The 64,854-nt window shown below is 46.6% G+C and overlaps 1 protein-coding gene across 1 annotated transcript; it reads right to left on the minus strand.

The window, feature by feature from the left end:
• Positions 1 to 4,754: 4,754 nt before the first annotated feature.
• Positions 4,755 to 36,122, minus strand: LOC119436469 (zinc finger protein 354A-like). The gene is made up of 4 exons (XM_049658129.1): positions 35,265 to 36,122; positions 14,089 to 14,642; positions 5,492 to 6,343; positions 4,755 to 4,784 (listed from the first exon to the last, which is right to left on the minus strand). The coding sequence occupies exons 1-4, from the start codon at positions 35,965 to 35,967 to the stop codon at positions 4,755 to 4,757; spliced, it is 2,139 nt and encodes a 712-aa protein (XP_049514086.1). The 5' UTR covers positions 35,968 to 36,122.
• Between the last annotated feature and the right edge of the window lie 28,732 nt (positions 36,123 to 64,854).

Raw genomic sequence — 64,854 nt, forward strand, 5'->3', positions numbered from 1 at the left:
TCGACCGACTCTACTATTGTATTGTCATGGATACGAGGAGACTGCACAAGATGGAAACAGTTTGTGGCTAATCGTATCACGGAAATTAAGGGCAGAACCGAACCATCCCGGTGGAGATATTGCCTAGGATTGGAGAATCCATCTGATTTGATAACGCGGGGAGTGACGTTAGACAAGGTGACTTCGTGCTCAAGATGGTGGCTTGGTCCTGACTAGCTACACGGATCCATGGACAAGTGGCCTCTCCAACCGTCCATTTCGTCGGACTTTGATGACGCTGTCAGAAGTGAGATAGCAGCTGTTTAAGTAGTAATGGAAGCCAAAGTACACAGTCCAGTTATATGCATTCAGCATTTCAGCAAGCTTCAGCACCTATTGAGAATAACAGCTTGGGTGTTCAGATTCACAGATCGTTGTCGACACAAGACAGAAGAAATTGGCCACCTGAAAGCGACAGAAGTAATTCGGGCCGAGCACTACTGGGTCAAATACGTCCAAAAACAAGAATTTTATGCAGACCTCAACTGCATAGCACGAGGATGACCACTAGAACCCACGTCGCGCATTGCCAATCTCCACCCGTTTATGGACGCCGACGAAATCCTCAGAGCCGGTGGACGTCTGTCACTTCTAAAGTTACCGCTAGGAGTGAAGCATCCAATAATTCTCCCCGCAAATCACCATTACTCCATTCTGGTGGCCATAAGGGCTCATCAACAAGTCTTGCATAAAGGTGTACGAGAAACTCTTACCCAGATAAGAGAGTACCACTGGATTTGTCGAGCACGTATTCTAGTCAAGAAGGTTATACATAGCTGCAATGTGTGTAAACGTTTCCCTGCCAGACCAGGAAGTGCTCCGACTGCTCCTTTACCAAGTCACCCGAATGGTGCCGACAAACCCTTTTGAAGTTGTTGGTGTTGACTTCGCCGGACCTCTCCTAACACGTGCGCAAGACGGTGATGCCAAGTGCTACGTTACACTTTTCACGTGTGCTGTGTCACGAGCAATCCACCTCGAACTCGTTTCAAGCATGACGCCAGAATCATTAATATTATGTTTGCGGCGGTTTGTCGGCCAAAGAGGACTACCCTGCGTTATCTATTCGGACAATGCAAGGACATTTCAAAAAGCGTCAGCAGATTTAAAGCACTCTTTGACATGTTCACGGAAAAGGACGTGACGAACCACCTCACCTCTAACGGTATCTCGTGGAAGTTTATAGTGCCGAATGCTCCTTGGTGGGGCGGATGGTGGGAACGGCTGGTCCGATCTGTGAAGACTTCTCTGCGTAAAATTCTCGGCAGGTCCTGTCTCAATTTCGAAGAAATCACGACAGTGCTGACAGAGGTCGAAGCAGTAATCAACTCTAGGCCTCTAACTTTTGTCGAGACAGACGAAGGAGAACGGTGCACACTGACTCCAGCCAACCTGTTGCTTGGACGACGACTAACTGCTATACCCTATGATACGGTTGAAGTTGACAGTAATTCGAGGCTGAGCGGATACCATTCGTCGACACGCCTACAGAAAGCTTCTAACCGAAAACTTCTGGAAGCGATGGCGAAAAGAATATCTACTGCAACTACGATCTGCCCATTTCGCGGCCAATCGACCAGCTACGAACTTCAAGGAAGGCGACGTTGTTATCGTGCATTCCGAGACTTCACCCCGTCAACTATGGAAACTCGCCAGGGTGATTGAAGTATTCAGAAGTTCAGACGGTCATGTCCGTTCATGCAAGCTGAAACAACAAGGAGGTCTTATTATAACAAGGCCTATCCAAAAGCTATACCCACTTGAACTACGAGATTAATTTCACTGCGCGGCCAGGAATGTTGTTTTCACTGGAAGCGCCGGCAGAACAAGAAGAAGAAGAAGCGTCGGCGAGCACAAGAGGAGAAAACGGAGACTCTCGCCGTTTAGCAGGGTCCTTGCAGCCCAAATCAGAACTATTAGAAGCCCTTCTCAATTATATCAATGAAATCGAGTTATTCTGCGGCTTCTGTACGCCATAATTCCACAGCATGTTGCTTGGTAGCATGGTAGCATATTATGCTTTCATGCACTCTGCGCGTGACATGCATGGGTATCACACTGCTATTACATGAGCGTAGTAGCCGGCACGATGGGCCCATCGTTATCACAGATAAGCAATGTACATAGTGCATTAAGAAATTGTCACGATGACCATAGGTTATTTGTACCATGCCGAACAATATTTATTTTATTTATTTATTTATTTTTACATACTGCAGCCCTGTTAGGGCTATGGCAGGAGTGGGGAATTATACAGCTGTAGAGCGTACACAAATTGCAAATATAAGCAGCACGAGAGCAAAAAACATAAACAACACAAAAGGTAGATCAAAAACAATCGAGCTTAAGCAAGAAATCGTCCAAAGGAAGGGAACGAATGGCACCAGGCAGAGAGTTCCAATAATCAATGGTTAAAGGAACAAAACCAGTGGAATCTCGATGATACAAATCTCACGGGGTCACGAAAAATATTCGTATTAGCCGAAATTCGTATCATCGAAACACAATTAAACTAGCTAAATTAAGGAGTCGGAGGTGAATTCACTCAGGCACACATACGTAAAAAGCATTTACAGTATAGACCACTTATAACACAACCTTTTATAATGCAGAACTGGCTACAACGCGGCCTTTTCCGACTCTTGTTTACCCTCCTGTAGAACTCCATGTATACGCATACCATACCGCTTACATTGCAGCCGCGTGAGACGAAATACCGGTTATAATGCGGCTTCCGCGGGAAAATCTCGCCGACAAGGGCGGTAGCGAGCACGCTTCTCAACGAGGTGCGCCCACCGATGGGAGAAGAGATCAACGAGGGCGATGCGGAGGAGCAGCATGAGACGTGGAGCAACAGTCCAAGGGCGATAAAATCGTCGCCGCGCGCCGTATGTGCGAGTGAAAGCACGCGGTGACGCGTGCCTTCGCGGAGAGCGAACGCACAGCGTACAGCAAACGCGACTTCTGTCGCGCGAAAGGCCGTGGGGTATAAGAGGGAGGGAGGGGGGGCAACGCTGTGCTGCGGCACCAAATGCGTATCTTGCAACTCGGCGAAAGCGGAACTGGCGACGCAATCTCCCACGTGAAAAGGAGCAAAGCGGGAAGGTAGCGCGAGAGGGAGGGGGATTCGTAACATTCATTCAATCGTAACATTGATTCGTAACAACCGTTCTCTAGCACGTTGCAAAATAATGGGGCTCGGCCGGGACCACAGAAAAATTCGTATCATCTGGAAATTCGTATTAGCCGTGATCGTATCATCGAGATTTCACTGTATATTTAAACGCATCTGTTCGTGACCAATATGGTACAATATTAAGATGGTGATATCTCCTAGATGAGGAAGGACAGCAAATAAATATATGACAGCAAATATATGACAGCAAATAAATATACGGTCTATTATTAACCAATTTATTTTATGGTATGATTGCCAACCAGTGCTAATAAGAATACTGTTATTGTTGCTGCAGTGTTACATTTCTTTTGCAAGCACAAGTTCACCCAATAAACAATTTCCATCCTTTATGTTCACTGTTGCCTGTGGCCCGACTGCCTGCCTATGACACTCACTTCTATGTGATGACATCACTATGTGCATTTCTATATGCCCTAATTTTAAATATCTTTTGTTTGACTTAGTGCCTACTTGTTTACAACAGAAGATTATGCAGCTGCATCTGTCACCACAAAATCTGCTAGCGCAGGTAAGTGAAATTTAGCTTATCAGGAAAGACATTGTGCAATGTGCTGTTTACAGCTTCAGTCATGTTCTCACAATCCTCTCCTCCCCTGCCTCTTGTTATCATGGAAGGCTGCATGATGTAGGATTCACCCCATGCTTTAACTGACCATGATATACAATCTTGCAAGCTGTAATATTATTCTCCTTGTCACGTGCCCCATGACTGGTCTATTTTGGAAACAGCTAACAGGATGTGGAGCAGGCCAAGCACATCAGTCCCCTATGATATAAAACCACGTCTTCCCTAAACAACAACAATAAAGAATAAAGAATAAGAGCAATAAAGAGGGAAGTGCGCCTCCGCTAAGTACGTTCGTTGCAAAGCGAAAAATGAACCCTTGAGGATGCCTATACACCTTCAATGTACAGGCGAATTCATTGTAGTGGTCTTTGCTGTAGAGGCGTTCACAATACACATGGCAGATAGGACTTCTTCCAGAACATAAGTAATCTTTCATTATACAGGCCATTTCATTGTGGAGGCATTCGTTATAGAGGCACTTGACTGTATAACCTTATGCAGACTTGAGTGACCTTTGCGAAGAGTACAGCATCAGCTAAAGATTCCATTTAAAAAACATTGGGGGCATTTAGGTGTTTTCTCTGAACTAACGCTGCTCTTAATGTATGCCTACTAAGATTTTGCATAAGACTACTGCTTTCTTTTTTTCTTTTGGTCAATCTGACAACGCGAATAAGCAAGCAAATCTAATGCCTCCTAAAAAGGCACACAATGTGCTGTTTTACAAGATCAAACTAATGGACGGTTTGGTGAGGAACATTTCCATGCACAATCACTAATGTCGTAAAATAATGAGAAAATCAACTATACAATTTTTTAACAAGCGAGTTGATCCCAATAATGTACTGCAAAAGTTATGCCTGTCTCTTAATACCACATCAAGCAGAAAAGGTGGAACCAGCCACCAGAAATTTTTAAGGGCTGAGGGATTGAAGGTGTGGTTCACCTTCACAGCCCCAGAAGCATCTCAAAGGTCTCCTACACAGGAGATTCAGAATCTTGGCAGGAGACAGATCAGCAATCTATTAAGTGGCATTTGACAAAGGCCCAGACTACCAACAGTTGCCCTTTCCCTTCCTTTAGATTTCTTCTCATTACCAGGGCAGGATATTTCACACATAGAGGATTTATGTTTGTAGTCATTCCACGTGTCACTACTTCAACCAAAGCTTGATATGCTTCCAGCAATTCTAGTCTAAAAACAGTGTATGCAAACCAGGCTGGCATGTGGCCATATATACCTTCTGTGCAATGAAACCATAATAGGGTAGCTGTTACCACAGGATAAATGTGACCTTTGCAGTGGCGCACCGACGGGGGGTGATTCGGGGGCTGTAACCCCCCCCTGAGGCCGACTTAACCCCCCTCTTTTGTTTCACACCTTTTCTTTCCTTACGCATTTGAGTACCGCAACTAAGATGTAAGACGCGCAATCGTCTGCACACTCGCAAAAAGCGCATTTTTTGACAATTTCCCCCGAAGAAAGTGAAATTAGCGCTGTTTAGATGGTATTGGCAAACTGTCAACCCCCCCCTGGCAGAGATCCTGGGTGCGCTACTGGACCTTTGTCTTACTAAATAAGCTCTAAAGTAACACAACTTATGTCAGCAATTCTATGACACGGGCACTTAAATATTGCAACAAGGTAAAACTTTGCAAATATAACATCTAAATGGCTTCCTCACCTGTAAGCTCTGTATAGAAGCAAACGTGCGTCCACAGTCTTCACATCTTTGAGTGAGGGTTGGGTCATGGCGCTCTGCGTGCCGTTCCAGTTGCGGAGTTGTTCTAAACACCTTGTCACATTGCCGGCACTTTAGGCCATTACCGTCTGCATGCAGCTGGGCATGTTCGTCAAATAAAGCATTCGAGTAGAAAATCCGTGGGCACAGTGGACAAGGGCGTTTGCATGGAACTGTCTTGTGTGCACGTGCTTCATGAGCAAGCAGCTCTGCCTCTGTTGGGTAGTAGTATGGGCATCGACTGCATTTGAGCCACCGTGCCTCGGGGTGATTTGACATGTGTGTTTGCACACCCTTGTTACTGTATGTCTCAAATGGGCACAGCTCACAGGAGTACTTTTTCAGCCCTGAGAGCAATGCCATTTCGTCATGCGAGAGGTCGCTAATGTGCACAGTGGCTAGGTGCTTGCGAACCTCCTTGGTGGTGACAAATTTTTTTCCACAGTGCGAACAGGCGCAGCGTAGTTGTGCATTGTGGGCCCGCCTTAGATGCTTGCGCAGATAGATGCGGAGTTGGAACTGACGGGGGCAGTGGGGGCACTGAAGCAAAGGGCTTTCCTCGTGCAACATCATATGTATACGGAGTGTGGTAGCGCTGGCTAGCTGTGCACCACACGTGGGGCACAAGAACGACTTTTCGCGCTGACCCAAGTGCAGCCGAAGGTGACAGGCGAGGCCACTAAGTGTGGTGATGGCTTTGTTGCAGATGCGACAGAGGTAGACGCTCTGAGTGCCAAGGCGGTCAAGCATAACTGTGTGCACAGTCTGCTCGTGCTCCTCTCGCTCTCTTTCCTCCTGAAATGAAAAATAAACCAAGGTGACAGTGACTTTGCAGTTGATTTAATTTAAGACCATTTCTTGTCAAGTGCATATATCTGTTTTAATCAGTTCCTTTCAAGTCCCTTTAGTATACTGGTTCACAGTGGAAGGCCCCATTATGCGACTATTACCTAAAGTTAAGACTCCATTCTTAGATTACAGACCAAAAGTAACTCATGATAAGCAGGCAAATGCCATGTAATTGCTATAACATTAGTGAGAATTATTTATCTGACCATGCAGTAAAAATCCCCATTTCTATTTGTGCAGTCAAACACCTTTATAACGAAGTGCTTAGGGAGTTCGAAATCCTTCGTTATACAGCTCACTTCGTCATAAAGGTAGAGCATCGCACAGCTCACAATAGAACCGGGACATAATTATTCCTTCATTATACAGGTCATTTCATTGTAGAGGCGCACAACTGTATTACTTACCAAATAATCTGATAGTATTTAGGTGAGGAAGCTGAAGTGGCCTGTTTAAAGCAAACATCTCCAGCTCACAGCCTGTACACAAACTTTTGTTTAGAAAAAAAGGTCGCACAGTGCCTCACCCGTTGTCTCTCTCTCCAGAATAAAAGCATATCCTCCAAACCGAAGTTGACATCATGTAACTCAATGTCTGAGGAGTCAGTTTTGTGCAGTGCGCATTTTTATCCTGAGAGGAATGCTATAGCACTTACACAGGAAGTCAGTTCACTCAAAGTACTAAGAGGAACCAAATGGACATAAAGCAACAAACAAAGAATTTCAGAAGAATGTTGTAAAGGGTTTGACATGCATTGCTGAATCAAGAATAAACAGCACAAATGACAGGACGAAGATAAGAAAAACACACAGTCCTCAACTAACAACCATTCTTTATAGTCTGTTCACAGCAATACAGTGGAATCTCATTGAACGGAACCTCAAGGGACCAGAGAAGTATATTTTGATTGACAGGAGTTGACAGCTACTGGTTTGACTAGGCTTCATTAGTTGAGATTTCGAGGAGGCATTGGCGACGTATATTAAAAAAAAAACATCTTACTGCTTCAGTTGGTGGCAGAATAACGCGCTCGTGCAGGGGGAGTACAAATTATCGCATGGCACGATGTAAGGCGTCGCAATTTCGTTTATACTCATTTTGGTCATCTATGGGATTAGTGGCGATGCAACGAAGGGGTGTTCAGATCTCTACATGTTATGCATTAAATATCTATAAAACTTTTGCCTGCATGAGTCTTTGCCACAGCATTTTAAAGATGGCTTTCTAAATATGAGACATGTGTTGCAAAAGATAAATTTTAAATCTTGCCTCTTTCTGAAAAAATTTGTTAGAGCTTGCATCTATGGTTCTGTTTACGGAGGGTTGCAAAAATTTTGGTTCCTACGTACGAAAAGTTATTGCAGTACCCAAATACAACACCAACCCATATAGAGGCTGTTGTTCCATTTCAGCAGCAATTGCATTTCAGTAATTTCCGTTTATCAAGCTTCTACTGTGCATTTTTTTCTTATAGTTCAAACAAATTTTTAAAGAATCACATAGAGCATATAGGCCAATTTGGTCTGTTCGGGTAATCCACATGACGAGGCAGACGTTACTTGTGCGACAAATGGCGATGTTGAAGTGGTTAATTAAAATGATTCACTAGTGCTCTTATTAATTACTAATTACTCCAATAGCGAAAGTGAAGTCAAGCAGTATTAAAATCAGGTCTGCTTAAAGAAAAGCCTAGCATTAGCCCTACTTTCCAGCTATCACTCCCTAAAATCTGTTTAAAATCTATTTTTTAGCACATTTTAAGGTTGGATGTTAAGGTTAGACAGGGGTAATTGGAGATCGCAGGGAGAGGCCTTCGTCCTGCAGTGGACATAAAATATAGGCTGATGATGATGATGAAGGTTGGATGTCTCAAAAGTGGTGCAAGTCTTAGGATTTCTGATAAGCAAACATGAATTCACTGCTGCTCAGCTTCAATTCTGCAACATGAACAAGTGTCCTAATGTGAATAATTAGAACAATAATTAGAATTCGTGAATTTTTTTAACTACCAGGACATTCAAATTTCTGATGATGATGATGATTTATTGGCATCCCCTTTGAAACGGGGCGGCGACAAATCGTCACCTAGCCTGCTTGATTTAATCAGGTATACTATACATGTTCTTTATCTAGCATGTTTGTATACCTCTCATTATTATTTTTCTTTTTCAAAAATTTACCTTGTGCCGCTGCCTATGATTTTAAGAGATCAGGTCGTATCCATCTTTTCCCTGCTTTTTTTCCACCAGTACTCCAATCGTCTCTTGCTGATCTCTACGGCTGATCTGTTTATGTTTCCTTCCACTTTGAAACCAAGCGCTTCTGGGAGTTGCACGTTACCTACGGTTCTCGCTGGGTGGATCCCGTCGCATTCCATCAGGATGTGCTGAGTGGTTTCTGGATCTTTACTGCAGCATGCACATGTCTCATCTAGTTCCGAATATTTGTTCCGATATGTTTTCGTCCTTAGGCAACCGGCTCGAGCCTCAAATAGCAAGGCACTGCCCTTTGTGTTATTGTACAGATTTTCCCTTCTAATTTCTTTCTTCTCATTCTTGTAAATCTCCATTGTCCTTTTTGTTTCCATTCTTTGCATCCAATTCACGGTCTCTGTTTCTCTCACTTTCTTTCTGATGACTCCTGGTTGTCTATTTGCAGTTTCGATTATCCTGTACTTGGTTGCCAACTTCCTTGACCTCTTCCTCCATTCTGTGTCCACGCTTTTCATGTAGAGATACTTGTGCACTTTAGCCGTCCATTTATTTTCATCCATGTTCCTGAGCCTTTCTTCAAAACTAATTTTGCTCTGTGCTTCTCTGACTTCAAAAGAGGCCCAACCCATGTCACCCTGCACTGCCTCATTTGTGGTATTACCGTGGGCTCCCAAAGCCAACCGGCCTACTGATCTTTGGTTAACTTCCAAACCCGCCAATATATCTGATTTTAAGCATATAATGGCATTTGCGAATGTTAGTGCTGGCACCATTACTCCTTTCCAGATTCCACGCACCACCTCATACTTATTGTGGCCCCACAGTGCTCTGTGTTTCATTATTGCTGCATTCCGCTTCCCCTTTATTTTCAGATTATCTTGGTGGTTGTTTGAGTAATTCTTTCCTTCGTTTATGTGTACGCCGAGGTACTTGTATTGCTTCACTATGGGTATTACTTGCTGTTGAATTGACACCACGAAGTTACTCGTGTGTTCATTAAAGATCATAATTCCTGATTTCTCTGTGCTAAACTTAAGGCCTAGATTTGTCGCTGCATTCCCACAGATATTCACAAGTATCTGTAAATCTTTTTTATTGTCCGCTAGTAGCACAATGTCGTCTGCGTACATCAGTCCGGGGATCTTCTGTTGCACCATTTGTCCATTACGCATGTAGGATAAATCAAAACCTAATTCGCTGCTTTCCAGTCGTCTTTCTATACCCTTGCTTCAATCCTTGGTGAATTCCCACCATTTCATTTCCTTTTCTACCTTCCCATACCACTTGTACTTGGTTGTCTCTATATATCTCCCTCAGCAGCTCCACGAAATCGTCATCTATGCCTTCGTATTGAAGAATATCCCACAACAATTCCCAGTCTACGTTGTCATAAGCTCCTTTAATATCTAGAAATGCTATCCATAAAGGTCTTTTCTGAGCTACTGAAATCTCTATGCACTGAGTTAGTACAAACATATTGTCTTCTAAGCGTCTGCCTGGCCTGAACCCATTCTGTAGTTCCCCCAATACATCGTTTTTCTCCACCCACTTCGACAGTTCTAATTTTATGGCTTGCATTGCCATTCTATATATCACCGACGTTACTGTAACTGGCCTGTACGAGCTCGTCTTATCCTTATCTCCTTTGCCTTTGTAGATGAGATTCATCTTGCTTTCACGCCATCCAACGGGAATTTTCTTTGTTCTAATCACTTGCTCTATGGCATTAGTCAGCAGTGCCTTGCTTTTTGGACCAAGGTTTTTGATTAGCTGTATTGGGATTTCATCGGGTCCTGCTGCCGTGTTGTTAGGGACATTTTCTGCTGCCTTTTTCCAATAAAAGCTTTCTATGCTAAATTTTGATCTCTCTGGCCTCTCTGCTGTTGCTGGATCTGTTCGCTGAACTACGGTTTTTCTCGTGCCGAAGTTATCCCTAATAACGTCTATGATGTACCGCATCGCATCATCTCCTTCGTAGATGTTACCGTCTTCATCCCTTATAGCCGTTTGCGAGTTTTTAGTTGGAGCTCCGAGTGCTTTTATATGGTTCCATAATCTTTTTGGAGCGCCTTTGTCTCTTTTGTGAATGTTATGCACCCAATGCTCACTTGCGCATTTAATTTTCTCTTGCACGAGCTCACTCGCAACCCTTTTCTTTTCTCGGTATGTATTCCATCTAAGGAGCACCTCTTCTTCTTGTAATCCCAACTTTTTGGCTTCTCGATGGGCCCTAGATGCCTCTTTACGCTCTTCTATAGCTTGTTTTATTTCCTTGTTCCACCACTTGCGTGGTTTCCTCTTGCCAATCCAACAATTGTTTTGCCGTGTCCGCCTCATTTCATGCTGCATAATGTCCACCAGTTCCTTATATTCCCAGACTGCTGTAGGAAAATCCTCAATTTTCTTCTCTATGTTGTTTGCGATCTCTGTTATTTGCTCGTCATTCATTTTTAAAAACTCTGAGGCTATGGGTTCATGTTCTGCGCTAGTATCTCGCCCAAACTTTAATGCTAAACGTCTATGATCGCTTCCCAGGCTATTTTTTCCATTTTCGTCTATTATCATTTCGTCTAGTTGTTCATAGACCATTTCCGAGACTAAGGCGTAGTCGATACATGACTGCCTGTTTCCGCATTGCCACGTTACCTGTCCGTGACACTTATTCTCCCTGTTAACTACTATAAGGTTCTGTTCATCACACAGATCCAGCACTAGAATGCCGTTGTAATCAGTATATCCGTCTAAATTGTCCATGTGTGTGTTCATATCTCCCACTAATATCACCTGGCCCGATTTACTGAACTCATGAATATCGGTTCTAATGCAATCAACCAATTCCTTATTTTTTTCTCTGCTATCACTACCTGTCCATAGGTAAGCTACTCCCAGCCACGTCTTTTTACCTTACCATGTGCCACTAATCCATAAATGCTCTTTAGATGTCTCGTTTACCCTTTGCCACTTCAGACCTCGCCTAATTAGTACGCCTACGCCTCCGCCTTTCCTTGACTCGGTCATTCTGTTGCACCCTTCCCATACAAAATTGTGAATAACAGGTGGCTGCTCCAAATCTCTTAGATGCATTTCGGTCAAGGCGTACACGCTAATCGCTTCATCATTCAGCTGCGCTTGAATTTCCAGCCATTTTTCTTGCTTGCGACCACCCTGCATGTTAATGTAGCAAATTTTACCTTCTCTATTCTTATCCTTTCTGCGTCTTTTCCTGACTCCTGGTCGTCTAATTCTGCCCTTTACTGGTGTTTCGCTACGTTCAATACTTAATCCTGCTTCCTGATTGCCTGGGGCTCGCCTAAAAAAGCTACAGCTCGCGCTGCGAATCGACGTCCGACCGGTGTTGCTACCCTTTCACTAAAATGTATCCCGTCACGCATAAAAGCGCCTTCGCGGCCTGCTCGGTGCACTTCTCGGTTGATGTCAATGACTGTAAAATTCATTGCTTTAGCTAGAGTCCAAATTTCCCTGTTTACTGCAAGAATTGCCCTTTCAATTTCATAGCCCTGCCTTTCAACCTCTGGCACCGTGCACACCGCGATTTTCACTTCCTTTGAAACATTCTGCAGGTCTGTGACTCCTTTGGCTATTTGCTTTGTGATCCCTGCTCCTCGTCCGTGCAGTACATCAATCACTCCGCCCATTATCACCACTAGGTGTCTCCCCTCCATTGTGTCCCACATGCGTTCCTTGGCCTTAGCTATCACCTCTCTAATCGGCTTTCCCAGAAGCGCGCTAACCTGGACTCGTTCACCTGCACCTACCCTCTCTGTTATCGCTGGTTCTACTCTACGCATGTTGGAATCCCCAACAAAGACTACTCGACGCTTTTCTTCCCCCTCACCGCCGAAAGCTGCCCCCGAGGTCACCATGCCCTCCCCTCCTGTCTTATTATTGCCCTTGGCTTTCTCTTCCGCGGCTGCGTCAGTGGTATCCCCCTCGTGACGATCAATGACGGTTCCGCCACTGCCTCCCTTCTCATGAACGTAATTTACACCTCTTCCATAAATGCACCTGATAATGTGGCACAACACTATCCGTCATATGCAATTCTTTAAAAATGTTTTCAAACTGAAAAAGAACAGGTATTATATAAGAAGCACATACAGTACATAGGAAAACAACACCTACATTGTTGCTGTCACATGGTCCATAAATAAAAAATCTTACTGCGGCACAGCAAAAGAAGCTACACTGCAAAACGAGTTACTGCGTTTGGTGAATATGACAGGCTTCTAAAATTTTATGAGTGTGCTGCTGAGGTATCAAACTAAAATTGCGTATTTGTTTAAACATTAGTTCAGAATCAAATTTTTTAAGAGTTCTGGCAAGTGGTTCATAACAGACCTCTTAAGCAAGTGCACAAGTTCCCCAAGATTGTCCTTTATGCATTGGCCACTTTGACCTATAGAGTACCTATGTCAAAAAATGCATATTTTAGGTTGGTACCATGAGCAGCTCATTCGTAAGATTTGTGAAGCCTATCGTATTCGCCAAAAGCAGTGACTAATATTACAGCGTACCTTCCCTTTCGCTGCACTGCAGGGAACTTTGTTATTTATGGAGCTTGTAACAGCCTACCCTACTACCCTACAACAACAACAACTAGATGCTGTTCTTCTTTGTATTGTACATACTATACTTACAGGGTGTTTCATTTTAGCTGCACCAAATTTTAAAAAAATTGCCTGTGGCAGATAGCACAATTATAATCCTTGATCTAAACTACTCAATGAGGCCGCCATAATTTCCAAGAGAAATCAAAACGCCTAGTTGAATAATTAACATAATTACACTAGTTAACTTTTCAATTAATTATTTTACAGCACATCTTTCAATCTACAAATTATAGCTGCTGAGTTCGCAAGGCGTATCCACTCGGAACGAATTCTCAGGACTGAACCAGTTTCGAGATATTAATTTTCAAAGTGTCCGACGAAATGCATTGGTGTTCCAGTTACGTTCATGCTTCAATGCATAAAACAGCATTTTCCTCAAAAACTGAACTAAACTTCGACCACCTGGGGTTATTTAACGTGCACCTAAATCTAACTACACGGGTGTTTTTGCATTTTGCACCCATCGAAATGCGGCCGCCATGGCCAGGATTCAATCCCGCGAAGTATGATACTGCATGACTGCATGTTTCCAGGTGCCTCGAGTTTGCAAACCAACTGCTTAGTTATTCCTAATGCTACCTTTGTAGTTTTAATAAAGAATGTTTTATAATGTGCAGTGTAATGACCAACTTTCAAATGTTGTGGATATAAGAATGTAAGAAGTGCTTGATATAACAGCGAGAAGGATACACATTCTTCGCAAACTTTAGAAAAAATATCTTATAATTGAATCGATTAACTTCTAGCACTATTTGATTCCTATCGGATTTGGTCTCAAAAACTACTATTTGCCAACCCCTATTGTCTTTCATCTGTATCACACTTAATTCCACCATTTTAGACGCACCTGGAACACGAGTGAGCACATCCTGCAGCAAAATGCCTCGACCTCTGGGTGCTTGTTTTGTAGGTGCCGAGTGAGTACCACGTCGGAAGATGTCATGAAGCTGGGGCAATGGGAGCAGTGAAGCTCAGCTTCAGGGGAGCGGCTCAGCATCATGAATGTCCCATCTCCGTGCTTGTTAGCCACATGCATGTTGTAAGCGGAACGTCGCTGGAACATGTGCAGGCAATACTCGCATGTGTACACATCAAGGCGAACAGTGTGCATACGGCGCACATGTAGGGAAAGCGCTGCAAGGGTTTCGAAACCCGTGTCGCACTGTGAGCACACATGCTTGCCCCCCAGGTGCTTCGCCTTGTAATGGAAACGCAGTGCCCAACGGCTTGAGAAAACCTTAATGCATGCTGGACACTTGAAGGACTTGGAGGAGCTGTCTGGTGGATGAAGGTGGCTCCACACGTGGCGCTGACAACGTGGCCGCGTTGGAAAGCTCTTGTCACAGATGCCACAAACGAATTCGTCCACGTCGTAGTCACCCAAAGGCTTGCGAACGGAGGCTGCATGGTGGTGTTCACACAACATAAGGTCAGCATAGGATCTCAGCATTAGGAGAAGCTTCATCAAGGTTAGATGGTTTATGTTCGACATCAAAAATCTTCCTAACAGAGCGAGAAAAAAAATAAATAAATAAAGTGAGACATGAAGTAACATACTGGGCACACACACAGGCAGTATGTGCACAATACCAGTGTTTTTTCTTCAGTTTGACCAGACTCCTTAAAAATCACTAGGAGCATATAGTCCAATCCAGCCTGTTTAAGTTGATTACCTGAACGGCAGACAATACTTGCAAGACAAATTGCATCTCCGAGCAGATAATTAAAATTCACTAATTACCTTTTTAATTATACACTTTCAGGCATATGGAATAGCGAAATTGAAGCCGAGCAGTAGCGAAGTCATTTGTGCTTATCAAAAATTTTAAGATTAGCACTACTTCGAGCTAATCCATCCTTAAAATCTGTTAAATAATTGCATTGGCACTCCAGTTAAGATCTCCTTAACTGCAAGAGGGACGCTTGTGGGAAGCTGTTGACTGGAACAGCGGTGTATTTCATAGCATGCTTTAAGCACGGGTATCTGGACAGTGGTGCTAGTCTTAGAATTTCTGCTAAGCAGACATGACTTCCGTGCTCTTCAGCTTCGATAACACAGTTGCAACATGTGCCCTAAAGTGCTAAAGTGAATCTTTTTAACTAGGTAGCTGAACACTGCGATTTCTCATGCAGGTAATTTATGCATATTGCAAAAAGTCACCTGGAAAGGCACAGTAGCAATATCTGTCACAGGTGATTTTTAAAAAATCTCTTCAAAGTAAAAATATCAGCAACAAATTAGTGGTACATTCGTTTATGTTTGTATTTTGCACCATTAGAAAACTCCTACATTCAGAATCCTGCATTACCGAGGACACAAAAATAAGGTTTTAGAAGTGAGACTTTGCCACTGTTCTGGCATATCAGATAGTGGCAGCAGTTTCAGAGGGCCATCAAACTTTACACTTTGTGCGAAGCATGCTTATATCCCATCACATGACCCGATACATAACTGCATTTCAATCATGCACACATTCCTATGATATCATGTCACAAGAGCACATAACTTGCTAGTTTAAAAGGGACCTGCAACATGTTTTTGAGATCGGTAAGTAAATCTGCGTAGTCGCCAGACAATGCCATCCCGAACATCTGAGCCAAATATTAGTCCCGTTTGCTGGCAGCAGTGATCTTACAACATTGTTCAAAAGATTACTCCTAATTCCTTCAACTTCATGAAATCCCTGTCACTTTTCATGCATATTGATATGTACTGATAAAAATAATAGCCCATTTGCCTTTTTCTTTAACGCCATGACTAAGCACTCTGGCAGAACCAAATGCAGAAAAAAATTATCAATGATGAGGCACTGGCACCATCTGATTGCACAGAACAATACTAAAAAAAATTTAATTCTGAAGTTTTACATTTCAAAACCACGATCCGATTAATGAAGCAGGTCGTAGTGGGGAACTCCTAATTAATTTGAGTACCTGGGGTTTTTTAACATGCACTCAATGCACGGTGCAAGAGTACTGTTACATTCCACCACCACCGGAATGCGGCCGCTGCAGCCAGGATTGAACCCGCGACCTCAAGTTGAGCAGCGCAATGCCATAGCCACTGGACTACCGCAGTGGGTGCAGAGAACTATACAACATTACCAATGCTGTAGCAGACGCATCTGCCAGAGGTCCTTTACAACAGGGCAGATCTCCTGTATTAAGTCACTATTACAGTGATCAGTCATGTCCTTTTCTTCTTCTCTTCTTCCTAATTGCACTTGCAGACATCTTCATACCATCTCATTAGTGTCTCTATATGTCTCCTGTTACAATACTAGACCTGCCAATCTTGGAATTGCAAAAATACTATAATGGAACCCAAAGAAAAAAAAATGGTGAAGAATACTAAAAATTGTTGAACTACTCAATACCTTGTCTATTTATTAAAAGTTTGCAGACTTTGCTCTGTAAGAATGCTATGGATAGGCACTCTGCACTAAAGTCTCAGCAAGAATGATATACTCTACAGACACATAGAAATGTTTATGGTTTATTAATAAAATATTCATGTAATATCAGTGGAAGGTTTGGTTGCTGTTGTGCATTGGTTCTACCAGTTGGTTTCACTGCTGCACAGCTACGTTTGTATAATCGATGGGTACGAAAAATCAGGCAATGAAAAATGGCTCAGTGACTGTATTTGTATGTTTCTTGAAATCTGTTTTGCCCTAAGCTAGACGCAAATGAAAACTGTAAAATATCTGGTGTCAATACCACAATCATAAGTGAACTCTAAGAACCAGGCCTTTTACGATAAAATCGCAAATGTTGGTGGGCATACAATGCTATAGTCTCTCAGATCAGGAGGCCAGTACTAAAGCACAGTAGAACGATTGGTGGAGCACGGTGGGCATTTTTCCATGCGTATGAAGCTTTGAGCACAGCAGGAATGATAAAAGGAAGGAGAAGGTCATGAGGACAAGGAGCATCAGCATTTGAACGCTGATAACACTTAACACGAGACATATTCAAGGTTTTTGTAGGAAAATATTCGTGAGGTGATGCTGCAGCTTTAATAAATACCAGACACACTTCACACCTCTCATAAAAGGAGTTGCAGGGCCTCCTTAAATGAACTTGTGTTCTCACAACTGCGACTACAAGAAACTATTTTTCTTTATGTGTAAAATCACAAACAATTGACAAAAATTTTTGCACTTAGACATAGAGACAGGCCACAGTGCTCTTGCTGATACACACTTACGAACAACACATTCTTGACGAATGCCTTAATTAGTCAATAAAGGCGTGGGCTCACAGGTGTGTCCCACAATCCTTTTATGGAAGTCATAATACTGGGCTTTCTATTTCTTGTTTTTATGGCTTTTCAAGAGAAAATATCTGCAGCAAGAATTTGTACAAACCAGGGTTATAGTAAGGCCTCATTCTAAAAATGGCTATGTTCCTGCTTTTAAATGCAAATTTCAACTAAAATACTGTTGCTCCTATTAGGCTGTACCCAATCCTACTGAGCAGAGAGAAAACCCAACACCCCTCCTTTCCTTGCGTTTCGCCAGCACGCGCACGCACCAATCGGACACTATCAAAGATATATTGTTAATAGCATTATAAGATGAAGTTTAATATCTTCTATCCTTAGTCGTCATCACGGAGTAAAATAGAGAGGATGGCTGACTCCCCTCATCTGGAAGAGAAAGATCCTGAAACACCAGTTGCCGGTTCACAGCACGTTTGCTAGACGGCACTACCCATGATACAAAAATGTGGAGCAGGGGGACTGCTCCAATAAATCAATGGAATGGGCGCGTGGCTGCACCAACCTCGGGTCTCTCTGCTGTTGCTATAGCAATGGCGCACGGCCGTGCTTGGCCATGCTACCATAACTCCTTGCACATTCGTTGAGCTGTCTGCTGGGCACACGGCCCAACACCAATAGCGCGCATAGGTATTGCGGTGCGCAAAACGTTACCAGATGAAACATGTCAGTTCATTTTAATTTATTTACTCATATTATACCTTACAAGCTCCACACCAGTCCTTTATTAAGGGAGGGTACATGGAATTGTGCTAGGCACAGCAAAAAAAAAAAAAAATAAATAAACAAACTAAGAAGGTTATGAAAAAAAAAGAAAACTAGAAAATGGGGGAGCGGGGGAATACAACGGCAGTCTGTGCGGTCTCAAGCTATGTCAAAAGACAGTGAAAACAAGCTTTTAGGGCAAGGGTGCCTATTATTGCTGTTTTTATCTGAGCGTCGTGCAAGTAGACAGACGCTTCGCTTGTTTATTTTCTCTCAACGCTTTTCGTGTCGCTTGGTTCTGTCCATACCTTGCGGTGGTGCCATTAAGTCGGAAGCTTGACTCTCTTTGGATGCAGAAATTGTTCCAGGCAAAAGTGAATTTTGACTTGCGCTCATATAGTTTCTGCTGTGGTCATTTCCTGCTGTGGTGCTGCTTGCACCGCTTTCTTCAGCAAAATCGCCGTTGCAAGGTACATTCAAACCATTCTCTTTGCTGAAACCCTGTCACCAGCCCAGGGAATAATCCTGGAATAATCTAGTGAATAATTAACTTCTTAAAGGCAAGGCTGAGAATTCCCATCACGGCACACGCCTGAATAAGGGAACGCACCGCACCTACAGTGCGTGCAGTTGTAGACAAATTGTTGGCCTTCTGCCTTTCCACATCAGCATCTTCTCGTTGCTCCTGGCATTCAGCATCAGCAAGCCTTAGAAACTTAGATAACTTAATAATCTTAGAAACGACTCCTTTTCGAAGTCGATCAAGGGACTTTCTTTTGTTCTGGGAGGACATTCCCTTTATGTTCACTGCAGTACTTATCAAAAATCAGGCGCTACTCGAAATTTCACATACATATTTTGTGTTTTTGCTTTAAATGGTCAGTTATAGTTCCAGAAATTTTCTGTCGCCACTGTTGCAGCAGCTGCGGATCAGCTGGAGAGAAAGCTTCTCCCGTCCTTTACCATACCCGGATTTATAGTGGGCCACAAAACACTTCATCAATTACTGTTCTGGTGTTCCGCCTTTTCAAGCCACAGTATCAACATGCCTTGTTCCATTGGGCATCATTAAACATGCTGTACGCATAGTAAACAAAATGCTGAACACAAAAAGTATGTGGCACACAACCTTCACTTTCGCACACGTCCGGACGTGAAAACCATGTACTTCTCCCCCTATTCCTTTTCGTACAACTTCATTTTAATAGCGAAGCTGTTTAAGCCAGCAGTCATTTGTGGTTCGTATCAAGAAACTATCAAGAAATAAAAGAAAATAAACTTTCTTGCCGAGGCGGGATTCAAACTCACGTACCCACGGGGAGCGTCGTAACCACTAGGCTATACAGCCATGGTTGTAGAACATGCATTCATGCGAACCATATGATCGTGTTCGAGCGTCGTCGTCTTCGTCCACAGCTGGCGTGTTCGCACGCTCGTGCTCTGCGAGGTGAAGAAGAGGTTTTGCGCGCTATGAGAGCGAGAGAGAGAGAGAGACGCATTCACGGAGCGGGTCTGCTGGAACGCGTTGTCGGCATTGCAACGCGGTGGAACGCGGTCTCGGTGTTGCAAGCTGCGCTATGCAACGCGCAGTGACGGCCGTAAGTCTGAGACGTGCGAAAAGAAATTATCATCATTATGAGCAATAAGATGAAAAGTTTGCGCGCACTTCCGGAAAATGCTGGGATACGATCGCGCAGCTTCGCTGTTTCAAGCGTTTCGCGGCCGAGTGCAAGGTTAAGCATTTTTTTGTCTGCTTTTTCTAGGGACATGTACAAATGCTTTGCATACGTGCAGAAAATGCAGGGACAAGTGTTCATTTGCGTTATTTTTTTTAATTGTGGTCATATAATTTTATGCTTGATAATTGTCCAATTTAGACGCCGAGGGCCTGAGTTTCAAGCTCGACGCACCACCCCGCCAGCTCCGTGCTGCTGCCACCGCTGTTTTCCACAACTATAGCACAGGCACACATGGAAGCAAGCTGTGGAATTGTTTCCACGCTCCTCAGCAGACGGCACTATGCAAGGAGAGTAGTTGTCTGGGCTCAGAAGGAGAGGAGAAAGCATGCACGAACGCTAGCAAGTGAAGCAGAGGAAGAGAGCAAAGTCGACAAGAAGCCCGGCATCCGCATTTCATGATTTGTCCTGAGCAAATTCGTTGTGCATCCTACTCTGAGGTCCTCATGAAGAATGTCAGTAGTTATTAGTATCTAAAATGTGCTTTGAAAGTGTTTTGTATATCAAGGATCAATGCAGAAATATGTTTTGATGATTCACTTCTTTCAAATGTATTGGCAAGCACAATAGAATAAAGAACCTGACCCACACACCCTAGAGCTTCACAGGTGCATACACTTAAGAAAAACATTATTGGTTCTACACATAACCTGATACAGACTTATATAATTACATGAATACAGACTTATATAATTACATGAATGAGTGCACTTTGTTTTTAAAAAGTGCCTCAGGCTAGTCTGTTAAGGAAGCAGCCAGGTCCAATGCTACACTCTGTTCACATACTCTGAGACCTTCCCTCACTTTTTTTTTTACAACCTTGTAAGAAATAATGAGATAATGCCCCCTTTATTCTTACAATGCAAGGGCTGACACTTTTTGGAATTCCTGGATGATACCCATTCTGTTCTGATGGGCTGAATTTAGTACACTCTCTGTTGAGGCATGTGTGGGGTAATATAGTGAGAAAAGGAAGCACATTTTTTTACAGTATCGCCATTCGGTTACTTCTTTTCACGAGACCTGGCAGCATTGGCAGACACTGTTGCCAATGGCAACGCACCTGGCAATATGACTCAGCAAATAAGAGCTTATGTTGTCAATGTTTGTTGAACTTTTGAGCGCACTAACAGAAAAAAAGATCGCCAGAAGTCTCCTTCTTTAGCATTGAACACGCAACTCCATGTTACTCTGCAGGTGGGGATTTGAGAGAGAAAGGCGCAGCAGTTTTGAGAAAGATGTAGAGCAGACTTTAGCTCGGAGAGATTGCAGATTGTGCAGCGCATGTGTTAGGCAGAAGTCCGAGAGGTCCACCGGAAGTACTGTCAACTGTAGTTACACGATCCCTTTTTTATGTGGCTCTGCTCCTTTTGTGGTTATACAGACATACCAGATGATGGCAGCCCATCTAAACTCTGAAATGGGTAAGCAATAAAGTCCACTTTCTTCCGCTCTTTTTACTTTCAATAAATGCACGTAAGGAGATATATACTCGTCTGTGATAAAAAGAGAAATACTTTGTGAAAAACAAATTACCGCAATATAGTAAAATCGGTTAGGGAGAGTTCTCGTAAACAGTTCTCGAGTTGTGACACAGCCTCACACCATCACAAAACTTTAATCACTCCCACGCGTGTGACAGCAGCTGTCAAAAAAGTTTGTGCAAATTTGTAATCTGTCTTAAACTAACAACATGCTTTTTCTTATCAGCTCAGAGAAATTTTGGAGGTTCTTACAGGCAAATAATCAACAATGCCAAAGTGTGTGAAGCTGTCAAACCTACAGAAATTCAAAAACACTCGATCCACCTCTGTTGATGTTGATCACTCCTTTACAGCCTACAAGCTTATTCTGCGTGAGAAGAAGCACAATCTTGAACCCAAGAACGTAGAGATGATAATCATGTGTTATTGTTATAACTTTTGCAAAGATTTCTAAATGTGCACTATTCAACACTTCTTTTCCTAACTGGGACATTTGCTGACTTCAATCCATTAGGCATGGAGTTTAGCCTCTATCATTAACCATTTAGTAGCTTTCCTGGCGTACTTTGTGCTTTTCATGGTTGCTCCACTTGATGCACCAGTGTAAGGAGGGAAGTTTAAATATTAAATATACAATATTTGCTCATTGTGTAAGAACAAATGCATTAAAGGGGCCTTAAACACTTTTCTAACTAATCATAGAATGGCCTCACTATTAAAGTACAAAGCCTAACGAATCTCCTGCTGCAAAAATGTTTCAAATTTTTAAAGAATAAGCAAAATTAGAGGTAGTTATCGCACCGATGCACGGCTTCATCTCTTCTTTCATCTCCACTAGCATGCTGGAAGCTACACAGGGAAGATGGCAAGGGGGCAAGGCCCTACCCAAGAGTTGGGGCTTTTTAATTTTTTTATCTTCTTTTCTTTACTTCCTGTGCAGGTGTGTGCAGCGCTCTCCCGACACGAGGCGGGCACTCAAACTGCCTCACGTCGGCACTTGCCTGGAGCTACGCCAGAACACGCGGTTGTCAAAGCATCTCGCCGACAAGAGGGCTCATCGCAGCATCCCGTGGCGGTTGCGGTATCTATACTACGCAGCACACCAGTGTGCTGTCGGAGGCCTACCGCAGCATACGCAGCTACGCACAACTGTTATGTGTAAAAAGGAGGTGCAAAGATGAAATACTTTACTCATCTTCTTGAGATCTCAGACGTGTATTTCTCAATTATTTAACTCAAAATTAGCAATAATAGTATTACTGAGAATGTCCTTGCGATCACGAAATCCACCAATATCTGTTGAGGTGCGCTCGCTCCTGCTTGTGATGAAGCTGCTGAGGAAATCGCAAAGGAGAGAGCAAACGATTTTTTACTGTTTTTGGCAAGAGATTTTAAATTCCCTGCTGCATGCAGTGCAATAATATTTGGCTCACATGTTCACAATAGCCTCGTCTACAGATCAGGCAATGTTTTCATATGTTCAAAAAGTGTTTCAGGGCCCCTTTAAGAGTGTTGGCTGCAGTATGTGGAGTGACAAAAAGCAGCCTCTCATGTACCCAGCAAAGCCCTGTGAGGTGATGGCTTGCAGAATATGGTTGCGGCCTTTAAAGATCAACTGCAACAAAATTTCATTGCGGCTGAATTGATTATAAATGAGTAGCATAAGCTAGTCAAATAATCTTGATAAAGCTGCAGGGCTGATAATTGTATAATTTTTTTATTAGCAGCCTCAAAACTACACCTAAGCAGACGATGCATACACCTGGTGGTTAGCGGCTATGATGCAAGTCCCAGCAGGTTGCCTCTGAGATCTTCAACAAGCTTTGAGCAGGCACAGGCGGCTTCTAATATTGGAGGTCATGCCATGGAGCCGTGCATTCTGTGTGATGAGTCACTTCCGGCGAGTGATAATGATGGTGTTTTTGGGGGGTTTTTTTTCAGTAGCATAAGCAGATATTTTTGCAAGCTTTTCGTGACGCTTTCACTTGTATTACAAACGTAACATTTTGCATGGAGGCCTCCTTTATACCTACACTGCCTTAAACTAGGCTTCCTACGCAGCCCAAAATTTCATTGCTGTTGACCTTTAAGACATCACAACTGAACACTACGTCAGTTTTCTTACTATGAAAATAGGCTATATACCGGGTGCGCGAGGTATTTGAGAACACAATGTTGGCTTCAGGCAGAGAAGAATATCTCCAGCAAAAAATAGACATATTTTCACCAAACTTTCGGAAATATTTCTCTTACGGTTTATTTTTACAATTACTCAATAAATCCACCATCCGCAGCAATAACCAATTCAATTTGGCTTTGGAAACGGCTGCATGCACGGATCCAGTGGTCGTTAGAGATGTTGGCCATTGAGTCAGCAATGGCTGCCTTCAGCGAGTCTTTTGTATTATGTGCCTGTTTGTTGGCCTCTCTCCCAACGACACCCCAGACATAGTAGTCGAGCGGATTGAAATTTGGAGATCGAGCGGCTTGGCGACGAAGTGTTCGAGAAGAGGGTGTGACGGAGGGATCGTGGAGGAAATTCAGCATAGTTGAAAGCAGGGGCTTTACTTGGCGGCTTTACTTTCAGAAGGTTCAGGCAGCGAGGCTTCGGAAAGCGGGAAAAGCGCCACTTCGGCCCGAGCACAGTCGATGATGGCACGATGGTGAGACAAGAAGTCCCAGCCAAGAATGATGTCATGTGAACATGAAGGAAGCACGAAAAATTCAACAACATAAACAACGTCGGCAATGAGCACTCTTGCGGTACATTGAGCGAGCGGTGCTATATGCTGCGCACTCGCGGTACGCAGTAGCAAACCAGACAACGGCGTGGTGACCTTGCGGAGCTTACGACAAAGCTTTTCGTCCATAACAGAAACCGCAGCCCCAGTATCAATAAGCGCAATTGTGGCGGTTCCTTCAACCAAAACGTCCAGTAAATTGTGTGGCGACTGTGCAGGCCTTGTAGAAGTCGCGAAGCTGGCAGTTCGTGCCTGCAGAACTGCAGCAACTAGTTTCCCTCGCTAGGTGACTGGCGACGACGTAAGGGGGAAAGCGAGCGACGACGTGGTGACGGAGAACGATGGTTGCCGAAAGGGCGTCGAGAAGACGGCGGATACTCTGGGTCGGGATGCATGGAATGGCCGGTAGCATCGTGGGAATATCCATACCCAGGCGTTGAGACAGCAGGGTTAGAAGGTGGCATGCGACGATGGCAGAAGCGCGCGACATGGCCGGCGAAACCGCAAGCGAAACATATGGGTCGGTTGTCGCGTGGGTGATGCAGGCAGTGTGGGCGGGAGCCGAATCTTGCTGAAAGACTCAGTCTTCCTTTTGAAACAGTCTCTATCCACGGTGGCAAGCAACTTTACGTACGCGGCAGCATTAACGCAGAGTCTTGCAAAAAAGTGTGCCGGATGACGTCACCCTCGTTGCTGACGACAGCTAACACCGTCACAGACAACGGAAATTTTGTGTGCATCACACTGTAGGCACCTCATTAGCACTTGCATAAAGCCATCTGTCGTTAGGGCAGCTAATTTTTCGGTCTTGGTCAAAGTTCTTTTCATCTGAAAAACAAAATAAAAAAACAAGAGCATTCCAGGCTTCTCAGGTCTCTTCAGCTTGCTTAGCAAGCGCTTGGACCGGAGCAGATGATTCCCCTGTGTTTTATCGGACATGAATTGCCCCCTCCTCATGACATAGGAATGGTACCTCAAGTCCTTGTGCACAGCGAGCCTGACAGTCGACTTTGTGACGTGGAGCTCCTCTGCAATGACCCGCATTGACTTCCCTGGATCGTCACTCACGATGACTTGCAGCCGCAGGAGAAAATAAGGGGTTCTGACGACTGTCTGACCACTGACTGAGCTTTTTCCTTTTCGCCACAGATGCCACATCACCACCAGAACACATCAGTTCTGTCCGCATCTTGTAAACGAAAGACTTCGCTACATTTAGAAAGGTAGCAATTTCCAAGTCGCTGTGGTGTGCGGCCAGGGCGATGAGGACTGCATGGCGTTTCATTTCCTGCGTCAACCTGTACGCTTCCATCTTTGAACAAACTGCACAGTATGAATGATAAGGGGTCAAGCAATAAGAAGCTGCACGCCTAGATATGATGAGCCTGCTGGTGTCTATGGCGATAAGGAATGATGTTCTCAAATACCTCGTGCACCCGGTACATACAGTACATAAAACAGATCATGGCTTGCAAACAATTTATAGTGCCTATTTCGGCCCCTATTGGGCCTCAAATGAGGATTTAAGTGCCTGTTTTAGCCACCTAAAGCACACATTTTTAGTGCCTTTAGTGTCTCTAATGAACAGAAATGGCTTGTAATAAGGTAGCCAAGACTGCCACTTTCTGTATTCTTCTAGTGCTTCCCATGAATGAACCCTGGAACAGTGTCATCCTCCATTTTGGCCCTCTGCTTTAAGAATGTGAATGCTCCATCACTTTCATCACCATAGCCACATTCAGAGGGTGCTAAGTTGCATAAGAAAGGAACTAGAAATCAGTTAAAAGATAAAATTATATTAGTCGTTTCACAACATACTGAAAACATAGCAGTAAGGATTTTAAATTTTGATTAAATTAACACTATTACAAGTTAACTAAGTTCTTTCTGAGTGTTTATTTGAGAGGAGGCCTGCACATACAAGAGGTATTCATACACTGCGATAAGTTTTGCCTAACATTTCTGTAAAAAGGGCCCTCATAAAGCACATCCCAACATTGCTTTTTTGGCTCACTTAAGACTGGCTGCTCAAATTCACATAACTCATTCATGTAATTGATGTAGCTACAAGAAAGGAACAACCCAACAGATAAATGAGAAAGATAAGTCCAAAGAAAACAAGAATAGGAGGTAGCCCTGCGAAACCTTCTTCCAATCGAAGAACACCAAATTTGAGAGGGACTACGTCGTCAGCAAACAATGATGCTGAAGTGGCTAAGGATGGTTATGGCCTACACACCAGCTCTACAGCTGCATTTTCAGCACAAGACACTCGGTGTATTTGCGACAGGCCACTGCTCTACATGCAAAATGCATATCTCAGAAGACGCCCATCCCACTCTATGGGATTGTATGGCCACTACTCAGCTCAGACAAAGGCTCGTCAAGACCCAGCCTCCATGAATTCCACCTGACCGCCTAAATTGTAGCCCCCAAGGTGACTGCCAGACAAAGTCAAGAAGGTCCACGACACCAATCCTGGCCTTAATCAATTAAGGTGGGCTTCGGGACACCATGCAATGTGTAGTCCTCATATCTCTAAACCTAACACCTCACCCACTCCAACTACGGATAACTACAGTTAATAGTGGATACCGTAACCACCATGAAATTAACATATTTCTCCCTCCCTACTAATGCTCACCTAAACAGCATCCAGCTTGGCACTGAAGTGCTACTACCACTTTCAACAATCAAAGCCAATGTTCCAGGGCTCAATATGATTATGTGAATAGCAATTAAAGGGACAGACAACCGCTCAGAACATGAATTGAGATAACCCCGCTGATGGAAAGATCGTCTATCGTATTGGCTAGAACGGGCCCTGTTTTTCTCATTAAACATGGATTTATATTTCTAATTCTTCACTAAAAGACGCGAAAAATGACCTTTGGCGCCCCATGCGGCTAAAACATGAACATACTTATGAGGTCTACCAGGTGACCTTCTACTAGCGTACGCGGTTCCTGGTCTTTTTATTAATATTGAAATACAGTAACATTCTTTCTATTACAAGTTTTTTCTAACTTACAATGTGCAGATAAGCCTTCGTTTGCAGTAAGCAGAAAAGTGGCGCTGCCTTTGCCTTCCTTTTTGATGAGTTGGCTTGGCTCATCTATCGACAGAATAACGATGCCGAGGGCCTGCCAGCCATGACGTAGGTGTGTAGTTGGGAAAAAAAGCAGTACAACTATAAGAATGGCTTGTACAGTAATGCAAACTTATTGTACCAGTCTATTTACCTTTAAACGTGGTTGGAAAGGTGACAATATAGGTAGTTAACCACCGTTCACCTCCAGTTAAAGCAGGACGATCGGCGGCTTTCACAATTTGGGAGGCGGGCTATCGGCAGCGCTATCACTTCTCAGCATTGCTGGAGTAGGAACTCTTAATTTTTTAGAGGCGGCTCAGTTCGAAAAAATCTGCTTACAAAATATCCACACGCTTTTGGAAGTAACCGCTGTAGATGTAAACACTACCGAGGGTGAGCTTTTCGTTGCGCCATAAAAAACTGCATCCATAAAAATCGGTTGTCAGTCCCTTTAAAGTTCTCTAGATGCATTGAAAGCTGGTATTGCTATTTGCAAGTTCAGAAAACAAACACCGACTAAAAAAAAGGACAAAAAGACGTAGCCTCATGCATTGTATTTTCATACTATTTGCTACACGTGGTGTTCGAAGCCTCCCATCCCAAGTTTCGGCTTCAAAAGTTTTCCCCAGACGCCCTGCATCCAACATATGCATTGCCTCTTCCACAAAAGCATAGTAACCTAGAGAGTGATCAGGATATGTAAAAATACTCCATAAACTGCAGTGAAATCCCTCTCGTTAAGGCTAGTGGATTAAAAAGAGGTTGCGCAAAAATAATTTGCTAAACAGCTTAGTGCTGTGTAAATCAGGTGATAGGAGAGAGCAACTGTTCAGCCCACTCTTAGCAATAACACTGACAACAGCCTGACATATGGTCATGCTTCAGAAATTCACCATCCATATCTAAACATCCACACAAGCTGCCCTGCATGTTCATGCATACTACATGTGCATGTGACCTTATGACAATCGCAGTTTTTGACATTCGTACAAGAGCCTGCTCCAATGTAATAAATTACCTTGAAATATGAAAGCACGTACAGTCTGTATCTATACAATGAAAACATTTATTAAGGCGAAAGCCTTTAGTGGCTCATGGGTCAAAAAACTGACCGCCCGGAATTATGGCACCAAACTTGATGGCGCCACCACTGATGGTCGAACCCATGACATTTGGTGTTAAGGCGAAGTTAATTAAAATATAGTTAATTAAGACACTTGAACCCACAACCTTTGGTGGGAGTCGAACCTGCGACCTTATGCGTTAATTAAGGCACAGTCAATTAAGACACCATTAATTAAGGTAGAGTTAATTAAGGCAGTCGAACCCACGACCTTTGGTAGAAGAAAACAAGTAATAGGAAGTAACAATGCATTCGAATGAAAACGTCAGGTAATTTAATGAATGCCCCGTGAGCGCGCAGGCTTTCGCCTTCATCCTCTTTAGCGTATGCTAAAGTGGCTCAACTTTTTATTGACACTTATATCCAAAGAAAATAAACTTAAGCATATGCAAACCTTAGGAGAATATGTTATATATATGACCCTTAATTCTTTCCTATATAAGGGTGTTTATTGGACGGCACTTAAATCAGCGCAAGGGCGACAGTCCAAAAAGCGCAGCACGGACTCTCAGCATGAGCGGCGCAAGAGAGCCGAAGCAAACGACCCACTAGAAGGTGCTGGAGCGGACGACCCACTTCAAGGCACTGGAGCGGACGACCCACTTCAGAGTTCCAACGCTTCGCTACAGTTACCCCGGGTGTGAAAAGGGAGCCGCCCGGCGACTTAACAGGTTGTCACCATGTCATGGTATATCTTGAGGTGCTCCACATTGACGATGTCGCGCCCTCGACGGCGCATGTCCGAAGATGGTTCAACAGATTCAATAAGGTAATTTACTGGGGACGTGCGTTCGACGACACGGTAGGGGCCTTCGTATTTGGGCAGTAGTGTCGAAGAGAGTCCAGTGGCGGTGGTAGGGACAGAGTAACCAGACGAGCGCCCCAGGGAAAAACGTGGGCGCAGAAGTGGTGGTGTCACCGCGTATGCTCTTCTGCCGTTCTTATTCATTTGCAGTAAAGGTCCAGGCAAGGTCGCGACACTCTTCAGTATGTCTGGCTGTGGCAGATATAGGCGTATACTCATACGTGTCTGGCCTGTATGGAAGGATCGTGTCGATCGTGTGCGACAGGTGGCAGCCGTACAATAAGAAGAACGGTGAGAAGCCAGTAGTACTCTGAGGGGCGGTATTGTAGGCGTAGGTGACGAAGGGCAGAATGGCATCCCAATTTGTGTGGTCGGCGGTGATGTACATTGAGAGCATGTCGCCGAGCGTGCGGTTAAATCGCTCCTTGAGACCGTTTGTCTGTAGGTGGTAAGCAGTAGTTTTGCGGTGAACGACGTGACACTCTTTGAGAATGGCTTCGACGACTTCCAACAAGAAGACACGGCCTCGATCGCTGAGTAGCTCCTGGGGTGAACCGTGACGCAGTATGAATCGGTGGAGCAGGAAGGAGGCAACATCTCGTGCTGTAGCCGCTGGAAGGGCGGCAGTTTCGGCATATCGCGTGAGATGGTCAACAGCGACGATGGCCCAGCGGTTACCAGCCAACGTCAGAGGAAGAGGTCCGTATAAATTGATGCCAACGCGCCCAAACAGCCGGTTAGGACAAGGTAAAGGTTGTAGACCTGCTGGCAAGAGGTTCGGCGAAGATTTCCGGCGCTGACAATCGAGGCAGGAGCTAACAAATTTCTGCACGTACCGGTACATTCCCCGCCAAAAGTACCGTTGTCGAATTTGGTGGTAAGTTCTGTATACCCCAGAGTGTGCACACTGCAGATCAGAGTGGAACGATTCGCATATTTGAGAACGGAGACTGCGGGGTACTACCAGTAACCACTGGCGGCCGTAGGCGCTGTAATTGCGTCGGTGAAGTAGCTCGTCGCGAATGGTGAATGGTGGGCTTGACGACGCAATGCACGAGTGGGTGGTGTTGCCGACGAATCAATGAGCAAGTCTATCAGCGAGACAATCCATTGGTCCTTGCGCTGTTCTGTAGCGATGGTGTGAATGTCGATGGAAGAAATGGCCAGTTAAGTTCCTGAGCAGCGGGTGGTGTCATCGGGTAAGGGGGAGTGCGAGAGGGCGTCGGCATCGGCATGTTGGCGTCCGTTGCGGTAGAGCACGCGGATGTCGTAGTCCTGCAGACGAAGTGCCCAACGGGCGAGACGGCCTGAGGGATCCTTCAATGACGACAGCCAGCATAGTGCATGGTGGTCAGTAACGACATCGAATGGGCGGCCATACAAATAAGGGCGAAACTTCGTAAGGGCCCAGATGATCGCCAGGCATTCTTTTTCGGAGACGGTGTAGTTGGCCTCGGCTTTAGTAAGCGTACGACTTGCATACGCCACGACATATTCAGGGAACCCTGGCTTGCGCTGCGCAAGGACAGCGCCAAGGCCAACACCGCTGGCGTCCGTGTGTACCTCTGTAAGGGCCATAGGGTCGTAGTGGCGTAGTATAAGTGGAGACGTCAACAAACGACGGAGCTTTGCGAACGCGTCCTCGCACACTGACGACCACGAGTCGAGGGACCCCTTACTGCCAAGGAGCTTCGTCAGTGGCGATATAATAGTGGCAAAGTTTCGAATGAAACGTTGAAAGTAGAAACACAGACCTACGAAACTGCGCAGTTCTTTGACGGACGTAGGTCTGGGGAACTCGGCTACGGCCCGAAGCTTGGCTGGATCTGGGAGAATGCCATCCTTGGACACGACGTAGTCCAGTGTTGTCAGCTGCCGTGCTGCAAATCGGCACTTCTTTAGGTTCAACTGTAGGCCGGCGTTGCTCAAACGCGTCAAAACATGCCGGAGGCGTTGAAGATGCGTGGAGAAGTCCAGAGCGAAAACGACGACGTCGTCGAGGTAGCACAAGCCCGTGTGCCATTTCAGGTTGTGCAAGACGGTATCCATCATGCGCTCAAAGGTCGCGGGCGCATTACACAGTCCGAACGGCATGACCTTGAATTCGTACAAGCCGTCGGGCGTGACGAAGGCTGTCTTCAGTCAAGCGTCCTCAGCGATAGGGACTTGCCAGTACCCTGAGCGCAAATCGAGCGATGAAAAGAATTCAGCTCCTTGGAGGCTGTCAATTGCGTCGTCTATTCGTGGCAGCGGATAGACGTCCTTGCGGGTTATCTTGTTGAGCCGTCGGTAGTCTACACAGAACCGTACGGAACCGTCCTTCTTCGCAACAAGAACGACCGGAGACGCCCAGGGACTGTTTGATGGTCAAATAACATCCCGTCGAAGCATGTCGTCGACTTGCTTGTTAATTACACGACGCTCTGCAGGAGCTACGCGATATGGACGTTGCCGCAGTGGCGGTTGGGAGCCAGTGTCGATGCCATGAGTGACAGTGGACGTGCGGCCCAGGGAAGTCTGCGCGACATCGAAAGATGGCCGAAATTCTTCCAACAGGCACAGAAGCTGTGAACGCTGGACCGGCGTAAGGTTTTCATCGATGGAGGAGCCAAATACATCTTCGGGCGATGAATCCAACCTCGAAACAGCACTGAGCGTACAGGAGCTGGGCCAGTGCGTGTCATCGGGTGCGTCGACAACTTGTGCGTCTTCGAGGGGTTCCACTCTGTCGAGACATTCCCCTCGCAGCAGTGTGACAGTATATGGGGATGGATTGCTAACAAAAATAGCGTTGTCATCGTGAGTAATTTGCACTGTCGCAAAGGGCACCAACAATCCTTTCTTAGTGCAAACGGGGTCAGATGGCGAAAAGAGTGCAATTGTGTCGCAGAGACCATCGCAGTACACAGACACAGCTGCTGACGCATTCGGAAGCACTTTGGTATCGTCTGTGACGAGTACCTTGTTCGAAAGCGATGGTCTGTCTTCCGGCGTCATCTCTGAGAACAGCGACAGTTCTATTTCGACAGGTGTGCAATGAATGACGGCGTTGTGGCGGGAGAGAAAATCCCATCCCAGGATGATGTCGTGCGAGCATGCAGGAATGATGATGAATTCGACGGCATACATGGCGTCCCGAATGACGACGCAAGCTGTGCATACTGCTGTGGGGTGAATACTTTGGGCGCTAGCCGTACGAAGGGATAGCCCCGAAAGTTGCGTCGTCACTTTTCGTAGAAAACGGCTAAGTTTGGCGTCCATAACGGAAACGGCGGCTCCAGTGTCTATAAGGGCAGATGCGCGAACACCGTCTACAAACACGTCTATAATGTTCGATGGTCTCTGCTGAGGGCTTTCACAGTTCGATAGCGTCGCAGCCCTTGCCTCGTGGACTGCGACGACTAGTTTTCCCGATCTCGTGCGACCTGACGTGGCCGCATCGGCGACAATGAGCGACGTCGTGGAGACGGCGAACCGCGGGTAGAAGGAGCTGGGCGTAACGTCGGTGACACAGGCAGCGGTGGTTCGTAATTAGGGCAGCTGGATTGGCTCATGACGGGTGATGCGACTCGAGGCGACTGCACGCGATTGCAAAAACGTGCAACATGGCCGGCGTAACCACATGCAAAGCATATCGGACGGTTGTCGGAAGTGCGCCAACAGATTGCCGGAGAGGGTCCCGCCCATGGCTCAGGACGCGATGGACGTAGCAGCTGCTGATATGGCTGCATGGTGGGCTGCAGACGGAGCCTAGTGACATCGGCGTACGTAGGTGGCACAACCGCTTCGAACGACTGTGGTCCAGCGACGGCTTTGGCGTAACTAAACGGAGCAGCCGCAGAGTTTGGTTGGGCTCGCCTGGCGACAACTTGAGCGTAGCTAAGTGGCGCCGGTGCCGGAGGGCACTGGTGATATTCGGGCATGACTTCGGCGATTTCCTGTTCAATCACTCGGCGGAAGGGAGGCGGGAGTGTGGTTGATGGCTGTTCCACATGCTGCCGGTGAGCAAAGGGCAGCAGAGAGAGCTGGCGTGCAATTTCTTCGCGCACAAATGTCTTCATTTCTGCCAGCAAGGTGGTGTGGTCAGAAACGGTTGACAAGCCAGCGAGATCTGCGTCCCGTGCTGGTGGCCGACGGGTCAATGACCACTGCCGGCGTAGCTCCTCATAACTCTGGCACAGAGTTATTAGCTCTGCAACCGTGCAAGGATTTTTGGCGAGGAGCATGGTGAAGGCGTCGTCGTCGATGCCTTTCATGACATTTTTTATCTTATCCAACTCAGACATGGTTGCGTTTGTTTTCTTGCACAAGTCCAGAATGTCCTCTATGTAACTAGTGAAAGATTCCCCAGCCTGCTGAGCTCGTTCGTGCAAACGCTGTTCTGCTTGCAGCTTACGAACAGCACGGCGGCCAGACACATCTATAATGGCAGTCTTGAAAGCGGACCAGGTCGGAAAATCGGATTCGTGGTTGTTGTACCACAGGCTTGCTACTCCCGCCAGGTAAAAGACCAAGTTGCTCAATTTGGCTGCCTCGTCCCATTTGTTAGGTACACTCACGTGCTTGTAGATAGCGAACCAGTCCTCCACATCGGTGCCATCCGCGCCAGTGAAGATAGGTGGGTCGCGGTGACGCGGGACACCGGGACAGGCGGGTGGTGCGGGAGGAGGCGTTTGCTGGGAGGCGTCTTGCGGCATGGCAGATGGTAGTGCACGGGATCGAAGCTCCAGGGGCATCGAAGGGGTTTCGGAGCGGTTTTGAGGGTACAGCACTCTCGACCAATTTATAAGGGTGTTTATTGGACGGCACTTAAATCAGCGCAAGAGGGACAGTCCAAAAAGAGCAGCACGGACTCTCAGCACGAGCAGCGCTCGAGAGCCGAAGCAAACGACCCGCTAGAAGGCGCTGGAGCGGACGACCCACTTCAGAGTTCCAACGCTTCGCTACACCTAAAAGACCTTGAGGGGTAAAAGTATTGTCTCACTTGACACATACATTTGCATACCCATACATGGGTAGCGGGAGTACGTCACTGATCATTGCAAATTCAGAACTACCTTTCCATTTCTTTGCAGAAAAAAAAATAAGAAACTTTAGCACTGCCACTTTTTCATTGTTTCCTGGAAGGTTCTTGGGGAGAAAGTGGGTGAAATGGAACTGTTTATATGGTTCAAAAATCTAGTTTCGAAGGAAAATGAAGGGCCCTGGTATACACCAGTGTTTTTGTGTTATTATTAAAGAATGTGTAGTTACAGCAAGCAGTGGTGCTGGGTGTCAGCCTAATATATATCTAAATGCATTTTTGTCGCTAATTATAAATATAAAGGCAGCATCGTGTTGAAAAGTGCTTTACACGCTATTTGTTCCCACATAGTCACTTCATACATGTGCCAACTACTCAATAAACATTAAAATGTACTGCATGGCAGAAGCACAACATAAGTGCGCTTGATACTTTAATGTAAATCAACTAAAGTGTCCTTTCTTAGTGATAATGCTGTTTAATTTTTGGCAGCATCTATTCTCCCAGCAGCCGGGAGAATTTCTGAAACAAATTTCTCTCAGCACTCACCTCCTATTGGCGCTCGGAAGTCACGTGACAAACTGCTGTGAAAAACTGCCTGCAGGTGTGCCGAGAGACTGCAGGTGTGCCCTAACCTAAACTAACCTTCCGAGAGCCAATAGGAGGTGGGTGCCAGGAGAATAGACACTGCCATAATTTTTTTTGTATTGGACAATTCATAAGCTGAAGGCATCTAAAATGCTATCACTAACTATGAAGTATGACTTTTAACTGGAAAATACTGAAAAAAAAAACTGAAAATTAAAAAAGCTCTACTTCGTGGCGGGGAAAGTGCGAACTGTATGGGTGCCAACTTCAAAGATTATTGAACAGCCCTTCATTAGAGCGTTAGAAGCAAATTGTGCCAATTCAGCACGACCACTCATTTTAATTCTATCCTCTGTGAAATGGCAACACAATGTCAAAAGACATACTGTTTCGCAGTCAAATACTTCTGCAAATAAAACAACATTCCAAAGAAACTGTTACCAACATTGCGCAGAGCTCGACACTGCTCCATCTCCTCCTCTGCGACGAAGTTTTCGTTGCTTTATGCAGGGCGAATCGTCGTCGGACTCCTCTGAAGAAGAGAATAAGTGAAACGCCGGCGCAGAAGCGTCAATGATATGTGGCAGTTCAGTGTCAACTGGAGACTCCGACAGTGACACTGGCGCATTAGCGTCACCTAAACTCGGAACTGGAGAGCCGACAGTGAACTCTTCAATATCCATCTCAAAAGAATAGTCGTTTTCGTCATTTTCTTCAAGCTCAGTGCCGAGCACCCTCAAGTGAGCCGCGCTGACTGTCAATCTGTCATCCGTAGACTTAGCTTCCTTCCACAGGGGCTCCATGAAGTCTTGCGGAGGAGCGGTGGTTTCATTCGACTCTCCCACGACATCTTCGCCTTCGCTTGACACGAGACAGGGCACAGGCACACACGTGGGCTTGCCCTGGCACGGTCGGCACATAACAACCAGTTTCTGATTGATGACTTTCTCTGCGGCGTCCGGATGCTCGCAGTATTCTCGCGAGTATGAAGCCGAAAAGTCACCCACGAACAAAGAAATAACGCCGTTAGCTGGAATCCCGAAAGGAAAGATGAGGTCGGTGCAAAATGCCTCTCCCTTGACGTTCACGTACACGCGAATGTTTTGACTGAAGGGCTGCCCCGTCAACTCGTCGCTTATCTCCGTCATCGTGCTGAAGACTCAAATTATCCTGCATGACATACGCGGATAGATGCTTGACAAAACCAAATCACGCTAGTGTTCAAAAATAAATTCAATAAATAAAAGACCGTAACCAGATGCTTAAAGTGGATAACGCTTGCACAGCACAATATCAACCCGAACGGCACTTTTGGATGGCGCCAACTTGCGCCAACGCAAAGTGGATCGTATTGGCTTGTTGCGACTTGTACTGACTTCGCTCTTTCGTCGTTGCTCGACTCGGCCCGACTCGGAACCTGTCAACTCTACTGGTCTAGTAATTTACAGGAAAGTTTGCCCCATTTGGGGCTTATAAGTAGTATCCAAAACCCCGACATATATGACGTCTTCCCAAGTCGTTTTCGCCGTATCAAACCGGCAAAAACATAGCCTTTAAGACCTGCATTTTAAATTCAGAGGGCGCCACCCTATGATTTGTGGATTTGGACTATTTGGAGTTCGGACTTTGGACACCACGTGTTTTGTCCTCCAACGATAATCGTAATCTGCCGGGACTACGGGGCTCGAGCACCCTCCGGCGATTTCCCAAGGGGGGGGGGGGGGGGCAGAGCGCCCCTCCCCCGCCCCTAAAGTGTCATTACCGGAGTTCTGTTACCCATAGGCGTGCGCAAGGGGGGGGGGGGGGGGGGGGCGAAGTTGGCCCCACATTTTTTCTCAGTCGCGCCGGTCCTGTTATTCTTGAAGGGGCACTAAAGGGAAACATAAGGTTCGCGCGGACTGCTGCAAGAACCACCATTGCAGAAACCTCGTAGTACTTATTTCGTGCGAAGAGAATGCTTAATTTAAAGAAAAACGCGTTTTCCTAGATTGCAACTGCCCGCTACCGAGCTGGAAGGCGTCTAACGTAGCCTTCCCCGGTGTAACATAGCGCTAGAAAAACTCGCAGCAATACTTACTGCTACGCTTGTTTGCGTACGCTGCTGGTATTGCGATATTTTCCCCAGATAGAATGACACCAATGAGGTGACCCGGTCATTGTTGTGCAGTGTGCATGTCATCCACGTGTTCTGCTGGAGCAAAGCCGCTCCATATGTGTGTCGCAATTTGGTGAGTCTCTGTTTATCCTGCCAAAGTGCCACGCCTCTGAAATGCGACATGATCGACCCATGTATACCGTGAAATTTAAGGAAGCTAATGTGGTCACGATTTAATGTTTCCCCTGAAAAAATAAGGTAAAAAAAAAAGCCGTGCTTTCATTCTCACTTTAACGCACACGGGTTGTTTTTCCAGGATGCGCTCTAGCTTCTAGGTGCCCTTGTCACGGCCCCAGCATTTATTTTGACGAGGCTGCGAGCCGCGCCTATGCGCTGAACGAGCTCAACAGTTGGTAGCGCTCTCACCCACCAGATGACACTTGGGGCAGCGGTGGTTCGTTTCCAACATATCATGCTCATTATACAGATGGTACTAATATTGGGTAGCAAGAGTCTTGCTACACAATAAGTAAGAGTCTTTGGACTTTTTTTTTGCGATTTCTGATTTGCGAGTTTACGTGTGTTTAAACTCTCTCGTCGGAGTAATGTGGCCCAAAAGAGAGTTGACGCGTCTCTTCACGGAGACTTAGCAAGCAGGACGTACCTACAAGAGTAACATACTCTCTTTTTTTTTTTTTTTCTCGGATTTTAGGAGATGAGTTCTTCAAGTATCACTACAGGTAAGTTGCGGGCACGATAACTATTACGTGTTTCTATCAAGCGCCAGAAAGTACGATTATCAACTTTACATTTGGCTGCTCAGAAGAAAAAAAAATGGCATGTCATAGCGTTTATCGTCAATAGTTACTAAATATAGTAACTTGCTGTTTCTCGTATTTTTAATCTGCGGTATATTCTCGTGCTTTTAAGCGTTGCCATTACGTTGTGTATTGGCTGGCGTTTTTCGTCCTCTGCATAAACGTTGCAGACGCCATAGGCCATATGACAGCTTTCGCCATGTGTAGGTGCGCCCATGCGTTTGCCCTGTATATATACTATATTTTCCATACTAGCAGAGTCACGTTGAGGCAATATTTTTTAAATATTCTGTGCTGTTAAAGATGGCATACGTGTCCTATTTCTCTCTGGTTTAGAAATAATAAAAATTCTTTGTACGCGCGTTGTCACTGACGCCTCAGCTGCGCAGGGACTGCCTTTCTTTGCGGACGTTTCACAAGAAAGTGAAACCAACTGCTTAATTTTATTTTGTATATATGACAATTCAATATTGTCGAAAGAAACGTTTCGTAACCATGTCTCGTCTCATCACTACAATATGAGCGGAAGGACATCAGTGGGAGTGCGTTGATAGAAGGGGGGGGGGGCGCTCTGGGGAAACCTTGCCCCCCCCCTAATGAAAAATCCGGCGCACGCCTATGCTGTTATCCATATAATTTGAGGATTCTTTTGCGTTGCCTCTACCTTTTCACTTTTGTGTTGGCTAAAAGCTTACGGCATCATTGTTGGTGCGATCGTGCACGGCTTTTAATTCATACTTTCGGTTTATTTCTGCAAATCCTGGCAATCGGAGGACAAGCGCATTAGAAGCACCAGCGGCGGTTACCTCATTCGTGTTTCCTCAATTCAACGTTTTTTTTTTACATATATTTTTTCAATTTCCACTGAGAACACCTTGCAAAGACAATTAATATATTTAAATATATACACAAGACAAAGTTTATTATACTTTTTAAAGCGAAGGAAGCAGCCAACTAAATGGATAGCCTATGCCTAGAGACTGAATATGTTGATGTATGTTCACCTCACTTCAAATTACTTTGCCTGATTTTTTGACACTGCAAAAAACCTGCAGACTTCAGTCACCTCTTCGGCAGAGTCTTCTATCAACGGCGTGCGAAAAGCACTTGAGTGATGTGTGTCTCAATATTGATTCTCTTTCCAGTAGGCAATGCTAACGACTGGCGACAAAAAAAAAAAAAAAGAGCTCTTCTAATTATTTACAACTTTTACGCATTAGGGATGGAAACATCGCCTCTTGCATGCAGAGGCCATAAATACGGGGTGTTTCATCAAACACTTTCAAAAAATTTTAGAGGTTGCCTGTGGCAGATAGCACAATTCTAGTTCATGAGCTGTTCTACTCGAAGAGGAGGACATTACTTGCACAAAAAAATTGAAATGCATAATCGACTAATTAACAAAAATTCACCAATTAGGTTTCTAACATATTAACTTACGGCCCATGTTGCAATTTAGAAATTCTACACATGGAGTTCGCAAGGCAGATGCACTAGGAACTAATTCTCAGGATGGCACCAGTTTCGAGATATTATTTCCCGAACTTTGTGGAGAAATCCATTGGCGTTCCAGTTACTTTTGTGCTTACCCGCCGTGGTTGTTTAGTGGCTATGGTGTTGGGCTGCTAAGCATGAGGCCGCGGGGTCAAATCACGGCCACGGCGGCTGCATTTCGATGCGGGCGAAATGCTAAAACATCCGTATACTTAGATTTAGGTGCACGTTAAAGAACCCCAGGTGGTCTAAATTATTCCAGAGTCCTCCACTATGGCGTGCCTCATAATCATATCTGGTTTTGGCGCGTAAAACCCCATAATTTATATATATTTTCATACTTTTGTGCTTCGATGCATAAAACGACGTTTTGTTTTAAGAAAGTGACTGGCACGCCAATGCATTTCTTCGCAAAGTTAGATAATTAACATCTCGACGCTGGTGTCAGCCTGAGAATTAGTTCCAAGTGGATCCGAACTCCGCGGCTAGAATTTGTAAATTGCAACATGGGTCATAAGGTAACTAGCTAAAAACTTAATTGTTTAATTTTGTTAATTAGTCGATTATGCATTTCAACTTTTTGTGCAAGTAATTTCCGCCTCTTCGAGTAGACGAACTCATGAACTAGAATTGTGCTATCTGCCACAGGCAACCTTTAAAAATTTTTGAAAGTGTTTGCTGAAACACCTTGTATATTGTGGGGATGCGTGACTCTCACGCGTCCCCTGATGTTGTTTTCCCCGCATGTCTCCTGTAGTCCGGCTTGTCTGCGTGGCTAAGCCCGGCGGTGGCTGCGGCGCGTTGCGAGAGATGGCGCTAGTGTCGCGATGCTAACGCGGGGTCACTTGGGAGAGAAAGGTCGGAGGCGCTCTCTTTGGCTGGGGATCGGCGACCAACACGTACGAACGCTTCGCGCGTGCGCCGGCCCGCTTCGCGCGACCGTCGCGCGAGGCTTAGAGCGGGACACCGGTATGGACGAACACGGATCGTTCGAGCGCGCCACCGTTCGCGTGACCGTACACGTGAACGACTAGGCGATGGTGTCATAGCATGGGGCGAACGTATTCGCTCGCTATCGGGTCGCGGTGTGTCGGACTTCCTTGATTTGTCGCGCGCCCGTGTGAATGTTCTATTGGTTGTAATTCGGCTAGTGTGTATTAGTGTATGAAAGGTGCAATAAATGCCCTTTTGATTGTTTGCAAAAAAAAAAAACAGATGTGGGGTCTCACACATGTACTCTTGGGACAAAGGAACGACAATCCAGTAGTGCAAACAATCAAAAGGGCATTTATTGCACCTTTCATACACTAATACACACTAGCCGAATTACAACCAATAGAACATTCACACGGGCGCGCGACAAATCAAGGAAGTCCGACACACCGCGACCCGATAGCGAGCGAATACGTTCGCCCCATGCTATGACACCATCGCCTAGTCGTTCACGTGTACGGTCACGCGAACGGTGGCGCGCTCGAACGATCCGTGTTCGTCCATACCGGTGTCCCGCTCTAAGCCTCGCGCGACGGTCGCGCGAAGCGGGCCGGCGCACGCGCGAAGCGTTCGTACGTGTTGGTCGCCGATCCCCAGCCAAAGAGAGCGCCTCCGACCTTTCTCTCCCAAGTGACCCCGCGTTAGCATCGCGACACTAGCGCCATCTCTCGCAACGCGCCGCAACCACCGCCGGGCTTAGCCACGCAGACAAGCCGGACTACAGGAGACATGCGGGGAAAACAACATCAGGGGACGCGTGAGAGTCACGCATCCCCACATCCCCCCAACCTTAAATCACTACACATACGCCGGCGAAACATGTCACAAGGCCTATCAACGCGCGCGTCGCGAACAAAAGTTAGTACATGCGACAGTGGCGCCGCCGAGTAGATGTCCACGCGTTATCCACAACGTGCGAGCCGACATTGTCTCTGGGGTGCATCGCTGGCGTCCGTTGGTCACAGCACCAGCTCTGCAGATTCGATGGCACGACTCCAGCACAGGACTCCGGAAACGGCGACGCAGAAGTCGGCACGAGCAAGCGTCGCTCGCGCCGACGCGCCCTGCCGGCGAGAGCCGCTGGTGACTGCCGGCTCTTTTCCCAGCCGCCGAAATCGCTGCGCCGAATTGACCACAGGCATCTCCAAAGCCTGGGGTAGCTCGATTGTAGTCCGGGGCAGCAGCGCTGACGATGTGCAGGTGACAGCAAACCAGGGGTGACTCCGCTCACGCTGCGTACACTTAACGCACTCGACAAACACTAAAGTAGTGCAAGGGAGAGGAATTCGGCATACGCATCGCCCACGTGGTACGATGTTCAATTCGGCTAGCGAAATTTCGGACGGCATTTCAGATGCTAAGTTCACGTGAACAAAGCTTGCTTTCTTGAGTCGAACGAGTAATTTCAATTCGTGCGAGGCGAACTAATGAGGGAAGCAATGTGCGACACCTCAACACCACGGTCCACCAGGTTGTGTCCCTCAACGTGCGACAGGCGGCTTTGTTAAGCCTTCGGCCTAATGCGTCGCTACTTTGACAACCGGCATCCAAAAAAAAAACAACACCCAAAATGGGCACAAGAACAGGCAGCCTCGAGGAGACGTTAGCTCTGTGAAGTGGTCCTACTCCGCTCGGTGCACACAGCATCCGAGTTGACGGCGCCCACCGTCCCAGACGGTGTCGGAGCGCCCGGTGCCAGGCCGCAATACCAGTCAGCCCGTAGCGGCACCCGTGGCTCGCGGCCACCCGGCTCCCTGAGCCTCGACTTCCGAAGTCAAAGATATCGAAGAAGCTATTTACATAAGAAATTCGGACCACCCACGAGGCTTCCGTACTCACTCGCTTCAAGCTTGCCAATGCTCCGCGGGCGCTAGGCCTCGCTCTCCCAGGATGCAGACCACGTGGCTCTCGTACCGACGAGTGTACTTCAAAACACTCGCGAAAAGGCTTAGCATGTTGAAAAGTTCAAACACGCTACAGCAACCGCCGCCTCGCTCAAGAAAGCACACCGCCGACACTAGCGATCAAAATCCACGCTAGGACTACGCTTCGGTTGAAACATCTCGAACCGAGCAAAACTGTTAAAATTATCGTCCGATGCCCCAAGAGCCCCACGTTGGGCGCCAGATGTGGGGTCTCACACATGTACTCTTGGGACAAAGGAACGACAATCCAGTAGTGCAAACAATCAAAAGGGCATTTATTGCACCTTTCATACACTAATACACACTAGCCGAATTACAACCAATAGAACATTCACACGGGCGCGCGACAAATCAAGGAAGTCCGACACACCGCGACCCGATAGCGAGCGAATACGTTCGCCCCATGCTATGACACCATCGCCTAGTCGTTCACGTGTACGGTCACGCGAACGGTGGCGCGCTCGAACGATCCGTGTTCGTCCATACCGGTGTCCCGCTCTAAGCCTCACGCGACGGTCGCGCGAAGCGGGCCGGCGCACGCGCGAAGCGTTCGTACGTGTTGGTCGCCGATCCCCAGCCAAAGAGAGCGCCTCCGACCTTTCTCTCCCAAGTGACCCCGCGTTAGCATCGCGACACTAGCGCCATCTCTCGCAACGCGCCGCAACCACCGCCGGGCTTAGCCACGCAGACAAGCCGGACTACAGGAGACATGCGGGGAAAACAACATCAGGGGACGCGTGAGAGTCACGCATCCCCACAATATAGAATTCACTCAGTAACCGAAATGATGCCAAGCCAGGTTCACTCGAAATAACAACAAATAGAAGTCTAGAAGTCATGCGCAGCAGCTCTTATACTCGGACTCAAAGTACAAAAAAAAAAAGAGTGCAGTTTGGCCTGGAAGGCGAAGCAGTATTAATGATAGCGAAGTAGAAGACAATTACACGAAGGAACATTCTTACCATGTAAATCCGTGTAAGAATCGCACCCGTGTAAGTGCCGCACCCTCAACGTCACAGTCAATATTAAAAAAGCGAATATTCGTGCGCAGCGTACTTTTGCGCGTCGCTACTGGATGTCGAGAGGAGGCGATCGCGGAGGTTTACAGCGGGTCTCATACTCGTACTTGTAAAAATGAGGTCAAATGGCCCGGTCCTATGAAAGGTCCGTCAAAATCGCGACAGAAAAGTGCGGCGCTTACACGGGTCTATACGTTAGTTACAGTGGCATAATAAATTGTAGTAAACAGTCACCTAAAATTAAAATAGCAAGCACAGTGTAATGAACGGGCCATGTAAACCTGTAAATACCTCACTGGATGGCCTCGAGCACTCGCTTTCACAACGCAAGCATTATGAAGAACGCCAGCAGTGGAGGCGAACGGTTTGTACAGTCGCGCGATTCACCGCAACTCCTAAAATCAGATTCATCACCATTATCTACCTATTTTTATGTCCATTTCAGACGGCCTCTGTCAGTGATATGCAATGACCTCTGCCTCTTAACTCTGCAGCACTAGGGGCGCGGAAAGACAGCCCGGCAAGGAAGACAGCGCGCATGAAGTTAACAGCCATCCCTGCTCGCCCTTCATCATTGCACCTACCGATGATTACCAACAATTAGATATGGTACGCGGGCCGTATAAGCGTCAGCCGCGCACAGTCATTCACAGCTACGGCAGGGGTAGAGGAGAAGACGCGTGCTCTCCTTCCCATCCGCGTTTGATTACGTGACCTACAACTAACCCGAATATTGAGCGCGTGGGAAGATAATGCCCATCAAGCCGCCATCCTTTTCGGCTCACTGTTACGTGCTTTTTCCCGCACACACAGTGTATGGGTCACTCATTTCTATGGCTTTTCGATTTAATACGGAACATCATGGCGACGACAACAGCGAAAATTTGCCTGGAGTGTGTATATAATTGATTTCGCCATTAAGCAAGAAATGGAAAATTAAATGGAAAGCAAAGGGTATGTCTATATATATATATATATATATATATAGGTAGGTTTCGGAAAGCTGGTCGGGCCCCAGCTCCCCCCCGGAAAAATGAAAACTTTCCGACTATGATTGCCACAGAAAGTTGTCCGCGAGTATAGAGAAAGCGATTGCGGGAGCCGGAACATATCATAGACGTCAGGATTTAGCCACCACTCATTTCCAGTTTGCAAACGGCATGCTCGTTTCGTAACATTGCATTCTCGACAGATAAGTAGTAGAGACGCTAGCAAGACAGATGATGGTTATCGTTTGAGGCCAAGGTACGCCCCCAGGGTGTACCTTGGCAGGGGTGTACCCCGCCTTTTTTTGTGTGTAATGATTGTACCTTTTGGGAGTGACCTTGTCATCAAATATTGATCTTGTCACCAAACTATAAGTCCTGTGTCGCGCTATTTAACCCCTCAATACCCAGTGTCGAGAATTCGCGATATGCCGAATAATCGTTAATTCCACATTAACGCACAGAAATAAGGGCTGGTCTTGGTATTTTGTGTTCTCCATAGGCAGCACATTTGGTGAGAATTTTGGATCGTCACTTACGGGCAGTAATCCGAAAGAAGACTCATGAAACGAGCCTACATGCTTATATTTAATTTCATTCTGAAGTTATGCGACATGGCAATTGACCCAAGCGAAAAAAAATTGGCTGTAGTCGAGCATGTGAAATTTATTTATTTATTTATGCTAAAACCTACAGTGCCCGTAGGGTATTATAGTAGGGGGAAATGAGATGTAAAAAAAAAGGCAAAAGAAAACGCACCAATCAAAGGAAAACACGACGACTATGTGTACAAACGGAACACGAAGCGCCAGGCAAGAGTAAAAACAGGACACTGAGTTGGTAGAACAAGGTTACAGGTTAAGGTTGAACTGGGTACAGGGTACGAGGCTCACACTCACACCATACCATCAATGTGGGCTAAAAGGTTAGGCATACGTAATGTTTCATCAGATAGCTCATTCCATTCGTGAATTGTGTTGAAAAAAAAAAACGAATACTGAAGATAATTAATACGACGTTTATATTCTCTCATTTTTTTACTGTCGTCTTTTCGCTTCGAGATGTGTTCCCGTTGTTGTTTACGAATATAGAAGATGAGACTCAGTGGCGTTTATCCAAAGGAGGGGGGGGGGGGGGCTCAGGGCACGCCCCCCCCCTCTCCTTCGAAAATTTCCGCATTAGTACGCCGCTTGCTCAGCACCCCACCCCCCACCCTCCCCGTCCCCGGTTGCGTGCCCAACGAAAAAAAAAAAAAAATCTCTGGCTGCGCCATTGATGAGACTGAAGTAAAATTAGATTGTTTTGTTTTCTTTTTTTGTGTGTATGTGTGTGTGTGTTCTAGCGCACCTCAACATTTAATCTTACCACTATTAACCCTCCAGATTGCGGCTTTAGTAGCAGAATACCTGGATTTTTTCATGCCGCGTATTGACGACATCAAGCACATGCACCTTCTTTAGTACTCCTGCGCATATGGAAATAAAACGCGTCATGAGTAAACAAATATAACAGGAATGGGATTTCGTAGCGCTGGTGAAATGAGGTGAGCCGGCAGAGCGATATGACACCTGTTGTGACACTGAAAAATTTCTGTTGTGACACTGACGGTACTTCGAATTATCAACTCCACGTGTTCTGCTGCAACGCAACACTAGGTGTGTGGCTGTGTGGCACGCTCGCGTGCTTATATTGCCTACTTTTAAGCGCGGGTGCATGGTTCGAGAAATGTTTGAACTAATTGCCGGGTGTTGTGCTCGTCTCATTAATGGGTGGACATTCTTTTGATGGATCAAGTCGGCTAATGACGCGCGTTCCAACGGAAGGTGATAGTAATGAGATGACGATCGAGTACCTCAGAGACGAAGATGACGAGGGCTATAGGCATACAGACTTCAAGACACAACGTCTGCAATAATTGACATGACCAGCGAGGACGAGGAAGACTAAAACTGCAGTCGCTCCGAACGCGTGCCTCTCAGCAATAGAAAAGGTTGAGTGAACGAAGGCTACTTGCACCAATATGAAAGCGTGCCGACTGAGTATTTCAGAGATTTTTTTTTTTATGACGCAGCATGCTCTATAACAGGAAAACGGTACTGCTTCAAAGCAGAACGGCAGGCAGTCATATCGTCCATAATTATCTTCCCAGTGGCGGAGAAGATGGGTTTCATATGAAGCCAGTTCCAACTACGGGCGTCAGGATGAGAGCGCGGGTCACTGGTCACTTGTAAAAGATGCGCGGCAGAGGAGCAAAGAACACTACTCTAAAGAACAGATGGTTTTCATGCGCTCCAGGTGCAATGTCCATCTTTGCCTCAACAAACACAATAGCTCCTTGGTTGTGCCGTGTCTTCTTTTTCGCGCCTTTTTCTATGCGGCGCCTTCTTTGAGATACAACGTCCTTCAATTTCCTTGAGCACTTGAGCCAGAAAGACTGAATTCATAAGCTTTCTAAGGACAAAAACGTTCAGAAGACAAATACCAAGAATTCTTTGGGTGAGTACCCAGCTGCATAAATTTTCTGAATTGACCAAAGAAGGACAAATGTCCAGTGTGCCAGAATTAGCGACGTACCAATTTTTAGAAATACACCAACGCATTGAATTTTTACAGTGCACGTGTAGTTTTACAATATAGGGGCGAAAAACAAATAAACCACTAAGTTTGAATTTTTGTTTGTTCCCAAAATGAATCGGTAATCAAGGGGTTAAAGCTGCTGTTTACTACAATACATCCGAAATGAGTATGCTGTTAACCTTCGTATATCATGCGTGTCCTTCCTTTCCTTGGCGCTTCGCGCCTGGTACTTCCAAGTCACGAACGGCAGAGGTTATCAGTGTGACACATCATTATTGACAGGAAAGTAATGAGCGCAGAGTTTTCAAGAAAGGAAACGCAAGACAGTTTGACAATTCATCATCATCATCATCAGCAGCCTATATTTATGTCCACTGCAGGACGAAGGCCTCTCCCTGCGATCTCCAATTAATGACAATTATTAGAGAGTTTTAGGTTAGGTAGGGTGCCTCAATGCGTGCGCCTCCGGGGCGCGCGCATCGAGGCACCCATAAGGTTAGGGGACGCAAGGCGCACCCTAGCGTTGGGGAACGCCAACTCCGCTGTGGGCCATTTGCGCTCTTTTGGGGCTCGCTTTGAGTTCTTTTGTAGGCCCGGCGATTTGCGTCCCCCAACGGTTGCGTCCCATAACCTAAAGCTCTCTTTTGTTTGGGGGCAAGATACGTCCCAAAGGGTGTGAACTTCTTTAGTGGCGCAGAGTGGCAATGGCTTACCTCGCGTCTCGAAATTCATGGCCTCTGAGATCATGCGTATTATGCTATCTTCGACTGGTTGCCTCCATCCTCCGAAGCAGAGTCGGGCAGATCCGGCGTTCCCCGAACTCAGAGGTAGAGGACAAGCGTGGACAAGTACGCAAGCCGAAAGTGTGACTCGCTCTCAGGAGGAGGACATGACAGATGCGAAACCACATGTATGGCTACTGCTAACGTCCAATGTTTCGTCTATCCAAAGCTAAACCGGCGGGCGCGAAGTCACGTGGGCATGTCAGGGTATCACTGCCGTACCCCCAATACAACACCCTATAGCGGAGCGATGGGAAGAGCTGCTGCAGGCCAGCGAGAGCCTGGACGATGCAGCTGAGTCTGACTGACCAGGCCCGCAGAGCGGCAGCCGCAAGCCAACCCTGGACTAGGGCCCCTCACCGCAAGGCAAGAACCTCCGACTACCCGGAGCCTCTCCGCAGCAATTTTAGGGCCAATAAATAAGTTTTCACCACTACCACCGGTGGGACGAGCGTTCGTTGAGACGCCAGCATGCAGTGACCTAGGTTGCCTAGGTTACGGTGGACCGTCGCCAACAGCGGCGACGCAGTGCTGTGATGACGTTGCTGGAAAGGCTCTCAATCTTGACGACTGCTTCGACAACAGGGCGCGGAGCGCCTCAGAGCGCTCGAAGATGGAGGAGAGCGATCGAAAAGAACCAGCCGAACGCAAGGCTCGCACCCTTTTTCAACCAGTCGAAGACAACGCCGCTCGCGAGAGCGGTCTATAGAGCGCTCCGAAACGGCCAGCGGCAGATGTCATTAGGCTGAAGATTTAGCTTGGGGGCTCCTATCTAAATACATGGCAACGGAGAAATCGTTTTTCTCGGCAACCACGCCACCAAATTTGATGAGGCTTGCTGTATTCAAGCGAAGCTTGTATTGCCTCACAAGTGCCGGTGGTGGCGGTGGTGGTGGTGTCACGCTAAAACCCTATCGAAAACCGGTCGAAAACTCGCATCTCGTTCACTTGGTATTTATCAAAATTAGCATGGAAGGGTACGAATGTATGACTCACATGACTGATAGGTCATGGCATTAACATCATCACATGCTCGTCAGTAACGTCACGATTAACGATAATAAAGTCACGTGAGCCAAGGACAAGAAAGACAGAAAGCAAGAAGGAAAGAAAGAAATAGAGAAGGAAAGAAGGGAATCACTTGTGGCGCATACCCGCATTGGATAGCGGGTATGAGCCAGGGAAAAGACAGAAAGAAAAAAAAAGAGGAAGGAAAGAAAGAGCGAGAAGGAAAGAAAGAAAACCCGGCTGCTCCCAGAGTAGAGCAGGTGAGGAGAAAGCTGCGCCGGCGCCGGATCACGTGACGCGCGGCCAATCAGCACTGCTAACACTCGTCGACGGCAGCACTGCCAGCACTCATCGCGCAAGCGTTATGATCCCAATGGCCATCGCAAGCACTCGCGCATAGCCTTACGCGCAGCCCTCAGATGTTCAAGTATCGCTGACAGCCGCATTCGTTGCTTTCGCGAATGACAGTTTCTCTACCTCCCCATGACACAGGCGTCCAATGCCAAGTCCTCACGGTGGCCTTTGGAATAAGATCACAGGCTCTACACAAGCAGGAACTGCATAAACAGATTATTTGCTAAAAGTACTTTTTTCTAAATGCACCAGTCGACATAGCATAAATTGTGCACGTGCTATATGCCTTTTTCGCGCTGTCCATGCTATTTCTTTTCTTTCTTTTTTTTTGCTGAATTCGGAGACTTCCGAGCGGCATGCGCGCTGTTGCGCATGCAATGACGGCATCGCTTGCAAAAGAAATGGCGGAAAACTGCTCAATCGCCTGCAGTGCACCGCAACAAGCAGACGGCAATCCCTGCAGTAATTTTCGAAGGTACGATGATCACTCGAAAAAGTAAGTGGGCAATGTGGGGGTGCGAGCATTATGCGAGTGCAATGATTACGCGGGTAACTACGATTTAGCTTTGTACGAGAAAACCACCTACTGTGGATCACGTGTTCCAAAACTTCGCTGGGCGTAGGAACACGTGACATTCGGTTTGTGTATTGCGCGTGGCTTGGAATGCAACAGGTCACGCAGCCATCCGCACTTTTCGAGCCTTTATTTCCTCGACTGCAGAGTCAGGAAAATAAAGGCTCGCTCATTGTTCGCTGCTAATCCTATCGTTCAACCGGCATCGCGTAGAATAGGACAACCGCGTTTGGCTTACGTTTAGCTCGTCGTAGGCACCACAATCGGAAGTCGTGGCGTCTACGTTAACTCGCTGAGGACAACCGCGTTTGGCTTACTTTTAGTGCGTCGTAGGCACCAAAATCGGAAGTCGTGGCGTATACGTTAACATCAAAAAAAAAAATTACAGCATATCCACGGGGTGAATGATGATGAGTGGGCGAAGCTCCGGAGGGAATCATCGGATCTCCCGCTTAAGGGGACGCTAGCACAAACGCGTTAGAAACGTGCAGTACTCTCTAGTAAGGGGGAGCGGCCACAGCGTCTTACGCAGCCATTTACACATGCCGGAACGTGCACCGCGTTTGCCGACGCCATCACATGACTGCTGAGAGAGTATACACCCCGTATTCATAAACGCTCCTCGACTTGAACTTGACTTGCCACCGCTTTGGGCAGCGCGTTCGAAACGCATTGAAGGTAAGGAGGAGAGGCCACAGCGTCTTACACCAGCTTCTTACACGGGCCGTAACGCGCTAGCACAAACGCGTTAGAAACGCGCTAGAAACGCGGCCTTTCGTTAATGTTGGGTATTTGTTGCCATCGTGGTGCGTGTGTCCATGTCCGCTTCGTGGCGTAGTGGGCTAACGCCGCGCGCTCGGAAGAGAGGGGTCCCTGGTTCGATTCCGCGTTACAGACACAACTTACGGAATTTTTTTTCTCATTTTTCTCAGACTGGTTACACACTACTGGTTACACACTACTACTATGACGACGGGGACGGAACGGGTGCCGCTATAAGGAGCTTCGCCCCTAAAATGAAATTTGAACTGCGCGCCACGGTCACATTTTGAAGGCGGAGCGTTGTGGCCCCGCCCCACTCCGCCGCAGCCTTCGCAGTGCAAGGTGTTAGAGAGTTTTATATTAGGGGGACACAAGCGTAAGGGCCCCCTAGCGCTCGGGGCCGCGGTACTGCACACGTGCAGACCGGTCTGCGCGTGCGCAGTACAACGGCCCCAAGTGCTAGGGGGCCCTTACGCTTGCGTCCCCCTAATATAAAACTCTCTATTGAGGAAGGAAGGGGAGCACAGCGGAGGCCGTGTTTGATTGCCAATAACTCCGCTTCTGCTGAACGCATTTAAGTACTTTTTGCAGCAAAGTATTTCTGAAATAGCTATTTTCACTTCAAATGTCTTTCTCCACTTCGATAAAAGTGGTTCAGGGCTCCTGTATCACAACCTACAGCCGTGATAGTGTTCGGATTGTAATTTGAATATACGTGAAAAAAGCCTGATAAGCAGCCAGGGATCTTAAATTGAATACTATATCGCCGTTCCACTCTTTCACATTTCGTACTGCTTTGAAGATTTGTCAAGCGCAGCACTACTTGGAAGTCATAACAGGAAACCTCGTTACCTGTTCTAAGTAATATTCTCTATTTCGATCAACTATTTCTTTCGCGCTTGCCACAATTGTTAAGTTGAAATTCCTGAAAAGTTTAACATTGATCATGCTTCTTTTTACTTAACCATTACGGTGTTCTTGTTGGAGACAAGATTTGTAAAAAAAAAAAAAAAAAATCACCGACGATCACGATACTCCCTAGCGAAATTTCAGTGCAGCTCTGTGCGTGTTTTCATTTCGCGATATATTGGCTGGCGCAGTCAATCTGTCTAGTGCGGCACGTTGCAAATGGAGCAAAGTGTGCGGCGACTGAAGGCTGTTTCATAGCACCGGAAGTGCGATTTCGGTCGCTTGCGACGAAAATCGCAGTCGCAACGCCGACCCCCCCCCCTTTTCGGCAACGTCGCAGCGATGGCTGCGACGTTATCGCTGCACTATCGGTCGAAATTGCGCCGAGAGCTATTTCGCGGTTTGTTTTGGGAAATGGCAGCTCACACAAGGCTTCTCGCTCAACAATAACAAATGGCGTCTCTCCCATGCACATGCTGCGACTGCATGGAGCGAAAAAAAAAAAAATCGGTGCGATCGCACGCGTCGCAGTGCGATTACGCGGATGTGGTGGATATAACTAGGGCCCCGTGTTTTCGGAGTTTATTTTTCTTGAAATTCGGAGGGTGTTTTTCGGAGTTCATTTTCTGGCGGGAAATCGGAGTTTATCGGAGTTTATTTTTCTTAAATCTCCAATTCTCCGAAATTCGGAGTTAAATTTTGTATTATTCTCAATACTTCAAAATCTTAAATGAAATGATATCTGAACAGGAAAACATCAGAACACACGAAGCGTATTTTTGTTGTCTGGAAGGTTTGAACGCACAAACACATATACACACAAGCACAAATACTTGAATACAAAACACCTACGTTTGTGTGTTTCACAACCTTAAAGGTTGTTGTAATAGACGCAATCATACTTTACGAGGTTGCTGTCACTGATGGCAGCACGCTCCTTTCGATTGATGATTCTCAGCTTTAAAAATGCCCTTTCAACGTTTGCGCTAGAAGACTCAGCGCGGAGCGAGAAAGCACTGGTCACTGGACAGTGTGAAGTCTCCAAAGCGACAGGGGTTCAACGATGTTACTGATTAATTAGCTCTGATAGTTCGCAAAATCACTCATGAGTTGGCTCGTGTCGTCATTTTCAAGAAACACCAACTTAAAAATCGGCGCACAGGTTTCGAAGTTTTGAACGCGCGGGGTAACTCATGCTTCACATTTAGATTCACAAGCATTACCTACTGTACCTACTGTAAGCATTACCTACTGGAAAGAGAAGCAATGCTGAGACATATCATTCACGTGCATTTCACACACCGTTGATAAAAGACTCTGCCGAAGGGGTCACTGAAGTCTGCAGGTCGTTTTCAGTGTCAAAAAAGCGCGCAAAGCAATTTGTAGCAAGTTGAATATACAGCAACATATTCATTCTCTAGACATAGACTATGCATATCATTAGAAATAATCGTTAGTTGACTACCTCTTTCTCTTTAAAAATATAATAAACTTTGTCCTGTGTACACATTGAAATATAATGTGCCACTGCATGGTGTTCACACTGGAAATAAAAATAACGTGTTAAAGTAAAAAAATACGGATGAGGTAGCCGCCGCTGGTGCTTCTAATGCGCTTGTTTTCCTATTGTCAGGATTTTCAGAAATAACGCGAAAGAGTAAATAAAAGCCATGCACGTCCGTGTCAACAATGACGCCAGTAGCTTTTAGTCACAATAACATTTTAAGGGAAAAGGTAGAGACAACTCATAAGAAACCCTACGCGATTTGGGTAACAGGACTTTGGTAATGACATTTTAGGAGCGAAGGGGGGGGGGGGCTCTGCCCCCCCGTAGTCGCCACCTATGTGTCCATCTGCTGCGTAGAAATCAGAAATCGGAAGGGAAATTGTATGCACTCGAGTCGCAAAGCGACCCGCCGCAAGTAGTCGCAAATAAAATTATGGGGTTTTACGTGCCAAAACCACGATTTGATTATGAGGCACGCCGTAGTGGGGGACTCCTGAAATTTGGACCACCTGGGGTTCTTTAACGTGCACCTAAATCTAAGTACACCGGTGTTTTCGCATTTCGCCCCCATCGAAATGCGGCCGCCGTGGCCGGGATTCGATCCCGTCACCTCGTGCTCAGCAGCCCAACACCATAGCCACTGAGCAACCACGGCGGGTTAGTCGCAAATAGTCGCTTTTGGTCGACTGCTTTTGCTCAGTCACTCGCTGCTCAGTCACCTAGCTTAGTTTACGCGGCGAACGGCACCAATCGCGAGACATTTCGGTGTGGCGACGGGCATCTACACTATAAAAATGTTTACAACCTTAAGAGGAAGCTTTAGCTCGGGCCCAATTCCGATGCCGCCTATACAAATACATGTAAAACGCAGAAACGCTTTTGTGAGATAACCACTTTGCCGATTAAATGTAATGTGTTGCATTTGTGAGAGAATGTTAAATTCTAGCGACTGTTACAGGCGAAATTTCCATTTTTAAAGAAATTTTCAAAAATTTGGTAAGTTCGAAAAAAAAAAAATAGAAGCACGAAGTTTACAAATTCGTAGCTCTGCACCTAGACCAGATATCGCAGTTCTCTAAACTGCATCCATTAGAGCATCCAAAGCGGACAAATTTGGTATGTCAATTTATATCTTACGTGAATGGGTTACATTGTTTACGAGGGTGTTGCGAATATACCACTTACAAATTGGTGCTCTATTCAAGAGCCATGTATAATATATCAATTTTGTCTGCTTTAGATGTACTATTAGGTGCAATTTACATAATTGTGATATTATTTTTTATTGCCGCGTTAGAGTTGTACACAAGATAATTTCGGTTCCTGAGAATTTTCGATTTTTGTCAACCTTTATTAAAAAAGTGACGACCTAAATAAAAAATTCGCAACCAACAGTCACTATATTTTAACTTTTTCTTTTAAATGAAAAAGTCTGCAAACAAGATACCATCATCAGATCCCGCCAACAATTCGATCTTACCCTTTAAACGAGTGGGTGTAAGCCATGGAACAACCGAACACCCTTTATACAAGCAAAAAGGTATAAAAATGTTTAGTGTGTACACTCTAAAAAAAGCTAGCGTAGCTTGCACTGGAGGCGCAATGCTAAAGATACAGCGGAGCTGATGGGCGCCTGTAGCTAGTCCTGGCTTTTGGGCTAGGCTAACCAAGTCATCCCCAGCATTTTCCCGAATTTATTGGTTATTGATCGATTATCAATTAGCTATTGATTGGCTATCGATTGGCTATCGCAAGGTATTGGCCACGTATTTGGGCTAGGCTAAGCACTACCAAGTCATCCCCAGCTTTTCCCGGAATTTGTTATTTATCGATTTGCTATTGATTGATATTCTGATTGTTCCGCTTGTCGACGACGCTTGGCAGCAGCCTCTTCGGCTCGACGTCTTCGAGCATATTCCAGCTAAAGTCCCTAGATTAAAAAAAAAAACAAAAACAAAAAAAAAAAAACACCGCATATCCACGGGGTGAATGATGATGAGTGGGCGAAGCTCCGGAGGGAATCATCGGTAAACCGTGAATCTTCCGTGTAATTCGCCCAGTCTCGCCGCACTAAATCGAACGATTAACTTCCACCAATGACACGCGCCATATGTGACGTCATTGCTATTTTATAACAGCGCCCTTCATTATAATTGCACCATCTCCCGCTTAAGGGGACGCTAGCACAAACGCGTTAGAAACGTGCAGTACTCTGTAGTAAGGGGGAGAGGCCACAGCGTCTTACGCAGCTGTTTACACATGCCGGAACGTGCACCGCGTTTGCCGACGCCATCACATGACTGCTGAGAGAGTATAACCCCCGTATTCATAAACGCTCCTCGACTTGAACTTGACTTGCCACCGCCTTCAACGCGTTTCGAACGCGCTGCCCAAGCCGGTGGCAAGTCAAGTTCAAGTCGAGGAGCGTTTATGAATACGGGGGTAAGGCGGAGAGGCCACAGCGTCTTACACCAGCTTCTTACACGGGCCGTAACGCGCTAGCACAAACGCGTTAGAAACGCAGTCTTTCGTTAATGTTGGATATTTGTTGTCATCGTGGTGCATGTACCCATGTGCGCTTCGTGGCGTAGTGGTTAGCGCCGCGCGTTCGGAAGCGACGGGTCCCTGGTTCTATTCCGCGCTACGGACACAACTTTCGGAAGTTTTTTTTTTTTTTTTCATAAAAGTAGACGTGGCTACCTACTACGACGACGACTACTACTACTACATACTACAGAGGAGGGACAGACCCACACCTTAAGGAGCTTCGCCCCTAAAAATATCTAGGGACTTTAAGTCCAGCTTGGCAGCACGCTGCCGCTCTTTATACGCGGCCTCTTCTTCCGGAGTTCGTTTAGGTCTACCCATGGCGCAGAAAATGCACAGCGCACGCTCCCGACATGAAACTGCCGGTATTGACCCTTTTCGCGGAGCAGTTTGATCTACAGAAACGAGATGGCGCTCACGGCGGCGCGCCATACCTCTCCTCAGCGACCGTGCACGAATACGAAACCATTACCGCTTCTACCTTGCTTCTGTGCGATCAGCTGTCGGAAATGCAACTGAGTTTTCGCTAACACACTGTGCTCCAATCATGCTAGATTGAATCATGTGGATTGAAGACGTGTGCAGTAGTTGGCTGCAAAAATAGTGACTGGCAAGTTAAGCAATAGAATGAATCTGTGTGGCCAAGTTCGCGGACCGCTGCTGCAACTGTCCGAACGTGTTACCGGCACTTAGTGATGTACGGCTTTCCTCGAGGATACAGAAATTTATCGCTATAACCTTCAACCTTGTATCGCTATAACCTTCAAAGAAAGGGATTCATCCCCAGAACGTCGGCAACAGTGAGTACCACTCGTTAAACAATGACAAAGGTAGTTGCGAGCTTCCTGTCATAGTAAGTTTCGCGCACGTTATCTATCCACATCTGTTCCAAAAGGCAGGAAAACTTACGCCCACTATATCGCCAATGTATCAAGAATAAGTGAATGGGCGCACACTTAATATATGCGCACTGTATACGCACAATAAAAGACGGACTACACCGATGGCGCACGAATTAACGGTCGAAGCTGAATGTTTTGTGACGGTCCACAAGAGTAAGCGAATTTCTAGCTGTAATATATATTTGCTACAAGGTATTACAATGTATAAAACAGCTACGTTTCAAGCCTTGTGCGCAGCCAGAACAAATCTATCGGAACTGAACGCACCCGCAAGCGATTAGGCACAAAATAATCAGATATTGCCGCACCGAGGAACTTTCACTGAGTCAGAATTGACGAGCCACTGCTTCAAAATATTTGCCGAATAACGAAGAAAGAGCAAAACGCACTAATCCTGACTGAATCCATGAGCGGAATGTTAGGATAGCTTGGAATACATATTTAGCCCCGATTTTAGAACAAGCACCATATACGCTGCTTGCGCCGTTTGGACATAGCTTAATCAGCTCCGAAAGCGCTTTTGCATGTTCTCTGAAGCTGTGATCAAAGCTTCGTGTAGTCCACCCAGTCACCCTCTACGATATCTCCCAAAACAGAGGTTTTCTAAGCCGCGCCGGCGTCATACACTTCCATTGTACACAAGGAGGCAACGGAGGCAGTTGAGGCAAGAAATGGACGCGTCATCACGTGATCAAACATGGCAGCGCCCACGGGATCGCCGCGAAAAGGGTCAATAGCGCGTCGACACCGAGCTTTATACTATCGCTGACGTCACGACCAAGCTTCGAATCCACATCTGTTACCGCATGGCATCCTGGAAGACGTTGCAAAGCGCACGCAAGTCGCGTACTTTGGTTGTTACCAGGCTCGGCTCCTGATAAACGGGGCTCCGGCGAGGCGAGCGCATGGTCTAGGCAAGTGGGCGGACCTTAGTGGAGTGTTGTGACAAAATGTTTATACCCTTTGGGTCGTATCTTGTCCCCAAACAATAATGGTCATCTGTCTTGTCTGCGTTTCCTTTCTTTAACGCTGCGAGCCCGGTACTTCACGAAAGGCATGCCCGTTATGAGCGTGACACAGCATTCTCGACAGGAAAGTAGCGAGTGCGGAGTTTTCTAGTAAGGAAACGCAAGCAAGGCAGATGGCAATTATTGTTTGGGGACAAGATACGACCCAAAGGGTGTAAACTTTTTTTAGAGTGTAGCTTAAACAGCTTCGCTGTTAAATGTTTACACCCTTTGGGTTGTATCTTGTCCCCAAACAATGATCGTCATCTGCCTTGCTTGCGTGTCCTTTCTTGAAAACTCCGCACTCGCTACTTTCCTGCCGAGAATGCTGTGTAACGCTGATAACACGCAATGCCTTTAGTGACTAGGAAGTACCGGGATCGCAGCGTTAAAGAAAGGAAATGCGGACAAGACTGGGCCTCTTCGATTACGCAGTCCCGGACTCTCCGCAACCCGTCCACGGCTTCCGGTCTCACTAGCCCTGACAGAAGACGAGCGCGTCCTTTCGGTCGAAGCACCGCGACCGGGAGTCGCTCTCCTGGCTGCCGTCGTCTTCTCTTAGGTACTCGTAGATAGCCCCCTACCCAGCGTTTTCATTAACGTGGCCTCCGAAATGACGCAGTCTCAGCGGCCACGTCGCCGACACAGCCATAAAGCTTGCACAGTGGAATGTGAGCGCATAGGACGTGTTCGCAAAGCGCAGTTTACGTCGCGCTAGCTAGCTCATTGCCTGAGAAATTTCAGCGGAATTCTCACACGGACATAAGCAATATCGAGGTCGTGCCACGTCGCTGTTCATGCAGAAAGCACCCGCCGACATCCTCAAAGCTCGTGAGACCATCTGTTAATTAAAGGCCCGACGCGTGTCTAGGAGAGAGGGCATGTACACCGTCTACTAATCCTGCCCATCGACAATCAAACGCTCTAACTTGGTATAACAGAAGGGATCAACATATATGTCAACAGCAATCCGCAAAGCTCCTATTGTATACCACCCCAGCTACCGGCGTGAAACAGCCACATGCAATATGATGTGATTACTCGCACGCTAGTTTCACTTACCTGAAAAGTAAAATTTACCTGCTTACTGCGTATATAGCAATGATCATGACAGATTTCGCGAAACACAAGAAGAAAGGCAAGCATGTGCGCCTTATCGCTGTGCTCCTCTCTAAAGAACACGAAGACTAAAGCCACATCAATTAGACGGCTCGTGAAAAACTTGCATGATGGCACACAAAGCACCGATGTAACACAAGCGATAACTCAATGCACAGTAGTTGCCGTCTGGAGCGCGCAAAGTACGCAGAAGCACACGGCATCTTTCACAACATGGCGTCAAACACCGCGTGCATCTTTTTAACCGTCGTCTGCTAGCTACTTGCACTTGTCCGAGCGAACATCGGGCTCCAACAGTCCGCGGGCAGTCCGGAACTTCCGGTCCGTGAAAAAACGAACGCGGTTCGGACAACTCTCGGACTAGTGGGAGGAGGTTCGGAAGCTGTCCGAGCAAAATCGAACGCGTCACAGCAGTCCCAAGCAGTCTGGGACTTGAGGACGATTATATTGCTCGCCGGTGTAAATATCGGTCGCCTTAAAGTTACTCCTTGCTCGGCAGTCACGTTAAGTCGACCCTTGTCAGTCGCCGGCATCGCTTATCGCCGGCATTTGAATGAGCCCTAAGTTGTTAGTTTCAAGCACGTCATCAAATTTAATCGCCCAGGGTGCATTCAGGAACCGAAAAAATATGCATTCAAACACGTTCATGCGTTTGTGAACGTGAATGACAATTTCAACCATCTCAATAATACACGCTGAGCTTCCGCGAGCAAACCGAAGCCGAACGAGACAAAATTGTTCGTGCGTTCCTTGTTTGCGTCTTTAGGTGCGTTGCAATAGTGCTGATGCTTCGGCAAGTTAGTATACATATCCATTGCGAATAGGGGTGAACCAGGAAACTCTATTGTCGCCCGTGGTGTCACCATGGGCTAGGCCTTCTTCTCCCGATATTTGGAAACCAATCTCAAGAAGACTGCCGCGATAACATCCGAACTATGCCGCTCAATGAGATTAAGGGTTAAGGAAAACTCTAAACGCACTTGAAGGAGGCAGACAGACCAATAACGCCTACAAGGACCGCTACCCGTTCAGCCTGAAGCTGGCAGCACGGGTACCACCATGTCGGGCGATGACGTAGTTTTCGTGGAATGGACGGCTGCTGCAGGCCTCTAGAAAACCTGCTACTGCGGTAAAACAGTCTCAAAGAAACGTGCGATTATGCCGCAGCATCTGTGACTCATGCGTGCTTCAGGTCTCGGAGGCAATCGTTAAGCCCCCCCTGATTTTTTTTTTTTTTTCGTTTGTATTCGACTTAAAAATTCTATGCGTTGTCTTGAAAAAGCATCGGCACTCTCTGCCACGTCCTTTGTCACGTGCGCGTCACTTTCGTCTTTTTTCTTCCACTTCTTTTTCTCATTTAGACCATTTTGTGTTGTACCTTTTTCCTCTAAACTACTTGGCCGTTGACTTGGCGGCGCCAGCTTGCTATCATCATCACTAACAGCGAGTCTCCGCTTCTCTGCAGAAGACGACGAAGTGTGCTGTTTTTGCCTACTGTGCTTCTCGTGTTTTAACGATTTCTGCGACTTTGATCTAAGTAACACGCCCAGCCTGGTTCAGGGAAGCTACACACCATGGCGGAAAAGGGTAAAAGCTCCAACGAACGCAGCGAGGAGAAAGGACAGGAGGAGGTCTCTGACGACGGGTCGACTTGGCGCGAGACCGTCATGGACAGCAACGCTGCAGGGCCGAGTGCGTCTGTTCCAGAGACTCGGGCCAGATGCAGGTCATCGTCGTCACTGGTCGACCACCGCCGGGAACCATATGACCCAGAGGCGAGTGGGAAGGCCAGCCTGACGAACTCGTGAGCGAAGACGTGATAAACGACGTGTGCCAGATGTACTGCAACCTCATCCTAAGTGAAACCAGCCGCATCAACGCGATGTCCCAGCCGCCCAACTCTCCCGGCGCGTTCAGGGAACTCGCGAGGCTCAGATTTCCGAGCTCATTTCAAGACGCGTTCAAGGCCCGGTTCGGCGCCGTCGCTAATGGCCAGCCTTTGGCCTCTCACGATCACCGCCTTCTAAGCGCCGACGCAGAAGTGCCCGACTATCTCAAGAACATCCTAGATGAGTATGGTCTCTCCGGCATCTTGGCAAACAAGGAGCAGCCTAATGCTGTCCACGTTGACGACCAGTCTGTCTACGAAGGCAACAGAAGGTCAGGTCTTGGCTACGGCGACCGCGGAAGCTCGAGACTTGGACACAGCGGTAACGTAAGGCACCCGTCTGCCCCGTCCCATGCCGACGATGGTACAGACACCCAGTCGTCGGGTTCAGAAGCCAAGGAAATGGAAGAGGTCGAGTGACGACATTGTAAAAATGAACATGGCAAATTAAAAGGTGGTTGTTGTTGTTGTTGCCTCAAGGTGTTTATTGTGTGCGTTCATTCGTCGGTTTCTTCCTCTTCATTTAGACAAATTGTCAGTGTCGCCCGAAGGCGAAGCGTTGGAAGCTATGACAAAGTTTAGCGTTGCGCTGAAGGCAGACGACTAGGAACGCTGGCGCGGTGAGGAGCGTCCCAGTGGCGTTGCAGGTGTCGCGCCTCGATGTTGCGCGAGATGAGAGGGTAGCATTTTTGGCTTTGATAAGCCTCCAAAGAAACCATTACGTGAATTTAGCTTGAAGTTCACTATGGTGTGGTATTGTACACAGCTGCTCAGCTGAAAGAAACGCTGATGTGTTTGCGCACAACGCTAATTCCATCAGTGGATGCGTCTATTTTGGAGACAAATGAGCTTCACGTCTCTGGAGGTCGTCTAAAAATTAACCTCGCATGCGGCGTCAGTAGCATGACTAAAGCCCCTGGAAAGAAACTAAAGTAGCGCCGTTCGTGTACATGGTGTTTATTAAGAATAAGGAAGAGACGCTTAATTCTGCAGCCCATCAGGGAGCACGGCGCAGCGTCGTAGGGGAGAGGGTGAGTAGGAGGTAAAGAGGAAAGAGAAGAGAGAGTTCAGGGGGCTCGTCAGTACATGGGTACATTTCGACGCGCCGTTCGAGCTCCGTCGCTGTCGGACGTGCTCTCGCGATTCTGTGGTTCCGGCCACCGTTCTGCCTCTTGTCTCGTATCCGAAAGGGGATTGGCCACATATAACTGCTCGTAGGGCTTTGCTTCTTCTATAGGTTTTTTTTTTTTTCAGAGACCGTGAATGCCGGTCTCGGGTCCCGGCCAGGGCTCGCCCTGGTCGGCTAGCCGTCCCACTGAGTCGGTGCCCCTGGAGTGTTTTCTTCGGAACGGTGTCAGTACCTTGCCCGTGGCGCTCGTTCCCACGGATGGTGGTTCAATTCGGCTAACCGAATTAGAAAGGTTCCAGGAGGAGCTGCGCGGTATTACCGAGCACTTCGTTGACATCTCGGAGGTGAGGCGTTTTGGCAAGACAGGCATTCTATGTAAGTCTTCTAATGTTCAGTGCCTTAATGATTTGCTTAACTGCACGAGTTTCACTAGCATCGCGGTTCGTGCTTTCGTCCCTCCTCATCTCGCATGCGTGAAAGGCATTGTTCGCGGGGTTCCTACCGATATTACTCCTGAGGCCCTTTTGAAGATGTTCTCTCCGGCTGGTGTTGTTTCTGTTTATAGATGCAATAGGTCGGTGGGTGATAACCGAGTCCCAACTGAGAGCGTCATCGTCTCGTTCGCCGGTTTAACGCGCCCGTCTGAAGTGAAGGCTTGGCCGTATTTGTTCCGTGTGGAGACATTGTCACCTAGGCCATTGCAGCACCGAAACTGCTGGAGATTTGGCCACAGTGCTAATGCATGTAGATCTTCAGTGAGATGCTGTAATTGCGGCGGCTCTCACTCTACATCAGCCTGCGACGAAGATGCTCCTAGGTGTTGCTTGTGCGATGGATCTCATAGTGCTACAGATAGTAACTGCCCTGCGCGAGGCCATGAGATTCAGGTGCTTGAGATCGAGGAGAAACGTCATTGTTCCCGTGCGGAAGCAATATCAGCAATAAAGGAGCGCGATGTTGGTTACGCAGCAGCTGCTTCCCGTCAGTCAACATCTCTAGAAGCCACAGTCATTGACAAGGCAATGTCAATAGTTATGGAGCGACTGTTTAATACTTTTGCCGAAGGTATAACTGAGATGCTAACTGCCAAATTTAATAGCCTCCTCCCACTCTGCTGCTGCTGACCCCACCCCATTCCCGCGCGCCATTCAAATGAATCGAACTTTGAAAATCGGGCAGATGTTGAGTCCGATACCTCAGTTTGTTCTCCGGTCTCAGCAACGGCGGGACCTAACCACTCATTTGGACACATGAGGCTTGGGACCATCAGCAATAGACTCAAGGGTTCCCCACTTTCTCCCACGGATACTCCTAAATCTAAGCCTAAAAAAGGAAAGAACAGTGATCACCACGAGCAGGGTGCGTTGCGTTCTGCCGTGGTGCCCTAGCCGCCCTAGAAAAATTGAAAACCGTGCGCATATTAGGACACATAGAAGTCCGGTCATTCATTGTGCACAGTGGTCACACTAGGGCAGGCGTTATTTCCGATGTCGTGATTGACATCCGCGACGAAGAGTTCCAAAGGCTTCTGTCTTCAACAGTGAAGGTCCTCGACTTTCATCGCTTCGGTCGCTCGACGAGCGTCAAGCTTCTTTTCGAGGGACACACGCTACCTGATCATGTCAAGGTGGGCTATGTGAGGCACCCGGTGCGTCCTTAAGTGCCCCGACCAATGCAGTGTCACAAGTGCCTGAAGCTAGGCCATGTCAGCGCTGTCTGCACAGGCCAGACGGCATGCCTCCGCTGTGGCGGCAGTCATGACATATCTTCATGCACAGTAAAAGAAATTAAGTGCTTGAATTGTGGTGGACCCCACGAGGCCAATTCCAAGGATTGCTCTAAACAGAAAAAGGCGATAAAAATACTGAACCAAATGAGCAAGACAAGTTTGTCCCACAAAGACGCAGCAGCGTTAGTGAAAAACCGGAGGAGACAATCACGTCGTCGACGTGGGCAAGCTGTAAGTGCAAACGAGAGCTCCTTGGCTCCAATTCCACAGGTCCAGCAGAAGGTAGTTCAATCGGCCTCGATCGATCTCTCCGAGCCATTGCTTCAAGCGAGCCTCACAAGCCCGGATTCGAATATATGGCCATGCTTGCCGCAGCGTAGACAGGCCTTAGACTGTCAGCGCGAGCAAGGACAATGCACTGAAAAATCACCGTTGGACTCTGTCATCAAAGCGATGCTGCGTCAAATAATCGACGCCCTGCAGCTGCTACTGACTGGTTTAAGTACGCCAGTGGCGCTAACAGCTGCAAAAATTAGGCAAGCTATAGACAGTCTTCTGGATACACTGTAGTAGCATCTACCTCTGCCCGCGAAGGTGACTGTGCTGTTCTGGGAAGTCATCGTGTTCACCACGATGGGAACTCATCATCGTGTTCACCATACCAGCATCATCCTTCCTCTTCACATCCTATCTCTGTTATTCCCCCAAACCCCTTCCCCAGCGTGGAGTAGCAGGCTAGAGGTATTTCACTCAGGCCGACCTCTCCACCTTTCTGCCATTAAAACGTCTCTCTCTCTCTCTCTCTCTCCAATGGAATTGCCGCTCTATATCCTCAGGTTACGTTGACGTTCTTTATTTAGTACACAATATAATACCAGATGTTATTTTACTTCAAGAATCATGGCTTTCGTCACATCAAAGATTTACTATTAATAATTTTCGAACATTTTGTTTAGATCGTCCAGGTAGGGGCGGTGGGCTGCTAATACTAGTTTCATCAAAAATGTATCATAAGGTAACTGTAACTTTTGAACATGCGTGTTCAGACTGCGAAATTTTAGGATTAGATTTTTTTGCTTTCAGGTTGCTCTGTGTTTACAGTGGTTAATACGTACTTTCCGAACGGAGTCAAGAACACTGATCACCTGGACTCGCTGTTCCGAAACTGTTCAAATGCAACGCTCCTGGCAGGAGATTTGAATTCGCATCATACTTCTTGGGAAATTAAAACAGATGGTTGTGGAATTGGGTGCATGACAACAATTTTCAACGTCACAGTTCAGGACAAATTACCTTTCTACGTGGGCGATTCTCTTCTGCATTAGATCTGACTTTCTCCTCTGCTAACATGTCTATTTCATCTTGGGACACCTTTGACAATGGAACAAGTAGCGATCACTTACCCATCACTTTTGAAATTATGCTTTCACGTCAGGCTCCTATTATACGACAAAGATGACTCATTAATTATAAAACTTATAAGTCAACTATAAATGCAGGCTTATCAGCGTTGAGTACTTATGATGAACAACGGAGGGCTGACTCTGTGGTATCGCTTTTAAACTCTTCTATTCAGCCTGCTGAGTTTACGGTTGTCTTGCAGCTTGCGTCGAAGTCATCATGGTGGAACGATGCTTGCACACAGGATTATAGGCGAAGAAAAGCAGCGTGGAAAAGTCTCCAACATAATCATTCACCGAAAAATTGAATGGACTATAAATTCCATGCAGCTCTATTTAAATGAACTGTGGCGATAGCTAAAGATGACCAAAAAAATGCACTACATACGTCTTTGTCAAAACCAGAAAGAAGATCAGCATTTTTTAGGTTATTACGCAACAAAAAAGATGTTCAACAGTCCGTATGGTCATTTTCTTGCTGGTTTTATTCCCCCAAAGAAGCGGCGGATTC

This window comes from Dermacentor silvarum, chromosome 1 (assembly GCF_013339745.2).
Source record: "Dermacentor silvarum isolate Dsil-2018 chromosome 1, BIME_Dsil_1.4, whole genome shotgun sequence".
Taxonomy (NCBI): Eukaryota; Metazoa; Arthropoda; class Arachnida; order Ixodida; family Ixodidae; genus Dermacentor; species Dermacentor silvarum.

Excerpts from the sequence above, each read along its gene's own strand:
- LOC119436469 (XM_049658129.1), bottom strand. The coding sequence starts at position 35,967 with ATGACGGAGATAAGCGACGAGTTGACGGGGCAGCCCTTCAGTCAAAAC. Across the intron at positions 6,344-14,088 it reads TGTGCTCACTCGTGTTCCAG|GAGGAAAGAGAGCGAGAGGA; the intron begins GTGCGTCTAAAA and ends TTTTCATTTCAG. Across the intron at positions 4,785-5,491 it reads CTTCTATACAGAGCTTACAG|GAGACCTTTGAGATGCTTCT; the intron begins GTGAGGAAGCCA and ends TCTCCTGTGTAG.